General features: G+C 37.5%; 3 protein-coding genes across 4 annotated transcripts; 2 read left to right on the top strand and 1 right to left on the bottom strand.

The window, feature by feature from the left end:
- Positions 1 to 28,752: 28,752 nt before the first annotated feature.
- On the top strand, positions 28,753 to 32,960 carry hs3st1 (heparan sulfate (glucosamine) 3-O-sulfotransferase 1). The gene is made up of 2 exons (XM_060892658.1): positions 28,753 to 28,963; positions 30,763 to 32,960. The coding sequence occupies exon 2, from the start codon at positions 30,861 to 30,863 to the stop codon at positions 31,941 to 31,943; it is 1,083 nt and encodes a 360-aa protein (XP_060748641.1). The 5' UTR covers positions 28,753 to 28,963; positions 30,763 to 30,860; the 3' UTR covers positions 31,944 to 32,960.
- Positions 32,961 to 41,174: 8,214 nt separating this feature from the next.
- Positions 41,175 to 59,163, top strand: LOC132861274 (cytokine-dependent hematopoietic cell linker). Of its 2 annotated transcripts, none has more exons than XM_060892710.1 (18): positions 41,175 to 41,317; positions 48,765 to 48,827; positions 49,420 to 49,452; positions 49,605 to 49,740; positions 51,793 to 51,851; positions 51,964 to 52,006; positions 52,098 to 52,160; positions 52,293 to 52,327; positions 52,428 to 52,447; positions 53,619 to 53,735; positions 54,242 to 54,275; positions 54,404 to 54,425; positions 54,495 to 54,558; positions 54,768 to 54,796; positions 54,890 to 54,978; positions 55,349 to 55,426; positions 56,451 to 56,606; positions 56,869 to 59,163. In XM_060892710.1, the coding sequence occupies exons 3-18, from the start codon at positions 49,450 to 49,452 to the stop codon at positions 57,022 to 57,024; spliced, it is 1,104 nt and encodes a 367-aa protein (XP_060748693.1). In that variant the 5' UTR covers positions 41,175 to 41,317; positions 48,765 to 48,827; positions 49,420 to 49,449; the 3' UTR covers positions 57,025 to 59,163. The 2 variants fall into 2 exon arrangements, with proteins under 2 accessions (XP_060748693.1, XP_060748692.1); XM_060892709.1 differs by having other exon boundaries at positions 54,887 to 54,978.
- Positions 59,164 to 60,735: 1,572 nt separating this feature from the next.
- Positions 60,736 to 70,476, bottom strand: LOC132861190 (uncharacterized). The gene is made up of 2 exons (XM_060892595.1): positions 70,077 to 70,476; positions 60,736 to 64,961 (listed from the first exon to the last, which is right to left on the bottom strand). Exon 2 carries the CDS (start codon positions 64,858 to 64,860, stop codon positions 61,807 to 61,809), a length of 3,054 nt encoding a protein of 1,017 aa, XP_060748578.1. The 5' UTR covers positions 64,861 to 64,961; positions 70,077 to 70,476; the 3' UTR covers positions 60,736 to 61,806.
- Positions 70,477 to 72,089: the final 1,613 nt, after the last annotated feature.

Here is a 72,089-nt window from a genome sequence, read left to right as displayed (position 1 = left end):
ATCTGAAGACATGAAATTAATTACAAAACTGGCGACTGTAAACACATTCCTAGAAGTGTTGGTGTTGTTACTTAGTCTCTGACGGAGTCATGACATTAAGCTATCGATCGCTCATGCTAATCTCAATTATTAAATGCCTTTAAGTCAGGCTTATTTTTAGACTGTTTGTATATTAAACTCTAATTCACAGACATGAAACTGAGGTGATTATACACACTAAGCATAAAGACACACAAAAGATGAAGTATGGAAGATGTAGCTGTGATGGACAGCACTCTCCACCAGCCTACATACCCACAAAAGTATACACATATTCATTACAGAAAATAAGATTTGGGATGCAGCATATACTCTATTATGGTAGAGTTAGAAACATCGTCAATGGGACATTGAGGAAGAAGAGGAAGAGATGCCATTTTCACCGGAAGCACTTTTTTTACACAGCAGTTTCACACGAGATCAGAGTGAGCTAGCATCGCGAGTTGGTTAACGTTTTAATAAAAACAAATAAATAAATGATTTTAAAAAATGCTGCAATATATATATATATATATATACACACGTATATAACATTATTTAATTCTGATTACTATAAACTTTAAGTTCTGTATCTATTCAAATGTTAAAAACTATTGTTCTTATGATTACTATTATTTTTTCTTTTCTTGTTCTTTTTTTTAATTCTTAAACCAATTCTTTAGTTTCCTCCTTTAGAAACACTGTAAACTCCACAGTCATTCTAATAAAGCTGTATAGACTTGAATTGAATTGAGTTGAACTATACAGCGAGTGTAGCTTCAAAAACGAACCGATTTGTACATATTGTGTAAGAAATGTAACTTAACTGATAATAAACTGTTCGATAAAGCCAACATCCCACCGTAACAAACGATTTTAACAATGTGGCTGAACTGATATTTAGTTAGATACCTCGTGCGTGATTGCTTAACCTTACTTCAGTTCAATGTAAGTTCTTTCCGAGTGAAGCGTTGAAACTTGTTTTTATGTAATCACACCGAGCTTCGTTGTTGTGGGTCGTGAAAGTTCCTGTAACTGTAACTAAGAATGTCAGATTCAGACAAATGTGTAAATGTATTTATTGGCTCCATATGTGAAAGGAAAGTAGACTATGTCATACTTACTTTTACAGTGGAACACCCAGAAAAGGAATGTCTGTTTATGTGTGTGAGTGTGTGTGTGTTATTCAGTCGGCAGGGACACCACCTCTTCAGCCTTGGTAAAACATACATAGTGGATAACAGAGCCAGTCTAAATTATGGCTGTGTGTTTGTGTGTTAGTCAGCAGGGAAACCACCTCTTCAGGGATAGCGGATACCGGAGCCAGCGTCTGTGTGTGTGTGTGTGTGTACAGCATTCACACTTTTACAGACCTGAACAACTGTGACATGGCCACATTTACAACTGAGGGTTAAGGGCCTTGCTCAGGGGCCCAGCAGTGGCAGCTTAGTGGACCTTCCATTCTGTATTTCAACACCTTAGCCACTGAGCTACCACATTCCCCTCAGTGCGCTTCCATGTTTATGCTAATGCAGTTAGTTTGCAGTGGTTTAACCCTGGATCAGAAAGTGAACCAAATATCCTGCATTCTGGTTTAAAAGGCTTCTACTTCTAGATGCAAGTAGCTAAAGTGAGCCAAAGGACAGCACAAAAAAGGGCAAAAACATGATGTCATCAGAGAATACTCACTCTGTTTGTGAGCTAAGAGTTATTAAAGATCATTATTTTTGAAAAGTCAGTAAAAGGCCAGTAAGCGAAGAATTACATGTAGAAGATTGGAAAGAGACAGAAAACAAGCTCTAGAGAAGATGAAAGAGAGAGAAGTTAAATTTCATGCTAACTAGTTTTGTTTTAAGCAATGAATCACCCAAATTGTTTCCTTCCACAAGTGTTTGTGCACATCTACATCTGCATGTTTTTAGTGTCTTTTTTCCCTCAGCGAACATAAGCATGTGCTTCTGTTTTTCTTCTTCTTCTTCTTCTTCTTCTTCTTAGTATTCTTCTTCGTCATCTTCTTCTTCTTCTTCTTGTGAATTAATTCTTAATTCTTCTTAATTGTTCTTAATTATGACCAGAACAAAGTGGATGAATGAATGAAAAATATGATGGATGAATGAAAACTACATTGGAAACTGACATCCTTTACATATGATATTATCATGATATATGCGTGCCATGTACTGTAGCACTGAGGTGACCGAGGTGACGGTGGCAAGGAAAAACTCCCTTAGATGGAAGAGGAAGAAACCTTGAGATGAACCAGACTCAAAAGGGAACTTCATCCTCATTTATCTGACACTGGAGGGTGTGATTACTAACTGTTATAAACAGGGCAGGGTGTTATTATGAATAATGTCCTTTTCTACAGTCAGATACAGTCTGACAGTTGTGCATTCATGAGGAGGTTGTTGACCTCAAAGACCACATGGAGTTTGCATCTTCTCTTGAATGTTTGAAATCTTCATGAAGTGGAATCTAACTGAAGCTGGCACATCTATAGATGCCTCAGGATCCTCACAGTAGAGGTCTTCTCAGGTCTAAAAAAAATGACCCGACCCGAAGTGACCTGAATCACTTTTTACCCGAACCCGACGTGCATAATTTTTTTTTTTTAAGAAAGACCCGAGACAAACCCGAAAAAATTAGACCCGAGTCCGACCCGACCCGATGGCAATTTTTTTTAACCCGACTGGACCCGAATGTTGCATAACTCTACACTAAAGTAACTGCTACAGCGTGGATTCAAAATTGATTGACAGGTCTGTTTCAACGAAAATTAGCTACCGCCAGCCACGGAGGAGAGGTTGGAAAAGGACTCGAGTCGATGCACACACGCGAGATAAAGTAGTTCGGGTCTTCTCGGGTCCGTTCGGTAAAAACACATTCGTTTTAAATTACCCGAGACCCGATGCCGCTATTATTACACCCGACTCGTGTCCGAGGCGCACGTGAAACTTTTAGACCCGAACCCGCTTGGGTCTCGGGTCAGACCTCGGGTTTTCGGATCTAAGTGGACCCGTGAAGACCCGAGACCCGAGCGGGTTCAGGTCTAAAAGTTTCACGTGTGCCTCGGACCCGCCGGGTCAGACCTCGGGTATTCGGATCTAAGTGGACCCGTGAAGACCTCTACCTCACAGGGTTGGTCTCTTTTCACTGAAGGTCCGAAATCCTCATGAAGTGGAATCCAACTGAAGCTGATACATCTCGAGATGCCTCAGGATCCTCACAGGGTTGGTCTCTTCTTACTGAAGGTCCGAAATCCTCATGAAGTGGAATCCAACTGAAGCTGATACATCTCTAGATGCCTCAGGATCCTCACAGGGTTGGTCTCTTCTTACTGAAGGTCCGAAATCCTCATGAAGTGGAATCCAACTGAAGCTGGTACATCTCTAGATGCCTCAGGATCCCCACAAGGTTGGCCTCATCTCACTGAAGGTCCGAAATCTTTCTACAACTAGAGAGGGTACAATCTCTGGATGCATCGCAATGGGTAAAAAAAGAGAAGCATGTGGAGAGGAATTAGCATAGCTGCTGTTCATAATATTAACCAACACTACATGATAAAGTGCTTTTTAAGGTTATGGGATGTATTAGGTGTATGCCTGGCTAAACAGATACTGTATGTCTTACAAATCTACCAGAGAATTGTGGTACTCTATTATAATTTGTCATCATTGACTCTCTAACAACATTACACACAGTGTAAACACTGTAGAAGATGGTTGTTTTGCGGACGCCAAATGTTTTGCCCACATCTCAGGCGAAAGAGACAAGTTTGTACAGAGCAATACTGTAGTAATGATCTCTTGACTGGGAACTGGATTACAGATCCTACCTCGTGGTCAAAGAAATAGTCTTATGAATGTCTACAGTTGCATGACAACAATATCCCAAAATACTATGTACATATTATGTCCTGCATGTTAAACAGGCAGTTTCTTGTAAACCGTAGAAAGTCCTTTCAATAATTTAAAGTAACATTAGGTGCTTCACATCAAGATGATTGTTGTTTTTTTGCTGTCGGGTTGCCAGGTATTTCACATTGATCTCAATTTAAAAATACACGAGTTCAATCAATTGAAGTGAATTAAAAAAAAAAAAAAAAAAGTTTTTTTCTGCCTAAAAAACATTAACAAAAGTTATTGACAATATATCTGTAGCAATACTGAATATCAGTAAAAGAAGACGGAGATATTTATGAGAACATGTACATAGAAAATAAGTTACATACAACACTGAAAAATGTAATGTAATGTTATATTAAAAGTAAAAACATCACTGTAGTAGGTATCAGTGTCACGATGTCTCTGACAATGGAAAGCCTGTAAAAGTTATTATCAGTGCCAAGGACAGCTTGGCTATATATCAAGCGCTAGGACTTTTTTTTTCGAATACAAGTTCATCCTGCTTTTACATTATTGTGTCCTAAAGGTACAACATGAATGAATATAAAACTTCACTGATCATCTAAAGCCTAACAGGAAATACAGGGATGTTAAAGAATATCAACCTAGAAACCCTGAAGATGGCTTTTTTTCTACTGCAATTTTGTACTCCATCTGTGCACAGTTAAACAACTTCATGTTAAAACTTGTTCCACAACTGCATTTTTTTAACCTTGTATTACACAGTGATTTATAATCACACTGTAATCAAGTGTCACCCAGAAACACAGGGTTCTCTTTTGAGTCTGATTCCTCTCAAGGATTCAAGTTTTCAATTCAATTCAATTCAAGTTTATTTGTATAGCGTTTTTTACAATGGACATTGTCTCAAAGCAGCTTTACAGAACATAAACATACAACAGAAGATAAACATAAGGAGTAATATGAAGAATTAATATAATAAAAATTCAAGATATATATAGTTCACGGTGTGTATGTATGTATGTATGTATGTATGTATGTATGTATGTATGTATGTATGTATGTATGTATGTATGTATGTATGTATATGTATTTATCCCCAATGAGCAAGTCTGAGGTGACTCAGGCAGCAGTGGCAAGAAAAACTCCCTTAGACGGTAAAGGAAGAAACCTTGAGAGGAACCAGACTCAAAAAGGAACCCATCCTCATATGGGTGACACTAGATGGTGTGATTACAAATATACAGTCAGACAAATGTTGTGTTGGTGTAAGGATCACATGGAGTTCAGATCTCCTCTTAGTATCACAGTATTCTTCTTTATATTGTATCAAGGAAGTTTGGCCTCTGGCTTACTTATGAAGTATAGATTTAAAACGTACTGTATAATTAATATCCTGGATGTATATATTTCTGTAAAGCTGCTTTGGGTTATAAAGAGCACAGGTGAACTGACAATTGATTTTATTACACAATCATTTTGATGAATTTAATTCAAGCTGATGTAGACCACTGTGCATTTATGCATGAGTAATGTACATTTTACAGGTTTGTGATAACCAAAAGGGAATAGTGTGTGTGTGTGTGTGTGTGTGTGTGTGCGCTGGAACGTGACATAGATTCCTGTGGGACGTTTTATGATGGTATTTAAAGAATCTCGCTCTTAAACAAACCAGATTTTTCCTCTGGCTAATACTCAAATGAATGAATATTTGCGTGCAGTTTCCAAGAACAAAGATGACAACATTACAGCAGCAGTTTCTCTTTACCCCAATCAGTTAAGACGTTTGGAGTCTGAAGTCGGCATCTCTAGTTTCCTTGGAGCTACAAGGTTAGCGTTGATAACAAGTAATTAAAAATATATGCAGGAATATTTATATAACAACATTGGAAAATAGACAGGAGAGTTTCGGATAAAGCTCTTTTAAATCTTTGTTGTTTTGTCGTCCAAAATCGACATCATTCCTGTTGCTGGGCTGATCAGATCCAGATGAGTTGGGGGTTGTGTTGTTACATCAGTAATATAAAACAGCAGTTTTACATTTGTGTGCGTTTCTTTTCTTTTCTTTTTTTTTGTGGCTTGGAAAATGTAAACAGACCACATAACGTACATATTTTTACAGTGAGACAAACCCTGCATGCAAAAGTACATTAATGATTCAAATGAGTCATGAAGTTATTACAGGAAAACACGCAGAATTTGTAAAATGATCCCTAATTCATGGGGAAAATCAGACGTTGGTTACACAGATGGATTATTCTCAAGCACATTTTTTGTAGAACTACGATATTTCAGTTAGATTTATTTCTTTTGTGTACTCTTGAAGTGGTCTCTTGCAAAATACTTTCCTCTACGATCTTATCTTTACCACTTTGATAAACTTTGCCAATCTGACATGTTAAACATCCACCTCACTTCTGACCTACTCTGGAGACCATCATTGTGATCAGTGTGAGTCTTTGAGGCTCGATAACATCATCCACACATCTCCAGGCCTCATGCGGTTCTACTGCTTCCAACCAGTGAACCCATCTCATGAGAAACATCCTGATTTAGAGGAAGAAGGCTTTATTATTGCCACACATTTTGGCGGTTAGGGGTCATAGCACAGCCATGGTAAAGCAGCCCTACAGCAGAGAGGATTGAAGGTTTAACTAAAGCACCAAGCAGTGGCAGCTGGAACCCTGATCTCCCAATTACCAACCCAGAGCCTTCATCACTTGAGCCACCATAATGCACACAATAGCACATTAGAGAGTACTCTCAAAAGATAGTAAGCGAAAGCCAACCTCAACCACAGGGAGTTTCATCCAGGCTGTCTAACAAGGACCTGCAACTTTCTGTAATGAACTCCATCGTATTAACAATCTGACGTCTTCAGCAGCATGATCTCAGCGTTCTGACTCACAAGGTAACGGACACCTGCAGTTCATATCCAGCTCATTAAGGGTTCTTTAAATACAGTAGCAATGTACCTCTTGCTCTGCCATTTCCTAGATGCAAGTTCTTGGATATTTCTCTTACAAGTTTGTCTGTACTTTTAACCTGGTTGTGATCCTGTCAGCATAGATTTGAGTGTGTAGTTTACGTCTTAGATCTCTTGTACTGGCGTGTTCTCTGGTTTAAATAAATTCCTGCTAAAATTGTCTGTACCCGATTCTTCCAAGTTTACATTCCTGCCTTGATCTGTCTCATTTGATTTGTCCATTGTTTCTTTTATTACCCGGTTAAGTCTTTTCCTGATTACCACTGATACAGTACATCAAGATGTCCAATACATGTATTTCCCCTTACTACATCTACACACACTACTTACTACATATATAACGCACTACTTTGTGTTCTGCTCTTTCTCTCTCCTCCATATCAGCACAGGAAAGTCTGCTATTTGACTTTGAATGACCCTGTGTTATTCAGGATGGTACCTTCAACCTGAAACACACTTTTAAAACATGAGACCTCTCCTTTCATTTCCTCTTTCATTAATATTTGTTCTTTCCTGACCAAAAATAACAACATTAACCTGCTCTACCTCTCACACACATTTGAGATATTACTGGAGTGTGTGTGTGGGTTAAACGTTAAACAACACTAGACCAATACAAACAGAGAACCTTATTATTTCCCGCTCGTTCTCAGTAAGCAAACTCACTAAATTCTCTCTAGTGAACCAATGTTTTGGGAATTACACACATTTACAGTATTTGGCAGGCACCCTTATCCAGAGCGACTTAAATTATATCTCGTTTTTAATACAACTGTACAATTGATGGTTAAGGGCCTCACTCAGGCAGACCTTGAATTTGAACTCATAATCTTCCAATCAGTAGAACAACACCTTAACCAGTAGGCTAACACCTTCCCACTTGTGTTACATGTGACACATTCATACCAGACAATCCATATGTCCTGCTTATGCACCCATAAGGGTCTGGTAGATCTGAATCTGGTTTGTTCGGACCCCTGAGTAAAAACATGCAGTGTTTCTGGTCTGATGTGAACAATGCAAACGATACGAATTCTACAGGAATTAAGTTGATGTTCACGATTGTATAACATCTGCAGTGAGAGTTTAATCAGAGGGATGCCGAATACTGGCAAAAGTGGATATAACCCTGCAGTATGATAGGTAAGAGTTTAGGTAGAAATCTTAAGACGACATCAATATTAACATAGTGGGACATAGAGGAACAGTTGCAGAGCAAATCTCAGTAAATCAATCAATTCTCAGGATTGTAAACCTGGTGTGATGTGTTCGTTCTGCAGGATCACAAACAGGTCACAAGGTCTAAATAGGAGAGAACAAGAAGTTCACGTGTCTGATGACGCAATCCAGCTGTTAACTAATGAGTGTACAGAGCCAGGTACATGTTATCACACTGCTCGTCTCTGGAAACTGAATCCAGCCCTAAAAACATCAACAACCTTCACCCTGTTCTACTTCCTTACCCTTATTCCTTCTGCTAAATAAAGAAATACTTTCACTTGTCAGATCACATCACTGACACTTCCACAGCACTTTATCAACAGAGACTGAAAAAAACACTGGATTATTTATTTAATCCTTTTTTTTAGCTCAGCGTACAAATGATAGATGACGCATGTCTGTGTTTCAGCCTTGTAATACACAATATATTAATCAGAATAGTGATATTTGCTCCTCTAATCTGTCTCTTTCATTTTCCTTCTCTCTCTCTCTTTCTCTCTCTCTCTCTCTCTCTCTCAATTTCTCCTTCCCTTCATCTCCGCTGAGTGAAAACTAAGTGAAAACTAAGTGATACAAAATGAGAGAAGAGGAAAAAAAAACAAATAGCACAGGGGAAAAAAAGCATTAAAAACATTTTAAATAAAGAAGATCATTGCAGTGAATCCTGAGAGATTCAGAGATATAGATTCAGTAGATGATTTAAGCTCATTCTGGTAAGCTAACAGAAAGGAGAGAGAGTAATGAAGAAAAAATTCAAAGTGATTGATCAAAGATTAGCACAAGGTGCTGGAGCTAGCTAGGGAGTAAAAGCCATGTTACAAAGATAAGACTGAGTGATACGTCGAGGAGAAATAAACCATTGAAATGGTGCCTGATGGAGACAGAGGACTGAAAGAATGGAAGAAGATAAGTGAGAGTAAGAGAGATCAGTACTACTTTATCACTCATGCTAATAAATCACAGTGTTTTTTTGGAAATTTTCCAAGCAGTCCAACATTTTCACTCGAGCAAATAAACACCATCTTGAGTCCCAAACCACATGCGCTATTCATTTGGGAGTAAATAAACACCATCTGCAAACCTGCATCAGCATCATTCCACTTCAGTATCACAGATGATCACAATCTCAATCTATATAATGCATATTACAGCCTTATACTGGAATATCTCTTATAATATCCCTGATAATAACAAGACCTTATCAACTATTTCCTTAGCATGATGTTAGCATCATGTTTACATAAAACCAGATTGAACTGCCTACCAGAAAGGTCCACCGGATTCCACGGACATGGCTGGGTGAACCTGACACCTATAAAACTCCATTCAATGACTTTTTTTTCCTCAAAATTAAGCGAGGGCTAAATCTATCATTGGCTGAGGCATTTGTTTCTGAATAATAGCTTAATTCATGGGTTAGTTTTGCCTCATTTTATTTCTTTCTTTCTTTTAAAATTAATTCTTTATCCCTGATCTAATGAACTAGCAAAAGGAAATGTTTTTGCCTCCGAAGCTCTTCTATATATCGCTTTGTATAAGCAGTTGTATGCCATAAATATAATTATAAAAAGCTATTTAAACTATTCTCGACAGAATATTCCATATGGAAAAGTGGCATATTCTGTGGGCATTAAATTGAGAAGTCGATCCGGTCGAGGTTTACATTAGTTAGTCTAGATATGTGTAAATTTACAGACACTCAGAAGCTACAGATGTTTTTTTCTAAACTTTCATTTCTTGTGTAAACTATCATACACATAATAATGATGATAAACCTGAAGAAATCTGAGATTAGGATCTAATATCTAATTCAACATTAGACACGCTAATGCTACATGCAACACACAACGTAAATAATGAAAACTAGTATCCTAAATTCACGTGACTCCACTGAGATTAGCAGTTATGACACTGAGAATACGAGACTATTCGTGGAGATTAGCCATGCTAAGCATTAGTCAGCAAATTTTCTAATGCAAATCGTTGCACTTCCAACATTGAGGATTTCTGGCATAGTTTAGGATTACAGCAGCAAACAAAACATTAGATATCATTGCAGTGTGAATGGAAACTTCTAGCAAGGTTTCACAAGAAATACCTGAGAGTAGCATTGAAGATTGATGAAGATTAGGAGATTTTTGTGTTCGGTGTTCCAGGAAAGGTGTGAGGAAAGAGGAATTCTGTGTAACGTGACAAACTGCATTTTTATTTTATCTTTAAGATAGAAAAGGCTGGTGAAGGAATGACTGTTTAATATTGAAGGCTTACCAGGAATTCACTTGTTCCTCAGATGTTCCACAACATTAAAGGTGGGGTCTCCGATTTTTGAAAGCCAATGTTAACATTTGAAATTACCAAAACAAACACGCCCCTAACCCAAATGGGTCCCACCCCTGTATTGATAGCTCCACCCACACATACATACACAACCCAGGCAACTAATATCATAGCTGAAGGGAAGAACAATACGATTGCAGATAAACAAACAAGCAAAAATGACACACAAGCATAATCATTCAAAGGACGGCATATATTAGTTCTGTGAAACAAAACAAAACCAACGTTACTCACCTATCGAGAAGGAAAAAAGCGCCTCGGGGTCTTAAGTAAAGTTGAATTTCCTGAGTCAATAACTACTGAGCTAAACGCGGTTACTACACAAAACATGGTTGTGCGTCTCTACATTACTAGCTGCGTAGCTGCGTCTCTACATTACTACGATAGAAAAGAGGTGTTATTTGTGTAGTAACAGTGTTTAGCTCAGGAGTTATTGACTCGGGAAACTCCAATCTGTGAATATGCGCCAACTTCCCGCTCCTTCAGTTCTCTCCAGCGCTGGAAAGCTGATCCTATATTAACACTGGTACTACTTCTTGCCTTATCGTAAGTCTTTCTTCGCTTTCTTTCTTTGTTTTTATTCTCCATGTCAATGCTAAAACCACTTTCTGCTAATGTCACACATGCGCCCCTTTCTGCTCATTGGCTACACGTTTGTTTTTAATTTTGTTTTTGATTTTTTTGTTTTTTATTATTCGGCCCGACTCAGTTTTCTGAAGCATTTCTCAAAAATCGGATACCCTGCCTTTAAAAGTCACAAAAATATAAATTAAATAAAGTGATTAGTCGATCTTTAATACGTTTTAAAAAATTTGATCATTGGCACATATACTGGTGCAGTATACAAAAAATAAAACCATGAAAATAATACATTTACTTTATTAATTCTAATTAAAGGTTGAAGGCATTTTCCTTCCTCTTATTTAAAGAGAGAGAGAGAGAGAGAGAAAGATGCTGAAGAGGATAAAGTCAGAGCATGCAATTGTGTCAAATCTACTAATTGCACTCAGCATCTGTTCCCGAAAGACATCATGCTCGTTTTTGAGATCGTTAGCTTTTATCATGCTGAGTGAGAATGAACGAAACTTTATTATCCGTTCTCGCTTCCTTCTTTCTCACGCTGAAACTTGAGATGCCATAATTAAAGGTTGGATAAGAGCTATAGCACAAACCTAGTCCAACGTCTTAACCACTGAGCTACGAATTCCCTAACAAGCTATGACTGTGGTCCTGCTCCTAAAGGAACTAATCTACCAGATTGCAGCTTAGGGTTTCATTACTGACAGACAACAGGCATGAGATTTGGACCTCAGATATCAAGCAACTGATCAGTGGTGTAAATGACCCTGAAATAACCTGACAAGATTAAAGGAATACACTCGTTGAGGAACTAACAAGCAAGCAAATTTTACTTCGGTGTGCAGCCAGTATAGGGAAGTGGTTTTGGACATGATGAGAGACATACAGTCTGAGAGCTGTTAAAAGAAACTATGCTAATGAGACAACAAAATGCTAAAGCATGTTAGCAAAACGGTGCAGTTTACACCATACGAGGTACCTTTTTAAAACGCCAATATTGGCTGATTATTATGGTAACAAGGAAAATATTATGGCTGAAAAGTGCTTTTCTAGCTAGCTGAAACCACATGCTAACTAGTAATTACTATACAGTACATACTGTTTTGACAAGCTATTTATGACAAAGCTTTTTTTTTCCTTATGGCAGCCAGGCCAACATCGTGCCAGCAAGATTGTTTGCTAGCTAACTAACACAAGTTTGAAAGTTTTTCAGATTGTATACATGCCATTTTTGATATACTTAATGTGGTTTGGGACACAAAGCAAAAAATACAATGCATTTAGAGTTAAATCTGACCTAGTTAAATTTTCTGGCTCTTTGGTGTCTCTTTTTCCCCACACAGCGCTGCTGGAGCACAGCTTAATTTCATCACACACAATAAAACAAAGCACACACTTTCACTCACACACACAGACACACTCACACACACACACACACATCACTGGGGACATTTATGCGTCTGGGGCAGATTAAATCAGATTATTTGCATGGATGCTTTCACACACCTGATCCAACTCAGAGGAGCTAACATTTACACACAGCTGAAAGAAATGCCCACACCGGAGCGTGTATTAAAATGTCCTAGTAATAAAATGTGCTAATGTGCAGGAGGTGATCTGTGTATGCTAATGGAGGAAAGGGAGAGAGAGTTAGAGTGTGTGTGTGTGTGTTTCACTTTCACTAGTATATGTGAGTGCTACTTAATTTCCAGCAAAAGCCTCAAAGCAGATATTAGGATTCTTCAGATTTGTGTGTCAACTCCCTAAAAGTATCTACGCAAAGAGTTGACTCATTTCTAAATGACACATTACTTGTAAGCTTACATGTTTTTATGGTTGTGTGCTAGCACATGTGTGTGTGTGTTTTCTCAAGCTGTGTGTTGTGACACCACTGTCTAAGTGTTTTAATTGGATTTGTGAGCTTATTAAATTTTGTTTTATTTACAACAAATGGGGAAAATGAGTGCATGGAAACTGTGGTGAATGTTTTCAAAGGAACAACTGCTAAGTGACTTAAGTTTTTAAGTTTCATCGGTTGTCATTAATTGTGTGAGTTAAGAACAAAGAACAAAAGAACGATTCTCTGATTTTCTTTCTTGAACCTGTGTATAGATTGTGCCTTCAAGGTTACAAGACTTTTCTTGAGTTTTACTTTAAACACAAGCACTTACCTATAAACATGAATAAATAAATAAATAAATAAATAAATAATAAAAATCAGGGATAGAAAATAAAATGGAACATAGAATTAGGACTAACAAAATGTGACAAAATTGGAAGAAATTCAAATTTAAAAAATGTATAAAAATTATTTCTCACTCTCACTCACTCATTTTCTACCGCTTATCCGAACTACCTCGGGTCACGGGGAGCCTGTGCCTATCTCAGGCGTCATCGGGCATCAAGGCAGGATACACCCTGGACGGAGTGCCAACCCATCGCAGGGCACACACACTCTCATTCACTCACACAATCACACACTAGGAACAATTCTCCAGAGATGCCAATCAACCTACCATGCATGTCTTTGGACCGGGGAGGAAACCAGAGTACCCGGAGGAAACCCCCGAGGCACGGGGAGAACATGCAAACTCCACACACACAAGGCGGAGGCAGGAATCGAACCCCGACCCTGGAGGTGTGAGGCGAACGTGATAACCACTAAGCCACCGTGCCCCCTAAAAATTATTTCGTTTTACTAAATTAAAATTAAATTTAAAAAAATATTAAAATAATTAATGAAATTTAAAAAAGGGTGGCTTGCCCCCTTCAGGTTGGTGGAGAGCTCCTGCCTCAAGTGGAGGAGTTTAAGTATCTTGGGGTCTTGTTCACGAGTGAGGGAAAGATGGAGCGGGAGATCGACAGGCGGATCGGTGTATCTTCTGCAGTGATGCGGTCGATGTACCGGTCTGTCGTGGTGAAGAAAGAGCTGAGCCGCAAGGCGAAGCTCTCTATTTACCAGTCGATCTACGTTCCTACCCTCACCTATGGTCATGAGCTTTGGGTCATGACCGAAAGGACAAGATCCCGGATACAGGCGGCCGAAATGAGTTTCCTCCGCAGGGTGGCTGGGCGCTCCCTTAGAGACAGGGTGAGGAGCTCGGTCACTCGAGAGGAGCTCAGAGTAGAGCCGCTGCTCCTCCACATCGAGAGGAGTCAGCTAAGGTGGCTCGGGCATCTGTTCCGGATGCCTCCTGGACGCCTCCCTGGGGAGGTGTTCTGGGCATGTCCAACCGGGAGGAGGCCCCGGGGAAGACCTAGGACACGCTGGAGGGACTATGTCTCTCGGCTGGCCTGGGAACGCCTCGGTATTCCCCCTGAAGAGCTGGAGGAAGTGTCTGGGGAGAGGGAAGTCTGGGCATCCTTGCTTAGACTGCTGCCCCCGCGACCCAGCCCCGGATAAGCGGTAGAAAATGGATGGATGGATGGATAATTAAATTTAAAAATGTAGAAAAAACTTCAAATATTTAGCTGGTTGAATCGTTCTCATTTTGTTAGCATCACAAGCAGCCTGCCAACTGGATTGAATTTAATGTGACAGAATATACACACATACTGTATATCAACAGCTTAAAGAAATAGCACTTGATCCAGCACAACCTGTTACTTTGCACTGGGTTTTATTTTGCACCGAAGTGATGAATCCACCAAACATCATCTTGGTAATCAGGCTTTAAATTACTAACCATTATGGCCAGTGCTTTGGTTCCATGTTGTCGTTTGTTGTGTTAGTGTGTACGTCTGAGAGAGGGAGAGAGAAAGAGAGAGAGAGAGAGAGAGAGAGAGATGGTGGTAATGAAATCTCAGCAGGTACTGATCAATATGCAAAATGCTCTCAGTTCCAAACGCTGATTGTAACTGGATGTGATCCTGAATAAATTTACATTCCATAACAAACTATGATGAACATGCTTACATGCTCTCGCTGCTACATTCAGCTTAAACTTTATTAGTTTTAAATTTTCATCAGGTAGATGTCTGTAGTTCTAGTGTCCCAAATGATGATCACATCACATCACATCACATCAAGACAAACACCTCATGATTCATACATAATACAATGCTGGAATCTTGTATTGTATTCACTCTAAAATTGTGTGTGTGTGTGTGTGTGTGTGTGTGTGTGTGTGTGTGTGTGTGTGTGTGTGTGGTTTCTATGACACTCCTAAACTCTAATTGTATTTTTTACTCACTAGCAATTTCCTCAGGAGAAACACCTGCTTCTGCACACACACACACACACACACACACACACACACACACACACACACACACACACACACAATCAGTGCTTAAAATTGTGAAGACTAATCTGTGGATTAACCACAAACCAAACAGTTCCACTATTGGAATTATTATACGATATAATTTTTTTTTTTTAAATCCAGGTAGTTTTTTTTTTTTTTTGCAATTTGCATCCAGTGGTTACCATGGCAACTGGCATGGCCTGGGAGCTAGAGTATTTTTAAAAACGCTATACTGCTGTATCAAATAATACAACACAGCTGGTTACCTTTATAAGAAAAGCTTTTTTGTGAACGTTGTATGAAGGTTAAAATATTAAAATATTAAAAAAAAATGGTGATGTGGAATCATGTTGCAGTTGAAGCCGCAGGCATTCGTAATGTTTGAAACAACAAAAACTTTCACGCTGACGATTAGATTTATGCCATGTGAGAGGTCACAGAGTGTGTGTGTGTGTGTGTGTTGGGGGATTACTCTACACAATATGAGGATGTTATCATAAAACACCAGTTCCCAACTACGTAGTATTACTGCACTCTATGGGCCAATAACTCTCTCTCTCTCTCTCTCTCTCTCTCTCTCTCTCTCTCTCTCTCTCGCTTGCTCTCTTGCTCTCTTACTTCTTTCACACTTTGATGAAAAGTAGATTATTTATTAACACAAAAAAACATTATGCAAAAACATTCCTGAGCACTTCATAACATTAATGAATTATTTATGTCTCTATTTTAATTAATTAGGTCATTACCAGTTAGTTCTAGTCCAGCTCAATAATACATCACCATTTTAATTAATCAGCATTGTTTTGTTCATTTTCATTGCTCACGTTCTGTCTAGAAACCGCTGTTATTCTTTAGAGGTGTGATTTTCTCCTGGTCTCATTCCTCCAAAAAATAAAAAAAATAAAAAAATCTTTATTTTTGTTTCCTGATGTTTAGTTTTTAATGTTGAATAATATTCTGAACAGTTCTAGGCATTAATGATACAATTATAATAAAAATATATTATCATGTCTTAATCGAACATGATCAGTTTAGTACCCTAGATCTTTCCTGGATCTGGATCTCTCTCTCTCTCTCTCTCTCTCTCTCTCTCTCTCTCTCTTGTGTGTGAGAAAGTTGCTGCTGATTCTGTGTAAATATTATTCACCTCGCATGCTGCGGTTCCGACTTTTACTTTTCATAAATAAACGGAGTGTTAAAATGGGTGGAAAGTTCAACATTGTTTTATGGTAACGCCATTGTGCTCAGGAAATAGGCCACTTCCCCACACACACGCGCACACACACGCACACACATGCTTTAAGTTAAATAGTATGTTCATGCCATTGCACCAAACTATATGAAAAATAGCAAAGACTTGTTATTCAATGTTACACGTTTTTTTAACCATATTCCTAAAAATATTCTTCTGGAAAAAAGTAAATAAATAAAAATAGATAGATAGATAGATAGATAGATAGATAGATAGATAGATAGATAGATAGATAGATAGATAGATAGATAGATAAACAAACAAACAGAGGACCAGTCGTTTGACGCATATACATATCCTTCGCGTCCTCTTTAATCTTAAGCCCTGCCCCCTTTATTATGCTCCTCCTCCCTTCACTTTTCCACATCAAAACATCGACTTGCATTCAGACGATAATTTATAATAAAGTATTTATAATCTGAGGACCGAGGAAAGGTAAGGTTAGTTTGTTAAAGTTAAAAAAAAAAAGTAGAACAAGCAAAGGTCATGTACCAGTTTTTAAAGCATAGAGCAATCCAAAGAGCTGGGAATAATTAAGTCAGAGCTCAGACTGGGTTAGAAATGGCAGCGACCCAGAGTAGATGTCTTCTGAGGAACAGTGCTGAGAGGATTAGTGAAATGTTGTTCATGTCTTCAGTGTAAATAGAGGGAGAGCTGATAATAGAATAGATAGGAATAGATAGAACATTGCATGAGGTGACCCGTCATATTTATCGCACTAGTCTGGGGTCTAAGTTTAATAAAATGAGTCAACTTTAAATTTAAATACCTTAAAAAAATTCAACTTTAATAAGTCAATATGTCATAAAATGCCTCAACTGTAAATAAAAGAAGTCAAAAAACTTAAATTAAAGAAATATTAATACTACTAATAATACAAATTTAACTTTAAATTTATTTGGTTATATTTAAGGTCGACTTTCTTTTTAAAGTTACATACAAAGTGTCAATTAAAGAAGTTTCATAGGTCTTTAAATAGAAAGTCCAATAAATAAAAATAAAAAAGTCATACAATTTTTGAGAAAAGTGAGTTTTCCCAAGTCCTTTGTTTAAGGCTTTGTAATTTGCTAGTTTGATGTCCAAACTGGGATAATTTAAATATACATGTATTTTTAGCAGATGGCATTGAACAAACGTGCACGGGTCATGAATGTGTACAAGATAATGACCCTGGATTTATGGCCCATTGTCTTAAAGAGTTTTTTTATAGGAACAACATTCATCAGCACACATCCTGCTGGGTACAAGTCAGAATATATAGGATCAGGGGGCTCTCTCTCTCTCTCTCTCTCTCTCTCTCTCTCACACACACACACACACACACACACACACACAGACAAGCTTTGCGTTATCAGAAATGGGTAAGAGAACAAATGACAGGAAGGGTGGAGGAAAGGTGGAAGCACAAGTGTGTGTGTGTGTGTGTGTGTGTGTGTGTGTGTGTGTGTGTGTGTGTGTGTGTGTGTGTGTGTGTGTGTGTGTGGTGGAAAAATCAGCCATTTTCCAGCAAACACAGTATTTAGCTCTTTTTATTCGTGACATTTAGTGTACGATATTTTCCGCGGGGGAAAAAAAATAGATAAAAATTGTGTCCATTTAACTTTAAAAATTTGATACGACATTAATCAGAAAATAAATGTAAGAATGTACTGAACGTTGTTCAGAGCGAACAGATCTGATGTGGCCAGATAATATTTCAAATATTTCTATATAAATTTGAACTAGTACATTCTTTGTAGACATTGAACATTAGTTATTATTAGTACTTTTTACCCAGAATATTATTGATCAAATCAGATACAATCATTTCCCTTTCAGTAACTGTACTATATGATCAAAATGTGCAATTATGTAACCAGGGAATTAATGTACCTTTAACACGAAGTCTATTTTCTTGTTGTTTTGAAAGAGTTGGAAATAGGAAGGTAGAATGTTTTCCAGAATGTTCCACAGATTCTCCAACTGAGACCATATTAGGAAACAAAACCATCCAGTTTAGGCCACACCCACTTCCAGGTTAAATCCAAACAGAGATATAGATGATATTTTTGTTGACTAAAGACCAAGATACAGGAAGTGGCACTTTGTTTAGATATCAAACACAGAGGTATGCTCCTAAAACCTTTTCCCAATGTTCTAGCACTTTAATAACCCCTTGTTTCTGTAAACCAGGTGTGCAAATACATGGGTGAATTGATTGGTGGTTGCAAATGCCAGGATTCCTTGAAAAAGAAAAAAAACAATAACGGCGGACAGATTGTTCGGAGTCGTGAATGTTGACCCAGCACACAGGATATTCACGATACGAACTAGAAGAAACCAGAATAGGTGGAGTCCAAAATACGATTATTGCCGAAACTCTGTCTATTTGATAAACAAAAGCTGAAGGTCATTTCCTGAAGTGACAGAAAGAAATACAGATAAATGCCAGCTGTATCAGTGTAGTGTAGCAAAGTGGACAACGACCGTATACGATAATAATACTACGTTATACATTATAGAAATATAGGAACTGTGAATATCAAGAATTAAAAAAAGTGTCAGGTCTTGTTTATGTGAGTGAATGGACAGACTGATTAATGACAGAAAGTCTACAGGAACTCAAATAATCATGCTTTACAACCAGGGCAAACAGAACAGCATCTCCGACCACATCCACTCCTGTAAGCCAAGAACCGTAGGGACCGTATTCAGTAGTAGTTCAGTAATTCAGCCAAACGTTTTTTTTCCCCAGACTGATGTTAAATGAGGTTTTTTGACCTGTCGCTGTATGATATTGTGCATCGTGCTGCTCCTGCTACATGATTGTATTTGCTCATTGAGTATTTGCATAAATGTACAAGGTTGTTAGTCGAAAAATTCGAAAAAATTTTTAGCGACAAAAAACATTGTTACTTCTATGGCCTAATTAAATCAGATCCAACAGATGGAACGTGTTTTGGAAATGATTCTTTTTAATGAAGTAGTGCTATTTTATTCATTCGTACAAAAAGATTTCATGAAAAACCATCTGTCACAGTTTAAAATGGTCATAATAAAACAAACGATGTTCGGTTTATGAAAAGAAACCCTTGCTGCTAAAGATCCGAAAGAGTCGACTCTTATCGATGATTCGTTTCAAAGAAAGAACCGACTCACTGAAAACAGCTGCTGTTCTCATCATTTCTCGTATGAAACAAAGCGCTGTTGGCTCCATCGCTTCCTTTATTACTAGAATTGAGTTAAGTATCCATTCTTATTTTCTAATTTGGTAAGTATGACGAGATTGAACAAAGGAAAGGTGATTCTATGGGAATCTAAAATTAGAAAAGAACCAAATAAGTGGAGGAAATGATATTCATTGTTCAGTTATGTTACTCGGAAGGTTGTAGGATGCAACATCTTTAACGATGCTGACATTCTACACTGTGAAGTGTTTTTCCCTCCGAAAAAAGTGTATATAAAATTAAGTTCTGAGCAACGTTCGGTCTCAAGCTTTGATTTACAAGCTACAACTTAAAGTTCTGACACTAGAGACTCCTTCAATAAATGCTCAATCACTTAACCACATTATATATGATTTGGTACGTGACCATACAAGACCCTGGATGAGTTGTTACTACAGAAACATCAGTCTATTATAAACCTGTGATTTGATGTACAAGAATTTCTGACCAATCAGAATCAAGAATTCAACTGCAATGTGGTATAAAACTAAATGAAAGTCAGCTACAGATCACTTGGTTTAATGCCTCAGCTTCTCTGGGACTTGTGTGGTAGATGATCTACATAATCTATGGTTAATATTTATTAGATTGATTAAGTGTTTTAAGATTTTTAGTTTTTTGTTATTTATTTTGTTTTTGCTATAATGTGTGATAATGAGTGATGATAGGAACGGACCTGAATACAGATACCCAGTATTAAATGAAAAAAAAAAAGAGTAATGAGTCTCATTTTTCAAGTGTATATGAACAGATTTACTCATAAATATACATAACTATTTACATACCTATGGAAATACATTCATAAGTGACTGATCTGCTATGTGCTATTAGGGCAGTGGTAGCTAAGCAGAAGACTTTATTTTTGTCATGTATACGTTACAGCACAGTGAAATTCTTCCTTTGCATATGCCAACTTTGGAGTTTTGGGGTCAAGAGCACAGGGTCAGCTGTAATACAGCACCCCTGGAGCAGAGAGGGTTAAGGGCCTTGCTCAAGGGCCCAACAGTGGCATCTTGGCAGTGCTGTGGCTTGCCCAATCCTCTAATCAACCCCAATCCTCTAATCAACAACCCAGAAACTTAACCACTTGAGCCAATACTGCCCCAAACAAGTGGTTAAGGCTCTGGGTTGTTGATCGGGGTACAAGGCTCTTAACCTGCTCTATCAGTGTGGTGCTGTATCATGGCTCTGACCCTGCACTCTGACCCCAACTTCCAAAGTATGTGATAAAGCTTAAACTAAAGACTAAAAGTCTCCAACTACAACAAACAGTATACTCCCTAGCCTACTACAAGCTGTCCTCCTGCACATTCCTCCTCCAGCCCTACAGAAAAACCCGGTCAACACACGTCAGTGCTTCCTCGATGCTCCTTTAAAGCAAAGGTTTCTGACGTATACGTGAAAAATTTAGCCATCTATTGTTCACTTTTCATATTAAAATCGTGTCCTGATCATGTCCACCTCTGATAGCACCGATAGATTTTGCATCTGTTTGCACGAGTTCTCTTCATATTTCCGGTGCTCTGAATCTGCTGGTTAATTTGCGTAAATGAAGCCAAAAGTATTTCTGCCGCTGGGAATTTTCTTTAACGTTTAGTAGCCATTTTGTGCTTTCTCCTTAAGCATTGCCTTTTATGGAGTTTTGTAGGCATCTTTATAGAAAAAGTGTGTGAATTGGAAGTTCAAAGTTAACAAAGTTTCTTTGGAATATACTGAATTATGACTTGCTCTTACTTCTAGTTTTTTATGTTGATTTTATACCGGACATTTTCCTTGTATGATTTTACATCGGAGAAGCGAGTTCTAAACATTTTTTGAACGAGTGTCTGTTCTGAGAAGCAAAAACCGTACATCATGTGCTCGCTGTTCAAGTGGATGGTTCAAGATGTCAGAACACTGTTGCTCGGCAACTGGCAAACGTGGATACCAAGAATGTAGCAGTTGAAGTGATTACGTCTGAAGATGTTGATAGCTACCACGTAGCTGTTACGTCTTTAACGCAGAATAACGGCAGAACAAAATTAGGTAGTCATTATACTGTATGTGTGTAATTTGACAAAGTGGATATTTCTTGATCATTACATGGACTTTTTCATTTGAAAATAATGAAACCCTTCATCCTCCTCCCTCCACAGCTTTATCTCCCTTTGCTTAGAACTGACAGAGTTTATAGCGGAAATCACTAACACTCTTCCAGCACAATGACGCACAAGAGCACAGCACTTACCAACTGTCTCTTCATACTGTAGTTCATGCATACAGATGTGGATGTGTGTGTGTGAGAGAGACAGACAGAGAGAGACAGAAAGAGAGAGAGAGAGAGAGAGAGAGAGAGAGAGAGAGAGAGTTGGATTATATCATCCTCTCACAAGGATGAAGTTGCAGACAATCACACTGAAGTGAAACACAAAAAATAGAACTAGCACTAATATGTAAATCAGAAACACAGGATGAAAAGAGACTTTTACAAAACAGTTTTAAAATCCCCAGCCACTTTAAGTGACGTGATTTAAAATGTGTGCAGAGGCTAATATCTTTACATTATTAGGAACACGTGTTTGCACAGACACCCAAAGGCACGCACACGCACACACACACACATCTGCATTAATGTCCTTCCAATGACACGATTATTAATTACTAATTCATTCCATGCTGCACCTTCAACTAAATCAAATCTTAACCTCAGCCACTAAAAGCTTGTGTAAGTATCTCATACCTGTCATTCTCCATTAGCAATGTGTCTGTGTGCTTGTTTCCCTGTCTTTGACTCACTGTGTGTGCATGAGTGTGAGGGTGTGAAAGCACATTGTAATCGGAAACACCATATAATCCATTCCCTGCTACTCTAACGTCATATTACAATGGTAATAAAATGAACCAACAATACAAGAGAACTGATGACACAGAAATGACTTCTTGTCTGTAAACACATGTCTCAACTCGCTACACAATCCTTGAGAAATTAAACACAATGATAATCATTTCCTGGCCATCATCCAGCATTTCTTTGTCTTGCACTTAATCCTTCTTTTGGCTTTGTCCCAAAACACATCGGCTAAGTGCGTACAGTAGTAACCTCATGCATTTTTCTTTTCTTTTTTTCCCTGTGCACATTTTTAAGATGTTTACACAAAGTGGACTGAGATAACTCAATCCACTCAACACGCTATCAGCGATACTCTTAGCATAATAAAATGGTTTTGTGTGTGTTTCTAGTGCATGATGTAGTAGTGAATATCTAATGAGATGATTGAATGATTTGGAAACATGGAAGTCAACGAACACACACATTTTCCCAACCCTCACTTGAAGCTCTAGGCAGTTCTGTAGTCATGTCTTTGTCTGCTTTATACTGTCCAAGCAAACCCTAAGCAGCGAATTCTTTGCATTTGTTATTTTACTGGTATGCTGCTCAGTTTGATGTCTATCTATGGCAAGCTCATTGTATTGAAAGCACCAACAAATGAGTGTCAGATCTAAAAAGAATTCATGGAGGGCAACAATTTTCCCCTTCAAAATAAACATTACTTTCTGTGTAATTGTTGACCGCTGTGTACGAGCTGTTTGTTTTTTATTGGTACCTTCCATGATTCAATTCAATACAAATTTATTTGTATAGCACTTTAAACAATTGACATTGTCTCAAAGCAGCTTTACAAAACATAAACATAAAACAAAAGGTTAATATAAAGATTAATAGAATTCAAAAAAATGAAGATTAATATTAGATATATTTAAATGTATTTGTATTTATCCCCAATGAGCAAGTCTGAGGTGACTCAGGTGACTGTGACAAGGAAAAACTTACTTGGATGGTAAAGGAAGAAACCTTGAAAGTAACCAGACTCAAAGGGGTGACATCCTCATTTGGGTGACACTGGAGGTGTGAAAATATACAGTCTGACAGTCTGTCCCCAAAGACCACATGGAGTTGGCGTCTCCTCTTAGTATGTCTGAATACTTCATGTGCAGAGTCCAACTGGAGCTGGTAAATCTCTAGATGCCTCAGGATCCTCACATGGTTGGCCTCATCTCAGTGAAGGTCCAAAAATAGTAGTAGTAGTAGTAGACTTTATTGTCACTGGTCACAGGTACCAGCGAAATTAGCCATCAACCTGCCCATACATACAATACATACAATATGACAAGGGGGGGACAGGACAGGAAGACAGGGGATTGAAAAGAAATACAGCATAACATGAGGGAAGGGAGGAGAAAAAAAACAACCCCCAGACTATGCTCCAGTGGGGAGTACAGTGTGGGAACATGAAAAAAACACCTCAGCAACATAAGCACATAAACAGTACACCATAAACACACGACTTGCAACAGGGGAGGGGAGTGTGGGGGGGGGGGGGGGTGGAGGTAATCCAGCACAGGCAAGCAGCCATCAGGTCCTGCGGCCTTTATCTTCGGCGCTGGTCACAGACCCGCTTGTCAGACTGGCGGTACAAAGCGGCGAAGGTGTGGGATGGGGGGTGGGGGGTGAGTGCATATCTTTATATGTGTGTGTGTGTGTATAGAAGTGGGGAAAGGAACGCAAGAGCCTCTCGCTGCAGTGCTCTTCCAGGGGAATTGTTGTTCCAACAGCGACCTTGGCCGAGGCCAGTGCTGGTTGAGGGGAGCCGAAAGCAGATAAGATTGGGATTGTTTGGTCTTGGGGCAAGTAGACGCATTCCAATTTACACGACTACTCTCTTAGTCCATTCTGGTCTCCATATCGATCCATTTTTCTTTCCAAAGCTTCTCCGTGATGTTAACTAAAACAGTATCCAAGCAGTGAGCTTCATCGTGATGTTATCCATATTGCGGTTATTAGTCCCAGCCTCAGTGCTGACCGCTCTGCCCACTGCATCGATCATGACGGGCAGCTTTGGGAGATTTTGAAAAGCTGTTACCGTTTTCTGATTCTCTCGATAACCCAGGGCAATGCCTAATCCAATCAGCAGAACTCCTGTTATCATGGTTCCGAATAGGTAGATATCTTCAATGTCCTTCACGGAAAGAGGCGCCAGACACACGACCCGCCACTTCTCCCACGCGTCCATCGTTTAGCCAGCTGCGAACGTTCCGGCAGGGCAGTCAGGTTCCCCCGAACCCAAGCTTCTCGTCGAGAAGATGGTGTCAATTGCATTGAGAAACCAGTTTATCAAATCCATGATATTTTAGTTTGGAGAGCAGTGCGGAGAGAGTCTCTCAAAGTATAAGACAGTAGACGAAAGAAGCAAAGCAGGGAAAGTAGTGGGGAGGAGAGGGAGAGAAAATGCGACCGCCTTCGTTGAGAGCCAGAGAAGAAAAATCTTCATGACACGGAAGACAATCGGACCTGGTACAATTTCTGGATGCCTTGCAATGGGTAGATGGAGAGAAGCAATGGAGAGGAATTAGCGTAGCTGCTGTTCATAATATTAGCAATCACTAGATGATAATATGCATGCATTAGAGCACAAGATTATGTGTACACCTGACTAAAAAGATATGTTCTTAATCTACATTTAAACTGGGAAAGTGTGTCTGAGCCCCGAACACTATCAGGAAGACTATTCTAAAGTTTAGGAGCTGAATACAAAAACGCTCTACCGCCTTTAGTAGATTTTGATATTCTGGGAAAGTCCTGAGTTTTGTGATCTCAGAGAGCATGAAGGAATGTAAAGTGTTAGAAGTCTAGTTAGATACATGGGAGCTAAACCATTAAGAGCCTTGTATGTAATGTATGTAAGTAGCAGCAGTTTGTAATCAATTCTAAACTTAACATTTAGCCAGTGTAAAGATGATAAAATTGGGGTTATATGATCATATTTTCTTGTCCTGGTAAGAACTCTTTTTGGTCTAACTGTAGCCTATTTATTAAAGATGCAGGACAACCACCTAGTAAGGCATTACAATAGTCCACTCTGGAGGTCATGAATACATGAACTAGCTTCTCAGCATCAGATACAGATAAATGTTTCTTAGCATGGCAATATTTTTAAGGTGGAAGAAGGCTGTCTTGTAATATGGGCGATATGATTTTCAAGAGAGAAGTTGCTATCTAATATAACACCCAGTTTTTTCACTGTTGAGCTAGTAGTTACAGTACATCCCTCTAAATGGCTCTGTGTACTGGTTGGACCGATTAGTATTTCTGTCTTATCAGTGTTTAACAACAGAAAATTACAGGTCATCCAATCTTTTATCTCTTTAACAGACTCAGTTAATTTAGTCAATTTAGATATTTCATCTGGTTTTGATGAGCTATATAACTGGGTCAAGTCAAGTCAAGTCTGGGTATAGTCAGCATAACAATGGAAACTAATCCCTATGCCTTCTAATGATGTTCACTAAGGTAAAGATGTACATTGAGAAAAGCAGAGGTCCTAGAACTGATCCTTGAGGGACCCCATAATTAACTTGCAATAACCTGAAGGATTCACCATTTAAATCCGCAAAATGGTATCGATCAGACAGGTAGGATTTAAACCAACTTAAAGCCTGTCCCTGAATACCTGTGTCATTTTGTAAGTGATATAGGAGAATGTTCTACTTAGATTTAAACTATGGATGATGTCCATAATATCCAGCTAGTTAGCCAATAGTAGGTCAGTCAGTTGTGACTCAAAGCTCTAAAATCATTTCCTGACAATTTTCCAAGTGAGGACCAAACAATTATGATTCTTAATATTATTATTCATAATGAATTATTACTAATGAAATGGAAGGAGGGTGTACTTTCTTCTTTCCCATGACTGTAAATGTCAGCACATGCTTTTATATGCATAAGGCTGGTTTAATCTTATGATCATCAGGGATAATGATCATCATCATCTGCAAATCAACCACAAACAGACAACGGGTTCAGCGGAAACAACGGATGGGAAGATAAAGTGTTCTCTTGCATGGCATCATTCATCAGCCTATTAGGAAACTCTAGACCGAAATACGAAACAGAGCAGTCAACTAACCAGGACGTCCCTTTTGCAAGACGCAGGCAAAGAACTGGCTTGTTGTTCTCAATAAACAAATACACATTCTAAATGAAATGCGCTAATTAATCAATTATAGTGTTTCTAAATAATGTCGTTGTTCAGCAGGTAACAGCTCTTAAAATGTTTTAAGAAAAGAAAAAAAGATTTTTGTACACATTTACATAATGAAATAAAACAAACAGTTTAACATACCGGGGGGCACGGTGGCTTAGTGGTTAGCACGTTCGCCTCACACCTCCAGGGTTGGGGGTTCGATTCCCGCCTCCGCCTTGTGTGTGGAGTCTGCATGTTCTCCCCGTGCCTCAGGGGTTTCCTCCGGGTACTTCAGTTTCCTCCCCCGGTCCAAAGACATGCATGGTAGGTTGATTGGCATCTCTGGAAAAATTGTCCGTAGTGTGTGTGATTGCATGAGTGAATGAGAGTGTGTGTGCCCTGCGATGGGTTGGCACTCCGTGGAGGGTGTATCCTGCCTTGATGCCCGATGACGCCTGAGATGGCACAGGCCTGGCACAGGCTCCCCGTGACCTGAGGTAATTCGGACAAGCGGTAGAAAATGAGAAAATGAGTGAGTGAGAGTTTAACATACCAGTTTCAGGAGGTGTTCTCAGTAACGGTTTGTAAGAGTCAATACATTTTCAGACAGTGACTTCACAGAACTTTACAGTTTCTCAGTAACACGACAAACTTCTTTTGTTTGCCTTATTTGTCTTATTATGTTAAAAAGAAATAAAGTGTGATTCTGATAAAGTGACATTGTGAAGGGGGGCACGGTGGCTTAGTGGTTAGCACGTTCGCCTCACACCTCCAGGGTCAGGGTTCGATTCCCGCCTCCACCTTGTGTGTGTGGAGTTTGCATGTTCTCCCCGTGCATCGGGGTTTCCTCCGGGTACTCCGGTTTCCTCCCCCGGTCCAAAGACATGCATGGTAGGTTGATTGGCATCTCTGGAAAATTGTCCCTAGTGTGTGTGTGTGTGTGTGTGTGTGTGTGTGTGTGTGTGTGTGTGTGTGCCCTGTGATGGGTTGGCACTCCGTCCAGGGTGAATCCTGCCTTGATGCCCGATGACACCTGAGATAGGCACAGGCTCCCCGTGACCCGAGGTAGTTCGGATAAGCGGTAGAAGATGAATGAATGAATGAATGATATTGTGAAGTGAATTATTTTGTCTCATGGAACAACGTAGCTAAAAAAAATGCCTGTATATATATGTAGTATGCTGAGCAGAATTATAAAGCACATCCCATATATTCTAATATGGAATATAGGAAATGTGTTATACGTGTTTGCATTTTCCTTTAAAATAATAAAAATTTGTTTAAATGAATCCTTTTCCCACCAGTATTGGGTCTCTGGTGGTTAGGTGGACTAATGATTTGATTCCCACTCATGTCTAGGAAGCTCCGCCCACAGAACCTTTCCTGGCCCATGGTGTGATTAAATACTGATGAACCGGAAGCGCGTCACGGAAGTCATTTTTTTTTAACAAGTTTTCTAAGCAAATTAATACAAATATGTTTTTTGTTTGTTTGTTTGTTTTATCATTATCAAATATTTCAATATGTTAAATATTAAAAAAATATTTAATATACACCAGATTATTTTACACAATTAAGAAATACAATATTGCGCCTTAGGGCACAGAAACACAAGGTACAAAAATATTAATGGACGCTTACTGTTTGTCAGTGCGAATTAATATGCATGGTGTTGTTTGTACAATTATCTAACTGGATATTGTAACAAACAAATCACAGTTATCTTTTTATTTCTTTAATCTTAAGGTTAATGAACAACTTTGATACAACTAAAAAAAAAAAGCAGGTAATGACGTCCTTCGGGAGTCGAAATCACGGACTGACTCACTCACTGACTCACTGACTCACTAAAAAGAGCCGGATTCTCATTCATTTGTTTATTTAAATGAGATCTATAAGGATAACCGAGTCCTTTACCTGTGTACCGGAAGTAGCCAGGATGGAGCTTTCCTTGGAGGGGCGTGGCCTTTTGATTACGCAACAGAAGGGGCGTGTCGGATTGATATAAATAAAAGTCCAAGTGGAAAAGAAGGTGACGGTCGAAACTTTCAGCCTGCACGAACGGGCACGATTTATTCGGATTTGGCATAAGACTGGGTATCGAACACACGTCTGTGTGTGTGTGTGTGTGTGCGCGCGTGTGCGCGCGCGTGTGTGTTTTTACGGAAGAGATCTATCAGCGTGAAGCGATGGCGTGTATGTGTGTGTGTTGTAATCGCGTGAGCATTTCTTCACATCTGAAGTCTACAGGTAAGTTACTGCCACATACTGATAAGAAGAAGAAGAATATTAATAATAATTATTGAAAAAGAATCTTTTTATTGAACTTAATTATCTTAAAGTGTGTAAATGACACACAAGCTGTTTTTAAAGCTTCTACATTTTGTAGCGTGTGTGTGTGTGTGTGTGTGTGTGTGTGTGTGTGTGTGTGTGTGTGTGTGTGTGAGAGTGAGAGTGTGTGTGTGTGTGAGAGTGAGAGTGTGTGTGTGTGTGTGTGTGTGTGAGAGTGAGAGTGTGAGAGCTCATTTTCCTGGACTCTCACTTGACTGGAAAGGGGAAAAAAAAAACCATATTGTTTTTGAGAGATGTATTTAATTGCACACTTGTGACAGTTACAATATTTTTATAAGAATTAGACATTATGTATAAGTAAGTTAGATGAGAAAATGGAATAAAAATCCCCTGGTGCACTTCTCTTTATCTCAGTAGAAGTGAAAAGAGGAAAAACAGCATCGCATAACATTTTTACATCAAACCTAAAACCTAAAAACGGAGGCTTCTTTAATAAATGTTGAATAAACGGAGCTCTAAAGACCAACCATCTCAACATGTAGATCATATAAAGCATCTATGAAGCAGGAGCATAAGCCGTTACTTCGGAGCCTCTTTGGATTGAGAGCAGCTGTCAGAGTTGCTATTCGGAAAAAAATCATTAACCCGGTTTAAAAGGTGACCTGTGACTGATCCCAGACCCGTTTGATTTAATTGGGTCTAAGAGGAGTCTGCTGGTCTATGGTGGATTCGTGTTAGCAGACTGCGGTTTAATGGTGATTCACTCGTCCTGATGGACTTCGGTGGCATTTGTATATTTTATGATCTCACGCTTCAGACTGTCTGACACATTCCCACACGGTCCCCAATACCTGGAGCTTAAAGAAAATGTTAGCAAGGTTGTGGTTTTTTTAAAATTGATAAGAAAAATGAGCACCAATATTTCATTTTTGAGGAAATTTAATTACATGTATACTTGTACAATACATAGTTCTTATTTGGCATGAAGACCAATGAATTGGGTCTGTGAAAGAAAATTGAGATGTTTATTAAAACATTAGGAAAGTTTGGAATATTAAAGAGCACTGGGAAAATCCAGTATAATAAAGTTTGGGGGGAAACTATGGCACAACCAAGTCACTACCAAGATCAGGACAAACAGTTCTTAGACAAGTAGGATCTTGTGGACCGATGAGACAAAATGTTGAGTCATTTGGTCTAAAGGCAAAGCTTAAAAGCAGCCAAATTACAGCCAAGGTTCCTGTGATGAAGCACGGTGATGGTAGCATCATGCTCTGGGGTTTTTTTCTGGGGTTGCAGAGGAACTGGAAAGCTCCTTTGTAGACTTCATGGTTCGAGCCAATTGAGGATGTCCTGTTGCAAAACAGCAGATATCTGCATTGAGGTTAACAATATGTCCCTACACACTACAGAAGACAAGAACCCAGGCTTTAATCTGAAAGAAAGTCTTAGTGAATGTTATGACATTTCCATTAGGAGAAAATCCCACATGTCAATATCCCCAACAAAATAAATCTGCTGATAAGTTCTAAATACTTTGTAAACCAGGAACAAAAAAGGCAGGAAAAAATAGAGCAAAGAGAAAAATGATCATTTAACCAGACAATAATAGTGGCATTATATCATTATCCTTTACTTAGTTGCATAATATTGTGTGTGTTTTTTCTGGATTAAGCAGCTTGATTGTATTTGTGTTAATTGCTCTGGATTGTATTTTATCTTTATAATCATGCTGCTGATTTCTGTCTTATTTGCAGATATATACAAAGCACCGCTTGTATGCAGTGTGTGTGAATGTGTGTGTGTGCGCTTTACTGGATGAAGGGATTCAAGGCATCAGTCCTGCGCAAACCTCATGGCGGCCGTATTCGTCACATTGCTCCTCTTTCTACCCCTTCCTCTGTCCGTTTCTTCACGTCCGTTTCCAGGGACACGTGCGACCATCAGAGCGGACGAGAATGCCATCCAACAAAATGGAGGCAGAATTAGAATCGACCAGTTCAGCAACAATGTCGTCCAAAGAGATGTGAACCAGAACACAGTTAACATTAGTCAAAACAAAAAAAATAAACATGACCGTGATATCTGTTCAAGCGAAAATTGCCAAAAAAAGAGTAGAACAGAGCAAAACACAAGCGAAACCAGTCAAAACGTCGGAAACTTTACACGTCATCTACCAGATATCGTTATCATTGGTGTGAGGAAGGGTGGAACGAGAGCATTGCTGGAGATGCTGAGCCTTCACGACTCTGTCGCTGCAGCTCAAAGCGAGGTGCACTTCTTCGACTCGGATGCTCGTTACCAGCGAGGATTCGAGTGGTACACGTCGCAGATGCCACTGGCTCGACCCGATCAGCTGACTGTCGAAAAGACTCCGGCGTATTTCACCTCCGTTGATGCTCCGGACCGAATCTTTCTCATGAACCCTTCAGTCCGGCTCTTGCTGATCGTTCGAGATCCTGTGGATCGAGTTCTGTCAGATTACACGCAAGTCTTTCACAACCAGCTTCAAAAACACAAAATTCCTCAACCTATCGAGGACCTCCTGCTCAGAGACGGCGAGCTTAACCTCGGCTATAAAGCCGTGAACAGAAGCGTGTATCACCCGCACATGCAGCGATGGCTACGGGTTTTCCCACGTGACCACTTGCACATAGTAGACGGTGACACGTTAATCAGAGACCCATTAACTGAAATGAAAAAAGTCGAACATTTCTTGCACCTCGAGCCACAAATCTCAGAGGAAAACTTTTACTTCAATCGGACAAAAGGCTTTTACTGTTTAAAGGAACAAGGCCACGAACGCTGCCTACACGAATCGAAGGGACGGACACATCCAAACGTGGCCCCCGAAATCCTGCAGAAATTATGCAAATACTTTCAGGAACCAAACAGGAAGTTCTTTGAGCTGGTAGGAAGAACATTTGATTGGAAGTGAGAACATGCGTATAATCGTGTGTTTTAGGATTGTGTAAAGCTCATGCGAACAGATGAGGTTGGGAAAAAGTTAATTTTTCTGCAAATGTAAACAGTTCTTTAAACTTATCGGAAGAATGTTTGTGAAATACTGTGAACACTTGCCATGTTTATTACAAAGCAGGCTGTGAGAATAGTGTTTGGGGAGAAAGTCTGACTGAGTGAGAAAGCAGCTGAAATCCTGTCAAATCCATGCTAGTATTTGATGACTTATCAAACAAAAATGGTTTGATGTCACAACAACAGATGACTGACTCGTTGTGTTCTTCTACCGGTTACTGAAGGATGTAGGATGTAGACGTAGAAGAAGCGACTCATAAGCAAATAAAAATTGCACAAATATTATGATGTATTGTGTAAATCTGTTGAAACAAAAGGGAAGTTTTGCCAGAGATGAAGAACATTTATTTATTTAACCTGGGCTTGATAGTTGTAGTACAACAGTATTCATTACAGAAGAAAATGGCATTCACACACACACACATACACACACATCTCGCTAAATGATCAACAGGTGGTTATTTAAATCTGAAAGGAAATAAATTCAACTGAAAGTAGGCCATGAACACAGAATGAAAAAAAAACTGTGCGCACCACCACCCCAACCACACACACATACATGCACACACAAAGAGCGCTAAATAGGGCTGAAATTAACACCTTGTATTTTAGTGTTTTTTTTTAAAACCATGCTGGAAAATAACACCTTGTTTTCTTTTCTATTTTTTCTTTTGTTTTGTTTTACGATTAAATGTGCCGTTCCATTTAGCGGTATAACTGTGCATTTGCACTAGATCAAAATTACAGCAGTTATGAAAACGATGCCACACAAAAATGTGTATGTTTAACAATGTCGTTGTTGCTTTTGGTTCATTTTATTTACATCTCACAACACTGTATTTTAGTGTATTGTTTAAAAAAACATGGGAAGCCAACTACAGTACAATAATAATTAATAATAAAACTAATAATTGCTAAACTGTTGTTTATTGTCTACAGCCAAAATAATGTTTTACTGATGTGTATTAACCACAGATGTATTATTTTCAGTCATGTTTGCCTATGTACAAAAGTCCTAAGAATGCATTATTTTCAAGCTACCTTTATAGAAAAAAGGCTAACAAGCTAGTTTTATAGAAAACAGCTAATATGCAAGCTACCTTTATAGAAAAAGGCTAACAAGCTAGTTTTATAGAAAACAGCTAATATGCAAGCTAGCTTTATAGAAAACTGGCTAATATGCAAGCTACCTTTATAGAAAAAGGCTAACAAGTTAGTTTTAGAGAAAACAGCTAATATGCAAGCTAGCTTTATAGAAAACTGGCTAATATGCAAGCTACCTTTATAGAAAAAGGCTAACAAGTTAGTTTTAGAGAAAACAGGCTAATATGCAAGTTAGCTTTATAGAAAACAGGCTAATATGAGAGCTACCTTTATAGAAAAAAGTCTAACAAGCTAGTTTTATAGAAAACATGCTAATATTGAAGCTAGCATTGTAGAAAACAATAATATGTAATCTAGCTTTATAGAAAACCGGGTTAAACAAGAAACAATCATTACTTAAACAGGGTAAAACATGAATTAGCAATATAGTAAACAGGATAAAATGTTAGCATCATAGTAAACAGGCTAACACAAACTAGCACTAAATTAAACATGCTAAACCATAAACTAGCAATATAGTCAACTGGCTAATGCAAAAACTAGCATAAACGAAAACATGATAAAACATTAGCATTATAGTAAACAGGGTGAAACAACACAATCTAGCATTATAAAACGGCTAGAATATTAATCTGTATTATAGTAAACAGTCTAAAATTTAACTAGCATTAAAGTAAATTGTCTAATCCTTGAGCTAGAACAATTAACCCCAACCACACAAGCTCTGTATATCTATTAGCCTTTTCAAAGCTGTTTTTAATTTCATTAACTGACTAAACAGTCAGTATTAGCTGATAGCTAGCTGGCTACGGGTCAGTGACTGTGCTACACTGTATACGCTGAATTTATATTTGTATTTTTATACAGTAGCATATTATTCATTGTTTTTGGATAATACAATGTGCATAAAAACACTTTTTTTCTTCAGTCGTCATGATCTATGCAAACGGATTATGCAAAATGTTTCATTTGTGCAGCTTTTTATGCTTTAATGTATTATAATAACAAAAAAGAATAACAATATGTTAATATACATATAATAAATATTACATATGATATCCAGTTTACTAAATGTGGATTTTTGTTCATAGAAAATGCTGTTTATTTGACCTCATAAACAATTAACATGGATAGTTCATATTTATTGTAGTATAATAATACTTTTGTCAGCTTGTGTTATATTTTTTATTATTACTGCATTATATGAATAAGAAAAGGCATATTTGGTTTTTATTAGTTTTTACATTTTGTTATAAATATTTGGCAGAATAGTAAGTAAGTGGTTATATTATCTATATGATTTTATATATAATATATATATATATATATATATATATATATATATATATATATATATATATATATATATATTTGTATAAAATAATTAAAAAATACTGTAAATTATGTAAAATAAATATACTGTTTCATGCTTATTCACGTTTTAAGTCTCTTCATTATACTGTGAGTCTCTTTACTATAGAGTCTGAGTATAGAGGCTCTCTCTCTCTCTTTGTGAATGTCATGTGTAATAGAATAACCTGTGTAATTTTTCCCTGATGATATGAGATGTTATCACTTCTTCCCTATCTCTCGCCCTAATCTCTCTCTCTCTCCCTCCTTCGCTCTCTTTTGTTCCTCTCTCTGACTCCTAGTGCCAATTCGTACACACTGTGCCAAGTATACAAATCTTAAATTGCTATATATGATTTAGATGATCGCTGACAATAATATAATTCAGAAGAATCTTTGGGGCAAATCTGGACATTTTTCCCTGGTCACCATAGAAACATGTTTAAGACACACACTCACACACACAGTATGGGGTAAGATGACAGCAGGAGTTTTCTCAGCCCAGAAGGGGAACAAGAGAGTTGAAGTGTGATTGTGTGTGTGAGTGTGTGTTAGAGCTGGCTCTTACAGTGTCTCACACACACAGACACACACACAGGCTCACTTGTGAATAGAGATCAGTTTACTGCACAGATAATGTCAATCAAAACTGATAGTTATCAGACACTTTGCTTGCTGAGAGTAAGGGTGAAGGGTGGGTGACTTCAAGGACCGTAGAAAAGTAGACCCTACAGTACAAAAAGCGTCCAAACCTCTTTCAGGCTTCCATCCTAAAGCGGGTCTGATTAAATAATTACGTAATGACTGAATGTAAGCTCATGTTCTACATACGTTATTGTACCTTTACATAGTCATTTCATCACCACCTTCTGGTTTTTAAACATAATCTTGAGGTGGAAGTCAGTGTGGTTTCTGAGTAACGTCTGAGTAACAAGCTGCATGACGTGTCTAATTAATTTATTAAAAAAGAGAGGACAGGCTGGGAACGGAATGACTGTTGACTGTAGAGGCGCTAATCGCTAACAGGAACTAACTTGATTTTTCGCTCCGTCAGGAACGTAAAAACCTAACTGTAAATGAGAATGAAAAATTGAAATCATTCGTGGGTTTTTTGTGATACAAGAGGAACAGTCCGTCCACTTAACGTCACCATGTTGTCGATTCATTTCCTATAGCAGCGCACGAGTGTTCGATTTAAGATGTAAAAAATGCTAGCAGTTCACTACGTCACTAATCGCTACCTCACTAATTCATCACTTTATTCAATTCGATTCAATTTATTCCTGAATAATAATTGACATGGTTTATAAAACCATAAAATCAGAATAAAAATTGGAACGTTTAAAATTAAGTTCATATTATTTTCCCTAATGAGCAAGCTTGAGGCGACATTGATGAGGAAAAACTCACTGAGATGATATGAGGAAGAAACCTTGACAGGAACCAGACTAGCAACTAATATAAATGTAAATAATGTCCTTTCTACAACCGTTTATAGTCGAGTGAATGTGAATTGTGCGACAAAGAGCTTATGGGTCAGCGTTTTAAATTTCTGACTTCGTTGAAGACTTAACACTAATTCCTTCCTACTGAAGTCTTCAGATATTCACTCCATCACACACTTTCACACTCCATCACACTCCTGCCACAGGAGTCCTCCGTTCCTTTCATTAATCGAGACGAGACAGAGTCTCCCATGATTAACATAGCTCACGCTTTTCAGGGTGTCATTTTGCACAGTAACACACGACCAACTATACAAACAGCAAATGAGCAAATATTCTTAGTCATCCCGACTAGAAAAATAAAGCATTCAGTGATAATGATTTAAAAACCCAGAGGCTATATTATAATTAATCGTATTTTCTAACAGCACCATTGGTGAATGCCATTTTTTGTTTCTCAGGGGATTTGCAGTGTTTCTTAGGGCACATATAATTTTTATTTAGGGACAAAATTTAGGCCACATTGTCATGTAATAAGGCTTCTACAGATACTAGTGTTTTAGAATAGCAGGCAGACAGGTTCAAGGTTACAAACAGGACAAAATAGGCAAAGACTAATCACAAAAAAAAAAAAAAGAAATCAGGCAGGATAAAATCCAGAGCAACGAACACACAGTAATGCACAGACAGGATAAACAGTGTGTATACTGCACTTAAGAAATTAAAGAGCATACATATATAAACTCATCAAGAAAACAGGTAAGAGTATTTACATATAAATGTGGACATGATACAGCACCCTAGAGCAAAGACGGTTATTACCAGTGTTGTAATGTAACGGAGTACAAATACTTCGTTACTGTACTTAAGTAGAAATGTCACGTATCTGTACTTTACTTCGCTATTTAAATTTATTTCAACTTTCACTTTTACTCCACTACATTTCCTAGATAAAATGTATACTTTTACTCCGCTATATTTTCAATAAGCATCTTCGTTACTCGTTACTACAAAATAAAATCAGAAGAAATGTGTGCGACTGTAATAAGGGAGGTTTGGCGAATCACTGCTCCTAGATTGCATTACGCACGTCCGCACGCTCTACGGAGAAGCACAGGGACGCGCAGCGTGCACGCGCAGTCAGAGCTGGAGGCGCAGCGTGCACGCGCAGTCAGAGCTGGAGGCGCAGCGTGCACGCGCAGTCCTGGAGGCATTTATCTATAACGTTAATCGGCTGAAAGCCGCAAATACGGCAACCAAAAGCAGTGAAATTTCACTATTCTTATTACCAGAGTTGTAGCACAAACAAAATATTAATGCAAACAATCCGTTCAATACTAAATAAAAATAACATTTATTGATTTGATCTTTGAATATTTTTTATTAATGACTGCATTCATTAGACACACTGTTTGTAGAGAATGCACACATACATGAACTGATCTGATTCAAGACTGGCATCATTACATCATGCATAAAATTTTGGTGTCCACTTTTGCCATTTTAAATAATACCATAACTTTTGGCTTACTATGTAGTCATATAATATATAATATAAAACTCTTCTTGTTTTAAATCCTCACTGAGGGCTAAAACCCCCTAAAGATGAAACCCTAGAACCGCCCTTGGTCTTATGCCTACAGAAAATCACTGAAATTTTACTTTTTACTTTTACTTCAAATACTTAAGTACATTAAATATCAGAAAATGACTTTTGATACTTAAGTACAGTAAATATCAGATACTTTAAGACTTTTACTTGAGTAATATTCTAAAAAGGTAACTTTCACTTCTACCAAAGTCTTTTTCTAGTACGATAAGTATTAAGTATTACTTTCTAATACTAACACTGGTTATTACAGTAGTGATCATAATAGTGCCAGTAGTGCTGGGTCTTAACAATTGTGGAGGATGTTACATTAATCACTCAGCAAACATTATACTTTCACCACAGTGCTAGACCACGAAGACTGTTATACTGTGATGACGCGGAAATCAGAACAGAGAGAGAGACAGGATGGAAGACAGGAAGACAGGATGGACGTTTGTTATTTTTGGTAGTTTAATAAATCTAATGCTTGAGTTATGTTTGTCAGAGCCTTAACCACTTGAGCCGATGCTTCTGAATGTGTTCTGAATGTGAATCTGATGACTTTAATAGAAATGCCAGTGTTTTTGCTTCACCACTTCCTCACACCTCTCAGTAGGTGGATTAGTTCTGATAAATTCTCCCTAGGTATGAATGTACTGTATGTTTGGATGTTGCTCTGTGAGTGCTTATGGGTTAAGATAAAACATCATAAAACACTTACTGAATGTGACAACAATGATTGGTGTCTTATGCAAAGGGTCGGGACCTTGTACAGGGTGTCCCTGTGTTCCTATGGTATAGGTGCCAGAATTCCCTTGACCCTGTGTAGGAGAAGCAGAAAATACAGAAAATGGATGGATGGATGGATGGATGGATGGATGGATGGATGGATGGATGGAGTTTTGTCTCCCCCTGGAGGAGGCTGTCTGCTGAATCACACACACTCATAAACACTAAAGTTGGACATGCTTCTACTGTATCTGCACTTTCTCTCTGCCTTTACTGTCTTTACTCGGCATGTACCAGGCACACGCACACACGCACGCACACACACACAAACACACACACACACACACACAAACACACACACACACACACACACACACACACACACACACACACACACACACACACACACACACACACACACACACACACACACAGAGTTCTTTGTGTTCTTGTGTGCCAGCCTGCAACCTTCCCTGAGAATAATGTATAAGTTCAGAATGTTTGAGGTTATAGATTTATTTTATTCAATTTTAACCATTAATCATATATCAGTTGTGGAGGACATTACATTAGTCACTGCCACACTCAGGAAATACTATACTTTTTATACTTTGGTAGTTTAATAAATCTGATGCTTGAGTTATATTTTATCCAGAGTCCAGAGTTTCTGAGGATGGAAATCATAATTTGTGGCCTTTACAGTCACTAGATATTGAAAATGTCTTTATTCCCAACATCGTACCAGGAGAATTTCCTTTAATTTGTCATATCTGTATTTAGAATGGGAACAATGGGATGGGATATAAAACGTAAAGATTTTTTATTTTTAAATTATATTTGAATATTCTAAAAACATTTTTATTTATTATAAAAAAGGTAAATATATAAATATATTTTATTTCTAATATATATTATACTTATTCTATTCTTTTATATATATTTTTTATTTTTGTTATGTATATATTATATAGCATTATTTATATTTATTTACTGTTTATTTATTTTACTGACATATGCAAACATATGTGAAATAATTCCTAAAATTTAAAAAATATATATTTGTTTATTTGCAAACAGAAAACAAAGTTATTTACTTTCAGAAATGGATGTTGTTTATTTATTGTATGTATGTATTTTATTTTATTTATTTTTTTTTTTTTTACAAATTGCCATATTGCCAAATTTGCCATATACATCATGTTTATCTTTTATTCTATTTATTACTTAAAGGTGTGTATTTGTTTATTTATTTATTTGCTGCAATGAAATAATAAATGATGCTTCGATGAAATAATAAATACTGCTTCCATTATCATTAATTTTAGTAATGAAGTGGTTCATAAACATCAACTACATGAGTTAAAGGGCTATAAATAGTGTAAGTGTTTTTAGGTCTCAGGAAGGAACCTGACAGGAAACACATATGACTTCCTCTATGGTTTGAACAAGTCAATGAGATGAGTGTGTTTCGCTATCCTGCAAGTGTGCAAGACTGTGTGTGTCAGAGAGGGAGAGACAGACAGACAGACAGACAGACAGACAGACAGACAGACAGAGAGAGAGAGAGAGAGAGAGCGAGAGAGTGAAAGAGAGAGAGAGTGAAAGAGAGAGAGAGAGAGAGAGAGAGAGAGAAAGTGAGAGAAAGAGAGAGAGAGAGTTGGATTATATCATCCTCTCACAAGGATGAAGTTGCAGACAATCACGCTGAAGTGAATCACAAAAAATAGAACTAGCACTAATATGTAAATCAGAAACACAGGATGAAAAGCAGACAGGAAAAGCTTTCATTTCATCTGTGTATAAGAGTATGACAAAAACTAAAACAGCTTCAGTGGAACTTATTATTGATTGTACAATGTGCTGGAACTCTACTGGAAGGATGAACACTGTTCTTCTGAAATGATGATGATGATGATGAGGTTGATGATGAGGATGATGATGGCAGTGATGTTATACTCACTGATAATTACTCATTTAATAAAAATGTATTACACGTTTTGTAAAAAAGTTTCACACATTTATCAAAGTGTGTCTCTGTGTGTTGGATGAGGGATAAGAGAGAGAGAGAGAGAGAGAGAGAGAGAGAGAGAGAGAGAGAGAGAGAGAGAGAGAGAGAGATATGAATAATTAAAGGCTTCAACTGATAGAAATCTGAAGAGTGAAGAGGGCACACACACATATACACACATACACACACACACACACTCACTCACACACACACACACACACACATTTAATTAAAAAAACTTTTAATTACTAAACTAGTAAATAACTAGTAAAGAAGAAGAAGCAGTTTAAAAAAGTTTTAAAAAATGCTAAGGTGGGACCCAATCATCTCAACACCAAATGCAAATATCTTCATCCTAAAACTCCATCTTTTCTACTTCACCCATTACACTTTTATGACTCATGATATCAGTTACTTCACATCCACATAAACACCAGACAGAACGTCAGCGTCTGTATTAATGTGTCTGTCCATCTGTTCGTGCGTATGTACTGTACACCTCTGCGTATACACACATTTGTAGTAAATGTAGACATGCTATAAATATTATAACATCAACTCTAAACCACCACACACTCCCTTCTCTCTCTCTCTCTCTCTCTCTCTCTCTCTCTCTCTCTCTCTCTCTCTTTCTCTCTCTCTTTCTTTCCCAGACTTCATAATCAGCACTTAATTGAATTGATAAAAGATTACGTCCATTCATAGTTACAATAAATTAAATTTGACAATTTGGGAATTTCTCGGTTTCTTGTTCGAAAACTGCATGGCAGACTGTGTATCTCTTAAACATGTGTGTGTGTGTGTGTGTGTGTGTGTGTGTGTGTGTGTGTGTGTGTGTGTGTGTGAAAATAAGTAGAGAAGCGTTCAGATGTTAATCTAACACAGGAAGCGAGCTGAGAAACCACAGAAGCAAAATAAGTGACCTTGCTACTGCTGCTGCACACACGCACACACACACGCACATATACACACACACACATTCAGGCCTACACATCCTCTACACGCTCTCGCTCTCGGTCGACTCAGAGTCATCGTCTCCATCCCATCAGGTAAGAATCCTCTCGCTGTAAAAGTGTGTAAGAAAACGTGTAAAATAAAGTGCTGTCACTGTGTCTATTGGAATCATTTTGTTGTGCCTCATGATTTGGACTTTTGGCTTAAAAAGCTGCGACTTTGTATTAACAGCTGTTCCCTTGTTCTCTAGCATCGGTGTCTTTTTTCGGCTTCTCTCTCTCTTTCTCTTTCTCTTTTACTGCCACTGCTTTTAGTCTTTTTAGTGCAACTAATGTGCTGTATGTGTAGTCTGTAGCTAAAATCTATAGCTATTAACTTTTTAGTGCTGGTTTATTGTTATTGGTATTTTTTTTGTTGCATTAGTGTGCATTTTAAATGGAAACCATTTGGTGCGTAAGCACAAAGTTTGGTATAAGTAGTAGACAGTATAATTCCTAGTGTTGAATAAATCCCCATTGAAGACTTCTGGTTCTATATAAATATTGCATGTTGACTGTTGACTTTTGTGTCATAACGATATGTGCTGTTTTGTACTTTTTTGTCCTTAGACCTGCCATTGGTAAGACCAAGTAGATCAGGTCAAGCGGAAACAGAGTCAAGACCAGGTCTTAAAGGACTTGAGGTCAAGTAGTCTAGTCAAAACTGAGTTGAGATCGAGACTGAAATCCTTTTTAAACCTTCCCTAGAGTTAAGTTAACTTAAGCTAACGGATTGTTTGTATTTGATCGAGTCACATTTGCAATGAGGAATAAAACCACATAGTAAAATCGCGTGTATCGTAACTGCACGTTCAATAAACCAAATATTAATTACGACCATATTTAGAATATAAGGTACAAATAATATTACAGAATATGGCTTGCGTGTTGCTTGTCCCAGTTTAACACAAGGTCTATCAACTGGTTTGCTTCATTTGTTCTTTGTGCCAGTGATAATAATGTTGTCTAGAAGAAGGAATTATTTCAAATTCCGAAAAAACTCCAAGTACAAACAAAATAAATCAAAATCAATGGAGAACATAACTTCGAGATCGGACTCATGTCCGTGTGTCTTCTTAAAAGTAAAGCCACTGTTGAGTGATATTTATTATTTAGTATTATATTAGTGTCGCTTTGTTTAAACTTAGTGTCACTGGTGCATCCTTTAAGAAATATTAACAATCCTGTACTGGTATGTACTTTAAAAAATGATTCTTAATAAAATCGTTTAATGTTTTAATGAAAACCATTTTCATTTCAGTTCTCTTTCCTCATGGATTTATTAAACACTTTATTAGACATGTTCAAAATTGAGGAAGTAAACACACATAGTGGAAACAGTTACTGGGTTGTTGTTGTTTTTTATCCAAATTGAATTTGTCTTGTGGAACTGCAGCTATTTCAGAACACTCTGGGCTGTGTGAATAAAACATATGATTTTTCGTTGCATTTATTTCTTACATTATATAAATGAGTTATTTTGTGGGAATTTCCCACAGCTTTATGTAAAGGAGCCGTGGGAGGTGTTAGACATTCAGCACCCGCTTATTTCCTACTGTAGTTTATGTTAACTGTAGGTGTCATCTCAAAGCTGGCTGGTAAAAAGTGAGAGCAAGAAAAATCTATTTAGCTTTAAATGATCTAAATTAAATTATCTTTAGAGAGTTATCTTTATCATTGACATAGTTTTTAACATTCGATTTGTGGCTTTGTTTGTAGGTTGTAAATCTTGTTGTAAATAGGTTGCATCATCTCCTGATTTTTTTGTGGCAGCCCTGAAAAATCCAGAGTGCTGATGTTAACTATTATCTGAGTGAATTTATTTCACTTTAATGAACGCGGACATTGTCTATTTACCTTGAGAGCAAGTCCATTTAAGAGCACGCGCAACTAGCCGCTAAGAGACATAGACGATTACTAGACCCAAAAACACCTACAAAACTGTCAATCGTTTCAGATTCACATATCAGTTGGCTCATTGCCGATTTTATTACGGATATAAAGGTATATTTTGTGTGATAGATCGTTTTAGCTCACTTCAGGCAGCATTTGTACACAAAACACAGGTCTGGTAAAATATATATATATATATATATATATATATATATATATATATATATATATATATATATATATATATATATATATATAATCATAGTAAACTTTACCTGACATTGTGGGAGTGGAGATTGTGTAGAAAGGAGTACATGTGTAGGTACATCAGCAAAAACAACACAAGTATTGATTTTTATTTAGTTTTAATGTATGTATTTCTTGTATCTTTCGGGATGGTGGGTTGAGTTTAGTTGCTAGAGGTTGAAAAAGAACATTGTGCAGAAAAAAGTGCTTTCGAGCTCTTAGGGATTAGTTTTGGAGCAATGCAGTTATGTGGGAAAAGACATCACCTAATGCACATACTGAATAACTGGCACAATCTGGGTCAGGTGGTAAACTGAGAACCGGTTGATGTCCATCGAGACACTTCACACAAATAAGAAGAGAAGCTTGTGTTGCTGCTTAACAACTTCATGGGTCTTTGTTCAATCCTGAGCTTAGGTTATTGTCTGTGTGGAGTTTTGCAGGTTCACAGCAATTTATCTATGGATTCTTGGTTTCACCTACTAAAAACATTCCACTGGCTTGAACCATTTAAAGGTGCCATAGGGCCTGGAATCACCATGACCCTGACAAGAATAAAGCATTTATTGAAGATATTTAGGTATTGGAGCCTTTGCATTTTGCGGTGTAACACATACACACACAAATAATCAAGCACCAAAGGGGGTGGAACCCAGTTGTTTTGCATGTTCTTCTTAGCCTAATTCTTTTTCTTTTAAAACGTATTGTGCAGACCAACATGGTCAAAGATGCGACATGTTATGCTGATACTCAACCAATCGAAATGAGCACCGTTGCTCAAATTATGGAGCTATATCACAGGGTTTATCCTTTTATCGTATTTCCCTTTAGCCATATGTGAAAGATGATCCTAATTGTCCAAATTATGAGGTTATAGTCCATGGAATATCGTCTTGGCCCATGATTTTTTGAGCCAAACATGTTTTCCTCACATTCCTAAGGATCTCCAAAAAAATATATTCATAAGCCATATAGCTTTGTGACTTAATTCTGAACAGACAATAACTATCAAAAACATGTTGACATATCAATCAATTCTAGCAGGGTGGAGCGTTATTTACTCATACTGTTAAAACACATGATGGTTAGTATCATAGTAAAGGTGAAGGTGAAAGATCATCAGTTAATCGTGAACTATACAGTAAGTCCATTAAATTTGACATTTGATATTCCGTGTCATTGTTTTCATCTATAAGTGGATTTTTGGTGATGACATGATTATTTAAAAAACATGGCTGCCGTTGTCAGATTTTAGCAGGAATTTGACAGGGTTACTATGGAGATATTGTCATGACAACTTGAAAAGTAGGTCCAGTTTGTAACTTACTGGTAAATCGTAAATTTCTGAAACTAAGAAATTTTATTTTGGGAAAACTAGTCCCAAAAGATTTTCACCTTATGTTTATAAACTCAGTGTCGCATCACAAACTCAGGAATTATCTGTCGACAACATGGCTGCACTACGTCAATCAATCGATTAGGACATGCTTATTAATTGAGGTGAAGTTTATGAAGTTTGTGATAAAGGTGAAGTTTCTCTGGAACTGTAAGTACGATTCATCTTAAATTTGGTGGACCTCCTTGTGATAAAATGTATATAGATTTTTAATGATACGGCTGATATTTACCTGCAACAGCTTTCAGCAGGCATTTCACATGGTTAACTGTGAGCTACAATCAAAATACTTCATAAGTAGTTTCATCAGCTGTGTTTTCTATATGTGTCTAGGACAATGGGGGCAATATTTGTGAAGACTTGCTTTGACTTCACAGCTAGTTGTAGCTATATTTTCTTTTCCTTTTTTAATATTTGTTGCAGCATCACTACAAATTCCATCTTTGGTAATGCTTGAAATAGAAGTGAAAATATCTTAAAAATACAAAATTCAGGATCCCAGAAGTGACCATACCTCAAAATATTTTAAATAAATGATCATTTGTGACTAAATGACAATTTTTGAATAAATGACAATTTGTGACTAAATGACAATTTTTGAATAAATGACAATTTGTGACTAAATGATAATCTCTGACTAAATGACAATTTGTGACTAGATGATAATCTCTGACTAAATGACAGTTTGTGACTAAATGACAATTTGTGACTAAACGATAATTTGTGACTAAATGACAATTTGTGACTAAATGATAATCTCTGACTAAATGACAATTTGTGACTAAATGACAATTTGTGACTAGATGATAATCTCTGACTAAATGACAGTTTGTGACTAAATGACCATTTGTGACTAAACGATAATTTGTGACTAAATGGCAATTTGTGACTAAATGATAATCTCTGACTAAATGACAATTTGTGACTAAATGACAATTTGTGACTAAATGATAATCTCTGACTAAATGACAATTTGTGACTAAATGACAATTTGTGACTAAATGATAATCTTTGACTAAATGACAATTTGTGACTAAATGACAATTTGTGACTAAACGATAATTTGTGACTAAATGACAATTTGTGACTAAATGATAATCTCTGACTAAATGACAGTTTGTGACTAAATGACAGTTTGTGACTAAATGACAATTTGTGACTAAATGATAATCTTTGACTAAATGACAATTTGTGACTAAATGACAATTTGTGACTAGATGATCATTTCTGACTAAGTGACAATTTGTGACTAAGTGACAATTTGTGACTAAACGATAATTTGTGACTAAGTGACAATTTGTGACTAAACGATAATTTGTGACTAAGTGACAATTTGTGACTAAATGATAATCTCTGACTAAATGACAATTTGTGACTAAATGACAATTTGTGAGTAGATGATAATCTCTGACTAAATGACAGTTTGTGACTAAATGGGAATTTGTGACTAAATGATAATCTTTGACTAAATGACAATTTGTGACTAAATGACAATTTGTGACTAAATGATAATCTTTGACTAAATGACAATTTGTGACTAAATGACAATTTGTGACTAGATGATCATTTCTGACAAAGTGACAATTTGTGACTAAGTGACAATTTGTGACTAAACGATAATTTGTGACTAAATGACAATTTGTGACTAAACGATAATTTGTGACTAAATGACAATTTGTGACTAAATGATAATCTCTGACTAAATGACAGTTTGTGACTAAATGGGAATTTGTGACTAAATGATAATCTTTGACTAAATGACAATTTGTGACTAAATGATCATTTCTGACTAAATGATAATCTCTGATTAGACCTGTTTTGGTCTGAAGAGATTTACAGTAGGTTGATGCTAAGTTTCTTTAGCCTAGTCAACCAGTGTTAATGTGTTAATCGATAGAGACTTAAAAACACTTTTGTATGCCACTCTGGAAAAGAGAGTCTGCCAAAAAATGTTAATGTAAATATGATTAAATGACAATTTGTGACTAAATAAAAATTTGTGTCTGACATTTCTGACTAAATGATGTAAGCAGTGCTAAAAATCTGAAATGAAACCTACCAAAATATTTTTATACACAGTACACGTGTTGTCTTTGGTATATGTCTGGTATATCTTTGAACTAAAAGACTTTGTCATTTGTCATAACAAGCTGTAAAAATCTTAGATGATACGTTTCCTACAGAGGAAACGTACAGTGCTCTCTCCTATACGTCTAATACGAGTTAAAAGGACATGTATTTTGTCCAGAGTGTATTTCTAGCACCGTTCTGCTTCATATCAATAAGGCAACTTGTGGTAAGCGGTCTGCTATACAGAGATCTGTTCTTACCACACCCAGAGTTTCAGATCAAGATCTGTCTTCCAAACCAAATGGCATGGCAAGAACTGAAACCAAATTGTTAAATACTGTTTCTGCATTTAAATTTTCACTCTTGGCTAGACATCGTTTTGCATTCTTATTCTCATAATCCTTTTGGCATTCTCGTACATTTATTAATGATCATATTAATTTAAACTAGATTTGTTCCTATATTGTAGTTAACAGCAAGTGACTAAAGACTAGAATAAATAGACTCCATGTTACACCTGGTGACTTTTTATTTGACTGTTAACAGCAACAGTTACAGAAAGGAAATGATTTATAATTATATTCTCTGGTATCACCCAAATGAGGATGAGTTCCCTTTTGATTCTGCTTCCTCTCAAGGTTTTATCCTCATATCAACTCACCACTTTCACCTCTGGCTTACTCATTAAGGATAAACTGATAAATCTTTAATGCATATCCTGATTTAAGAGATTTCTAGAAAGCTAACATTATGACAATAGCCATTGTTAAATGTCCTATTCAAATAAAACCAGTTGAATTGAGTTTAAAACCGATAGAAAAACAAGACAAATGGTTGGGAGCTGTAGCATGATATAGGGACATCTGGCTTTTGAGTGGGAACCGAAAAAGAGTAAACTGTTGGGAAAATAACGGGAAAGTCTTTTAATCTTGAATCTTTGAATCGTCACCAAATCTGAATATATGTCAATAGTTTGTGCACCTGGATAACTGTAACAGGATAAAACCACATGGTATGTATGTTTTCTAGTCTAGACTAGACCTTATATACTGACACTTCAGGTTGAGCCTTAGCCTTAGCCTTAGCCTTATACTGACACTTCATAACCCGACACTTCAGGTTGAGCCTTAGCTACTTAGCCTGAACATCACCCACAAATGCCCACAATGAGACATTGCTATTGGTAGATATAAGATGAGATAAGAGAAGTTTTTTTTTTTACGTCCCACAGTGGGAAAATTTGTTTTCAAGTCACCTTGCCTTGATATTGTAGGATATATTATAGAGAGACTCAAAAAGACTTAACATAAAAGATAACCGAGAATATAAAAAATACACAAACTATAGAATGTATATAAATATGCAATGATAAAAGTAATAATAACAATTTTCAATCTGTTATAAAAAATAAAAGATTATCAATGCACAATTTCCAAAAGCTATAGGATTTTATTTATATAGGAGAACGTAAGTATATCCAGAGAGAGAGAGAGAGAGTTGGATTATATCATCCTCTCACAAGGATGAAGCTGCAGACAATCACACTGAAGTGAAACACAAAAAATAGAACTAGCACTAATATGTAAATCAGAAACACAGGATGAAAACCAGACAGGAAAAGCTTTCATTTCATCTGTGTATAAGAGTATGACAAAAACTAAAACAGCTTCAATGGAACTTATTATTGATTGTACAGTTTGCTGGAATGCTACTGGAAGGATGAACACTGTTCTTCTGAAATGATGATGATGATGATGATGATGATGATGAGGATGATGATGGCAGTGATGTTATACTCATTTATGAGTGATAATTACTCATTTAATAAAAATGTATTACAGGTTTCGTAAAAACGTTTTACATGTTTATTAAAGTGTGTCTGTGTGTTTTGTTTTTCAGTACAACGTTGCATTTTCTTGAAGCAGAAAAGTGTCCCTCAATGGACGACATTAAACAATAAAGGTATCACATACGCATTGAACAGCTCACATACACAAGCAAAAGCTATTATGCCTATAAACTGATATCTGTTTGGTAATGTCCTGTCCAGAAAAGTCACACAAAGACCAGATAGAATGTTTGCATTTCCCTGTAAGAACTATTAGGAACTAAATATTAGAGGTATTTAATACATACCAGTTAAAATATCACTCATTTAACGTTTAATTTTTTTTTTATTCATCGTTTATTTTTATATCACTTTATATCATATGACTAATCATCATTGTTTTACACTTTTATATAGTAGATGTGAGGCACGTAGTAAGTTTCTCATTAAAATACAGAGAAAAATTCTAATTTAAATTCCAACTGCCAGTTAATGATGTCATAATGGTTTCTGCAGCACCTGACCAATCAGCAGCTTCGCTGAACAGCTGACTTCTTGTCAGAAGCATGAAACCTTAAGCATACACTTACTGTACTTTGTCTTTTATTTGATTCGTTTTTGCGTCAATCGAAAATGGGTTACTGAAACCTAATCCATGTCACTGTGTGTGTGTGTGTGTGTGTGTGTGTGTGTGTGTGTGTGTGTGTGTGTGTGCTTGACATGCAGAGTGCACATTGCAATGAGTCTCCCTTGAACATGGTGAGTTGAATTGTCTCTCTCCTTGCCGTTGTCCAATTCTCTCTCTCTCTCTCTCTCCCTCTCTCTCTCTCTCTCTCTCTAGTTAAACATTCTGTTTCCCACATACAGTATAAATGAAAATGTATACAACAATTTAAATGTTCACCAATCAGGATCGTTGGAACAGAGGAGGCGGGATAAAACAAAGATCTGTTCACAATGACAACTCAGATGAAGCAGACTACCATGTGCCAGAGGAACCTGTTATACATTTTCCCAGACCGAGACAATTGCCTTCAGAGAATGCAGGTAATGTTCCTCTGTGGATGTGTCCCGTAACGCACACTATCCACTGCATAGGGTGTATAAACACCATCACAAATGCCAAACCCACACTTTCAGATATGTCTGGATCCTGTATAGTGATCATAACTACTGAATAATTTACAAGAATTGTTTTTTTCTAAAGAGATAGTTGTGAATTTATGAGCATGTGTTAGAATGACGCCATCTAGTGTCTGAGATATGTATTTTTTATTGCCGTGTTATTGCCATGTAAAATAAAACTTTTTGTGCTGTCTTTAAATCATTTCTTCTTCCTTTCATCACTACGACGATGAGTCATTAATCATACACAATTGGAAAGCAAATTTGTTTAAAGTGTCTGATTTGGGACAGACGAAGGCGAGGCTATTAGAAAAGACAAATAAAATGCTGTTTGAGTTCTTATATAAAAAGTTGTGTATATAGAAAATATATCAACAAACAATAGAAACCCTAGAGACGGTTGTGTAAAAATTCAAGGAGGTCAACAATTTCTGGGGGAATAAACAAGTCAGTCCAATAAACAAGTCAGACTCGACAGTGACAAACTAAATGATAATAATAATTTAAAAATGAAAACTCCCTGAAACTAAAGTAGGAAGAATGAATTATTACCAGGATCCAGGTTCTGGGTAACATATCTCTTTTACGGATGTATGTTGGCATCATTTTAAAGGAAGTGGTTGACTTGATGACATATATTGCAAATATATAAAAGTAAAAGACAATAAATAGACATTACGGTTGTAGTCAGTGGTAGACTTTATAAAGTGAGGACACAAGTATAAATATAACACAACACAACTGCTAAAACAGGGTGTAGAGGGTATAGCATTCAGTAAACAGCAGTCAGCATGGGTAAAGCTATATTGTATTCAAGCAGCATAGATATCAATAAAGTGTGTATTATTTTTTATTAATAATAAAATTAGTTTGTAGTTTGTATGTGACAGTTAATACTGATACAGTTGGATAGTGCAAAATGACATTACTGTGTACATATGCATCCAACCCCAGCAAAGTTAGCAAAAGACAGCACGTGCACACTCCAACAGAAACGGGTCGCTAGCTAGCCGAGTGAGCTAATCTAGCTAGCTACATGTTTTAAAGTTTCTTTTTTGTCGATGTTATATAGTAATATGTATAAGTACACATGTACAAAACACTCAGGATAATGTGCAAGAGACGTTGTGTTGCTAGACGTGTGAATTGACACAAGTTAGCTAGCCAGCTAACGAACCTAGCAAGCTTCTGAAATCACAGCTTAGTTAGCTAGCTAAATCATGTTAGCATAGATTACTTGGTTGGTAAACATATTTATTTATTTATTTATTTATTTTCAAATGTATCTTTCAAAGATATGCCACACTTGTGGTCCTGTAAACAAATGTTGACACGTCATGGTATGGTCGTCTGTGTAGAATGTGGTGTGAACAGTGTGAGAACTCCTGGTTCACAAACTAGTGTTAATTGTGTTCTACATAACTGTGTTCTAAATAACTTGTGATCTCTAGATAAGAGAGATTATGACTGGTGTTGTTTATCGTAAGTGTTTGTTGCCCGTCCAGGGACAAGCTATTTCGTGTTGAGGTTTTGTTCAAACCGACCAACGAAAATACCCTCTCTAATGAATGTTTTTTTTTCACTGGTTTATTTTCTGATTGGCTATTGTGTAGCCTCTTTTTTTGATTGGCTGATAAGTGCTCAGGCTTGACTAAGAACTCCAGGGGAGACGTGCTTGATTCCTGCCCGGTTCCATAGAGACAGCGGTGCGGACAGATACATTTTGGGCGCTGCGTCATAGTCAGTTTTTCTGCGTGAGAAATACAATGTGTGGTGGGAGAGCGTGACAAAAGACCAAAATGCGTGACTGTCACTCTCAATGCGTGACACTTGACAGCTCTGTAAAGTGCACAGTAAAAGTCATTGTAAGCGCTCTAGATCCCTCACATAAATGTGTGAAATATAGCACACCATGGAGTGAATACAGTGTGTTTTTTTATTTTCATAAGAAATGATTCAGTGTTTCTGATTCAGGTATCTGCTGTCCTGTGAGGGAACAGCAGCCTTTTCTCAGCAAAGCCAAAGATTTTAAGGTGAGTACACCGTGTGTGTGTGTGTGTGTGTATGCGAATAGAGATAGAGCTAAGTTAGTATAATAATGTGCACCCCTAAAAGCTAAATTGTGTGTGTTTGTGTTGTGTGTAGAACATTTTAGACACTCCTCCACGACTGCCAAAGCGGCCCCCAGGTAATCAGCGCAGCTGTGGTCATTACTGTGGATGTTACTGTGGAGATGCATGAAAATAACATGTTCATAGAACTGACCTCCTTTCACACAGGAAGTGCAGCACCAATTGTCAACCGTGACCTAAAACCAGGGAGACAGGGGAAGGTCACTTCAGGTCTGTCTCTCTCTCTCTCTTTCTCTCCCCACATACACACAGAATATAAAAAGCACAATATATATAAAAACATATTTAAAATGAATCAATTAATAAGTATGACTAATTATTACTTTTTAATAACCTTTGCAGAGCGAAGATCGAAGACTTTAGGCTCAAATGAAACGGTAAACCAAATTTCTTTTTAAAAACATTTATTATGCATATGACTTAACACATGACCATATGTGATTCTTACTTATTTAAAACTTAATTTATTTTTTCCAGACTACAAAAATCCCACAGAGGTAAGGACTGCGATGTTGCATATTACATTCAAGCTGCCAACACTAAAACTATATATTGAATTCACAAAGGGTTCATCTAAGGGCACACACACACAAACACACATTTTACTATTTTACCACCCTGCTGCTGCGATCCCTCCTGGCTTCCGGTAGCTGCACGCATCAGATTCAAAACACTGATGCTGGCCTACAAAGCCAAAAATGGACCAGCTCCCTCTTACCTCAAAGCCCTCATCACTCCTCGCACTGCACCCCGCACCCTCTGATCTACCAGCACTGCTCGACTGGTTCCACCATCTCTCAGGGTAAGAGGCAAGTATAGTACAAGACTCTTCTCTGTACTGGCACCAAGGTGGTGGAACGAACTTCCCCTAGAGGTCCGGACAGCTGAGTCACTGGATATTTTCAAGTGGCGGTTGAAGTCCTACTTATTCAGGAAACACTTCAACTAGCACTTCTTTCCTTATCTTTTGCATTTAAAAAATAAAAAAACACACCTTTGACACTTTCATTGTAACTTTGAACAAATGTTTTAAACTCATGGTATCTTAAGTATGTAACTTAGTGAGCCAGCATTAATGTATTCAATGTTAGAGATTTACAGTAAGCATGTACGTCGCTCTGTATAAGCATGTACGTCGCTCTGTTATGTACGTCGCTCTGGATAAGGGCGTCTGCCAAATGCTGTAAATGTAAATGTACTATCCTTGTGAGGACCTCCCATTAACATAATTAACACACCTAAACAAAAACAATCATTTTTAGCTTCTCTTTTCTTTCTTTTTTTCTTTTTTTAAATAAAAGTGGCCATTTGTCGTGACCAGTCAAATGTCCCCACAAAACTGTCAGATACTGGGGACATTTGGTGGCTCTTCACCGAGAGATGTCCACTACTACTACAGTACATACATACTTGGCGGACTTAAGTGAATACACACAGACACATAAGACAGCATCACAATTAGTAAATACATTTAAGATTTAGGACAGAATACCACAATTACCACAACTACCCTGTAGTGTAATTCTGGAAAAAAGTAAGTATATATATATATATATATATATATATATATATATATATATATATATATATATATATATATATTTCAGCTGTACTGTCCACAATAACACGTGAGCTGTGAGCTATATACAGTGTGTGTTTCCATTCTAGGCCAGTTAGATCACTTCCACGTGACTGTTTTGATCACATTGACCATGCTCCTCCGTCCAGATCTCCACCCTGTGCTCCAGTGCGCACACCACACATAAACACACGCACTGCCGCAGAGTGAGTACACACACACAAACTCATTTACAGACTCAGACACACTTTACTTAGTCTTAATGCATATACACACACAAACTCATTTACAGACTCAGACACACTTTACTTAGCCTTCATGCATACATAACACGTGCATACACACACACTGTAAATTAGGCTAAGTCACACAGTTAAACATGTACGACACAAATAAATACACACACACACAAACTCATTAACAGATACACTTTATGTACACTGTAAGCAAACACACATATTACAGTGCAAGTCCACACTAGCACACAAGCAAACCTACACAAACTCACATAAAACCTCAGTGAAATATCTACAGTACATCTTCAATGTTCATTTAGCCTGACAAACAAAACACACACAATCTAGTACACGCATGTATAAACACACACACAAACACACACACACATACCAGAAACACAAACAATAAATAATTCACTGAAACCCACACATTCTAAACTCACAGTAACTGTCCTGTTGTGTTTATTGGTAAGCAGTGGTGCGAGCCTTTCAGAGAGCGAGAGCGTAAGCGTGAGTCACCTTTCTCACTTTCACTTAAAATTATAATTAGGAACTAACTAGATTTTCCTTTAAATTGTCACTTATCTTTAAATATTCAGTTCTGTGCAGTGTATAATAAAGTGTTTTACGTCTCACAGCCTAGTAGCAGCAGATTAACAGGTGAGTCCTGCTTCATTTTTCACTCTTCTTTATTTGTCAGTTTTTTTATTAACTCTGCCCCCTTCACAGGTCTCCGAAGTGGCTCCAGTCACCGACACTCACTGGATCTGGAGACACATGAACAGGAGAGAAGGTACTAATAAGGGTGATCCTAATTCACCTGGACTTGAATGTTGTATGAAATGATATGCATAATTAGTGTAATTACAGTTGCACTATGGTACACTAACACAAGCGGTTTAAATACTGCTCTTATGCAATCTAACACACACTCTCACCTAATCTATAGTGCAGCGTAATTGTATTTAATGATGTATTTAACACTCTGTCTCTCCCCCAAAGATACTTGACAAAAGGGAACCCTGGACTAGGTGCGTGTGTTTGGACTACACTCTGGAGGAGTATCTGTGCCATGTTGTTTTGTTTTGTCTGTTCATCGTGCCGTGTTCTCGTTTATACAGTAGGTTCAAGCAGACAGATGCACCATGAGTGGCCGCAAGTTAAGGCAGACACGGAGCAGGCCAGCTACACAGGACACAGCAAACCAGTAGAGGTAACACAAACACATAGCGTACAGTTTCATGCAGCTCTGCAATGATGATTGATCTCACTAATAAAGTCAGGGCTCTCAAGTTTTGAAGACAGGCAAGCGTGGCATCTCCAACTACCCTCCATTTATTAATTTGTGTGTGTGTGTGTGAGAGAGAGAGAGAGAGAGAGAGAGAGAGAGATTATGACAAAAGACCAAAATGCGTGACTGTCACTCTCAATGCGTGACACTTCACAGCCCTATAAAGTGCACAGTAAAAGTCATTGTAAGCGCTCTAGATCCCTCACAGAAATGTGTGAAATATAGCACACCATGGAGTGAATACAGTGTGTTTTTTATTTTCATAAGAAATGATTCAGTGTTTCTGATTCAGGTATCTGCTGAGCAGGAATGGTATGTAGGAAGCTTTAGTAGAGTGGAAGCAGAACATGCACTTCATCTGGTCAACCAGGTAAACCCTCAACCCACACACACCCACACACACTTATAGTACTGCATTACTACTGCTGTGGGATGTTTAAAAAAAAAGATCTCTATATCAGATAGCAGATGATTGATGATTGCTCTTCCATTTGACCAGTAGAGTGATAAGAGGCTTATTGACATCATTTATTAACCTGCAACCCAGACACATAGAAGGAATCAACCATGAAGCGCACTTATCCAAGCGGTGCTCAAGAACAAAAGAAAACAAAAGAAAAGAAATGAAATCCTGAAAGTTTGCCAAAGCTTATAACATCCCTGAACATCCCTGAGGATATTATTTTAAGGATTTTGCTGAAGCCAAAACCAGAAAGGTTCAATTCAGCTAAAAAAAATAGCTTTTTGAATATGCAAGACAACAAAAAAAAACAGTCTTGCTTAGTGTAAAACCAAGAAAAGAAGTTTACTTTCTTACACCTAAAAGGATTATGTACCATTTTTAATAAGACAGTGCACATTTTTTCAATTTTCTTAAAACAAGACAATTTTTGTCTTATACCTAACTAACAATTTTGTGTGCTGTTATGCAGTTCAAAGTAAAATATATTTGGTTTATATTTATATTACTTATTTCCATATAACAAATATAACCCTTGTGCAAACCAAAGGTAAAATCAATGTTGGGGTGTGTGGGCCCCAGGTCCTGACTTTGCTCGGGGCCCCCAAAATGATAAACACGCCCTGCATTTGACCACCATAATGGAGCTTTCCTTATATTTCTGTATGGAAGTCACTCAAATCTTTGTTCAAAAAGGTGACACTAAAAAAAAAAAAAAAAAAAACATTAGCTAGTCAAACTTGCTAGCAAAATTTGCTACGTATCAGAGCACATCATCACTAGAGTATACATCACAGCTACAGTTTTATTAGCATTGAAACTATAACGGTGCAAAAATCGTCTAACTTAATTTTTAATTCTTTTAATAAAAATTTTCTTTTTAAGAACTTACATTTATTCATATTCCATTGCATCCTGTGCTCTTTTTTGACAGGAGGGAGCTTTTCTAGTGCGCGACTGCTCCAAGAACACTAAACAGTTGCCCTACGTCCTGGCCATATTTTATGACAACCGAGTCTTTAATGTGCAGATTCGTTTTTGTATGGAGACCAACAAGTACACACTTGGAACCAGAATCAAGACTGATGATGTGAGTAACACTATGGTGGAAGGTTTCCTAATCATGCACACCACGGCATTATGTGTAGAGCAAGATTGTTTTCTTAGCTGCATCCTAAACAAACTAGCTAGCACCAAAAATGCTAGCACCAAGGGATTTTATTCACTGATCATGTTGAATGTACTAATTATGATAACGTTACTCAGTTTGACCACATGTACACATTTGGATTCTATTTGAGGTTGATCCTGTCATGTTATATTGCAATGTAAGTGCTTGTTTTGTCTTCCAGGCTTTTGACTCAGTGGCGGATATCATCAAATTCCACTCCATATTTCCCATCTTGCTCATCGATGGACGAAACCCGTCAGCTGTGCCCGCTCACAACAGACAGTGTGTCCTCATGTATCCCGTCACATTAGAGGACATGAGGCGACTGCTGAATTAAACAATAAATATGCTCCCTCTGTATAAAATACAATAAAAAACCAAACACACTCACCTGCACACAAGATATAAATATTATAAAAATATATAATACAGTATAATGTAGTGAAAGTTAAGCAAAGAGTGAAAGGTGTCTAGAGAAACAAGCAGTACTTCTAGTATGAAATATTTTTGTTTTACATGCATTTTCTTTATTATATAAAAGTTTTAAAACGTTATAATCATGACTTGTATGTAAGCAATATTGATTAGAAAGGATGATTAAGCGACACTTCTGATTAGTTTGCTGCTCTAACTCCCATTATTATAAGAAAACGTTCCTGTCAGAGTTTCAAGGGCAAGGACTCATTTCATGAGTCTATAGAAGAAAACTTTCCAAAGTAAAAATGATCTGCAAGACATGTTTTGTATATTAAGGCTGTGCTCGGGTTAGAAAATGAAACGGATGTTCAAAGGACAAAAGCAGAAGGAGAACTTTGAGGGGGAAAAGAGAACTGTGTAATCAGGCAAAAAATAGACAACTTTTCAAAAGGAAGTGGATCCATCGATGCACACTTAAGACACTCACTGAGGAGGAGGATGATGACTCAAAGATCATAAGTTCTGCAGTTTAGTTGATACTTGTGGTTGTTGAGTATCAAAATCAACACCCCTTTCATAACTCCTGAACTTCACCGAGTTTCATGATGCGTTTTTAGTCAAATGAACATGTCTGGTAAGAAAGTAGACTATTTATAAGGATATATATACCAGACATATACATATACACACACACATATACACACATACTTGATGCCTGCCATAAAATATGGGAGATAATCTGTAAAGATTTGTGGCTGGACGGTTGTTCAAGAGTTCTTCATGGGTTCTGCCAAGTAGCAGAATATTTATGGTTAAATCCTGCTAGCCTCAGCTTCAGATTTAGCCACAGATAGAACTGTCAATACAATGATAAGCCAAATAAAAAAACAAAAACTACTGAAGCCCTTCTAAATGACATTCAAATGTTCTACCTGGTGGAGTAGACCAAGATACTTCTACATTAATAACACCGAGAGAAGAATAAAATTAATACAGTAATTTCCTGAAGTAGGAAAATTGGGCAAGTGTAGGAAACTGAGTCACTTTGAAAATGACCAAACTGTAATGGATAGACAAATGGGTCAGAGCATCTTTAAAACAGCAGCTCTTCTGGGGTGTTTCCTGCATGCAGTGGTTAGTACCTACCCAAACTTGTCCAAGGTAGGGCAACCAGTGTACAAGTAACTGGGTCATGGGCTAGCACATCTGGCCTGATCAGAAGAAGAGCTAATGTTTGTGCTGGCTATGACAGAAAGATATCAGTACACACTGTCCACTACACAGAACTTAAAGGATCTGCTGCTACTGCCTTGGTAACAGATACCACACCATACCCACCCTTCGAAGTCCACGCTTTGATGGGTCAGAGTGATTTTGGTGTCACAAGGGGAACTAAAAAAAATTAGGCAGGTCTTTTAATGTTAGGGCTAATCAGTGTAAAACCTTGTATGACTGTTTTGCTGTTTTCTATCCAGACCAAGACATCAAAGTACCCGAGTGCTGAAATTTTGGCAACAGGTTTTGTGTTGAAAAAAGAAAAAAAAAAGGCACTTTTAAAAAGTAAAATTATACCATATTCTTCTACACATGTGATCGTTTTGTATAATTTTATACATTCACACACCAAACAATAGAACATTTTTACATTTTTCAGCTCTTGGTTGTTTCAGCGTTTGTCCTGTCCACAAAAAGCAGCTATTTTTCAATGTGGTTAGTAAAGAACATGCTCGGTTTTCACAATTTGAAGTCAGAATCTTTACGGAGTTTGTGTACAATTTGTGGAATATAAAAGCATACACCGTATATACATTTTCACAGAAATCAGTAAATGTGGCAAATGTACAGATTAGTGTATTATCTCTTTTGTCTATACACAATGGATTTTACCTTGAAACACTGGGTCATGCTGCATGTGGTAACACTTGTGTACTTGTAATTAAGTTTTCTTGGTAATTTCCATAATTTAATCATGTTTTTATATTATTCTACAAAACATTTATAAAACTGCTACATGGTTTCTGGTGTATTTTTTCAATAAAACAATGTTTTACAGTGTTAAGTTTTATCTTAGCTAAATCTCGTTTGGGATTTAACTTCATATTTATATGATAAATAACATAATGGGAATAGGAAAGGAACAAAATGAGAGACTATATATTTCATCTGTTTTCAAATCTTTTACATTTTCTTTAATTTATTTAGTAGTATTTTATATACAATGAATTAGGATAAAAACGTGCTGTTTTTCACAAAAAAAAATCAAGTAATTGTTTTAACATGGCAGTCAATTGTTTTACTGCCCTCCTGCATTTGGGCTTTGGTTACACCGATCTTTTCTATTCTTGCCATTTATAACATCTATGTCATCAGCATCGACAGTGACGGACCCTTTTGCACAACAAAGGTCTGCGATGAACAATTATATTGTATTTTGTCAGGTTCATCTGTATTAATGCATCATCTACACCAAACAATTCTGCTTCTTTACTGTCCATTGCTTGTTCATCCAAAGCTACTGAAAAATTTGGACCTGCATACAAAAATATCTACAGAAATGCAACAACAAAAGATTATGTTAAGTTATGTTAAGAATTTAGCTGCCTCACCTGATGGATTATCAGATAACCACTTACTTTGTGTAGCTGTTGCCCCAAACACTATGTAACCCAGGCAAATAATGGAAAGAAATGTGTCTTTATCAGAGCTGAAGGGAAGAAGAATACGATTGCAGATAAACAAACAAGCAAAAATGACACACAAGCATAATCATGAAAAGGACGGCATATATTAGTTCTGTGAAACAAAGCAAAACCAACGTTACTCACCTATCGAGAAGGAAAAAAGCGCCTCGGCGTCTTAAGTAAAGTTGAATTTCCCGAGTCAATAACTCCTGAGCTAAACACTGTTACTACACAAAACACGGTTGTAGCTGCGTCTCTACATTACTACGATAGAAAAGAGGTGTTATTTGTGTAGTAACAGCGTTTAGCTCAGGAGTTATTGACTCGGGAAACTCCAATCTGTGAATATGTGACCAACTTCCTGCTCCTTCAGTTCTCTCCAGCGCTGGAAAGCGGATCCTATATTAACACGTCCTACATCTTGCCTTATCGTAAGCCTTTCTTCGCTTTCTTTCTTTTTTTTATCCTCCATGTCAATGTTAAAACCGCTTTCTGCTAGTGTCACAAATGCGCACTGAACACTCTCTCACAAGCCCCGCCCCTTTCTGCTCATTGGCTACACGTTTGTTTTGATTTTTGTTTATTATTCGGCCCGACTCAGTTTTCTGAAGCATTTCTCAAAAATCGGAGACCCTGCCTTTAATATGAGGGCTCTCTATAGTATGATTGAATTCTAATACCTGATTCTTCAGAGAAAATAGCTAAAATAGAAAAAAATTAACTGCAATGGAAGTGCTAACAGGAACTTACTGTTTTCTTACAACAAACAATAAATGTGTACAAATTCGTTAGCATTGGGACATTGGCTTTAGTAAGAGAAATAAAAAAAAAGAAAAATATGTGACAGGAAAACAGACAGCATTTTTCAAAGTCTTCTGTAAATTTAATAGCAAGTAATAACATTTATTGATAATTTAAAAAAAAAAACAAAAAAAACAAAAAAAAACAAAAAAAGTCAATGAAAATACACTTGAGTACTTGAAAATAATTGAAATTCACCACAGTCAAATAAACAATATAAAATTAAAAAAAAAACTACATACATTTGTGGTCTACATATTGACCAGGACGTTGTGGAAATGTTCTGAGATGCAGTTTATAGTCGTATAGTGTAATAAATGAATTTCAGTGGATAAACTTTCACTGCATCTCAAACAGGTTTAAACAATCAATCAGTGGTTTCAGTGCTGTAGTGTGTTCTAATCTGTGGAACAGATTAGAAGAACATTATACATTGACTGATGAATCTAAAATGGATATAATGTATTTGTCAGAATTTATAGTGAATTTAATAACATCCAAACATGTTAAGAAGTTCCTATAAGCTTTGACATCATGTCGGCCATCAGTTCAACTAGTGACCTGTGTAACACTTCGATATTAATGTTGGCACATTACACGAGTTCAGACTTCTCACATACATAAAGCATTTAGAGAGCCTTCGAACTCTATGATAGAATAAATAAAAATTTAAAAAGATTTTTTTTTAAAAATTAAATAATGCTTCTGTGGTTAATATTCAAATATATGACAGAAAAATATCTGACAATGTGACGTTGGACATGTTGATTTCTTGGGTCAAATGTACAAAAAAAAGGTTTCTTTATACAAAAATGAACTTCTTTATATACAATCATTAAAGCTTTTGCTGTACATGTATTAACAATTTACTCAAGATTTACTCCTGATTAGGAATTTGGATCCCTCAAAGAGAAGTACTACTACTACGTACATAACGTTTAATTGACATAGAGTTCCAAAACACGGGTACTTGAAACACTGTAAAAATACTGTTTTAAAAAAAGAAAGTCTTTCGTTCCATTCCAATACTGTTTTTAGCAAACCACCTTAGAGCCTGATGTCCAAAACAGCTACATCCTACTGTACCAAATGCAGCATCTATCTAGCTCATAAAGAAGCTAGCTTAAGAACTACCAAAGGTGTACAGATGGAGGAGACACTTTCGATGAACATGGTTAACCAGGATTTGTTAAAACAGTGTTTCTTAGAAACAGATTTTGTCAGAGCACAGTGTTTTCACAGACACCTTTCAAAAGAAGCTCAGTGACCTGATACTCCTGTCCCTGGACTTTCTTCAGTGTCATTTTAAACGCTGGACATGTCCTCACAGGGGTGGACAGGATGGCTCCATCCTGATTAGAGAGGACAGGAGTTGGGTTTCTACAGTGCTGATTAGTTGAGGTCTGACCTTCTATATTGGCCATCTGGACTAGCAGATTTGGATGGTTCAGAACCACCACAGGTTGATTTGGTCCTGGATATTTGACTAGTTGATCGTCTTTTAGCGGCACCAAGCACATGCTTTCCATCGTATCTTTCCCCAACAACTGTTGGTCTTTAGAGGACTTGTGTTTCTTAGCTCTATTCTTTTCTTTTTTAGCCTTCTTGGTTTTGGGGGGTAGATTAATGCATACTAGTTCTATTTTTTCATCTTGGGCAGTACAAGTTTCAGAGGTTTTCCTCTTTAAAACCAGCTTAATTGTCTTTTCTTGTAGGTTTTGCTGGTCTGACATGCAGCAGACGACAGGACGCGCCGTTATACTTTCTTCGCTGTCTCGTTTCTCTTTATTTGCAGATTCTGAAAGGGAAAAAATTTCCAAGCTTGGCATTCTGATCAATGTTACTATAGGATTCATGTTCGAAGCGAAAGGATCATCACTCTGTGCAAGCAAGCTCTTCTCTGATTCCAACTTTGTTGTCTCCATTTTTTCACGCTGCATGCATTGATCACTCTGGCTTCCTGATGAACTTTTCATATTGGACGGTGGATCTGTCTGTAGAGCATTGGTGGAAGATCTACAGAGTTCTGATGAAATCTTGTCCTCATCATTTTCATATGTTTTCTCTGCCATGGTGTCTAGCTTTTCTTTCATTATATCCTCAGATGCCTTGGGTTCTTCTAAAATTTCAACCTTTTTCTCAGTAAGCTGACGGTCAATCAACAGTCTGGCTTCATCTTCTGTTTTCAGGTTAGGTCTACAGGCCTTTGGGTTGTCAGCGTTGTTTTGGCTTTCTTTTGATTCTGAAACTATGGATATCTGAGCCTCTCCTTCTATTGTGTGAATCTGGCTTGGAGAATCTTGAGAAATTGGGCACAGTGAAAAAACAGAGGAAATCACAGGGAGTCCTTGATAACATAATTCTGCATCTTCCTGTTTGTTTGTTGGTGGCTGGGCAGCTCTGAGCTCATATTGAAGACCTTTAGTTGTACTGTTCTTGTTAATTCCATTTGTAGAAAGGTTTTTGTTTGAGCAGTGCGTATGAGACGATGGCTTAGCCGATTCTGTCACAACATTTTTTTGTCTGGCACATGGTTGTTGCATAAACTTGTTTGATTCTGGAGAGTTAGACACTACTGACTTAGAGACAGTGTGGAACCATTTATTTGAAGTTCCTGGTGCCTGTGTCCCATTTTTCCTTGAACAAAGCAGTTTCTCATTCACCTTGGTTTCGTTTTTGATATTTACTTTGTCATCTGATAAAAGTTTCTTTAGATGTGATCGCTGAACTAAATGCTGAGGAATGGCATTTGCCTTTGGGGTATTGATTTCCTGGTCCATGTTCACTGGTTGATTATCATCTGTAGCGACTCTACATTTAAATGACAATCTGCTTGTTGTTGAAGTTACAGTAGTACTTTTTAAGTCCTTCGGTTGAGGTCCAGGAAGCTGCTGTGGCACTAACCGAAGCTCCAGTTCGTGCGTACCATTAATGTTTTTCACCTCCACCAATTCAACAAGGCATCCAGCAGGGATGGTAATCTCTTCGGGACATGATACTGTTAAGGGTTTGTTGTGTTGTATGGGCTGGTTTAAAGGTGCTAGCAATTCTACTTGAACATTGGACCGGGGAGGATTTCTGTCTTCAGGACCTGATACAATCAAGGGTCTGCTGTGTTGGCTTAAGGGTGATAAATATCCCACTTGTCCACTTGACTTTGTACTTGACTCAACAGTCATAGGTGGTGTCCTCACAAAGATATTAGGTCTTGCCTTTCGTGGACTATTTTTTCCTGGTGTCTGAACAATATGTTTTATGGATGGCATTCCTTGTCTGAATCGCTCAACAGTGGGATTAGTTGAAGATGGAACAGACCGTTGTGCCACTTGAATATTTTGTACAGCTCCAGAAATAACTGCCTTTTGTGCTACAGGAGCTTCGCATTGGTTGCTGACAAGTGTCTTCAGATGGTTATTATTACTGACTGGAATTCCAACTTGCAATTTTGGCATTGTTTTGAAAACAGTTGTTGTCTTCTCTGTGGTACCTACTACTTGGCTCTGAAGTGGTGGCTTTTGCTGAATTGGACGATCTCCAGACATGCCAATATGAACTCTGGGAAGTGTACTTGTTACAGCAGTCTTTTCCAAGGATGTTTTTTCGCTCCTTTTTTTAACATATTCTATTGCTTCTTTAGCAGTGATGTTTGTTGGATTAATGATTCCTTGTGTAACTTTACCCACAGTTTGGGTACTACTGGGCACAACAAAGGGTTGAGGCTTAATAATGGGTGGATTGGAACTTGTACTTGTAACACGATATGGTGCACTAGGTCTTGTTTGATTAGCACTAGGAAGTAGACCGGACACATTTCCGGCTGAATGGCTCACAACCTTTATATCATGTGAAGGTCCACCCAGAGTTCTTGGTGCAAGTTGGCCAAGCCCTTTAGGCCCTTCAACTTTTTTAGTACATTCAGTTGTAAAGATTCCATCTGCAGGCTTCCCATGTATCCTCTGAATGTGTTTTACCATGTAGTCCCTCCTGACTGCTCCGTAAGAGCAAAAATTGCATTTGTAGGGAAACGAGCCTTTGTGTTTAACAAGATGTCGTTGAGATTCAACTCTTGAGTAGGAGATGTGGTTGCAGATAGTACAGGAAAAGGTCACTTCCTCATGTTGAGCAACGTGCCTCTCAAATAAAGCAGTGTCTTTGGTTGAAAAGCGGCATTTTTCACAACACAGACGCCCATTGAGGATTTTGGGTACCTCTTGAGCCTCTTTTGTCTTTTCAAGAAACAAGATAAAATTTTGCTGCAAGCTGTTTGAATTCATGGTTGCAGCTGTGTGTTATTTAGCAAAAGCCAAAATACTCTTATCAGTACCCTTAAGAATGATGAATAATCCATTTGTGAGAGTAAAAGGTAGTAATGGACCTAAACAAGGAGAGAAAAGTGAAAATACATCATTATTAGATAATTGTGTAACACTATTAAAATAAATACGTATTTAATAACCGTCACACACATATGTGGGTTTACATATGTTGGACACAATTATATCCACCTTATATTTAGCATTGCAAATGGCCTGCTTAAGGGTTTTTATGTGAGACTATAATTTCCGTCCATTTCAGCAAACTACCTTGTATTCATTACAGCATTGACTGACACTGTCATTTAGACTCTCATATTTAATGCTAATAGTGATGGACACATGGAAAACTAGATATTATAATGCCTTACAAGTTGGCAGAAACAAATGGTATCTCAGTGCAGTGTTTTACCATGAACTGCGTATCGGAGCGGAACGTGTATGCGGCTGTAACATACCCTGTGGTTCTAAGCCTTGTACCTAAAGAATACCTAAAGCAACTGTACATTTGCTCTTTTTACCTGTACAGAAGACCAGTGTAGGAGGTGTTATCCAGACAAGTGTTTGACGCACAAGTGAAAACTCCAAAATGGGGTTTTCACGAGGATGTAAAATGTTGTGCGAAAACCGTAGTGTTATTGAGATAGGCTAGTTATTTTGCTAGCTCAGTGGTTTTGAGTGTAGAACTAAATATCAGCTGATGCTGACAAGGCATGAAAATGACACATTCACAAAGCCAGGTATAAGAATTCATGAAGGTACTGGAGGAACATGAGTAGCCTGACCTTATCCCCAACGAACACCTTTGAGATGCAGTTAGATCTTGACTTGGCAATATTTTCTAGTTCTTTCTTGCAAAAAACTTTTCAGATTCATCAAATTTTAAAGACATCTCCTGTGCACAGCTTGCTTCTGGTCACCCCACAGATTGTTTTTGTTGAAATCAGCTATGGGTTCTGGCTAGGACATGTAAAATCATTGATCTTATTTCAGTTAAGCTGTTCCTTTGCATTGTATGCATTGGGTCATCGTCATGCTGAAAGGTAAAAAAGCGATGCCCTAAAACAGATGTTCGCTAACTGGGGTCGCAACCCCATGTGTGGCCGCAAAATGAGTTCAAGGGGCTGTGAGATTATTTCAGAGGAAAAAAAAAAAAAGGAAAAAGGTGCTTTTTATTGAACCAGACCCACCTAACTGGTCACATTTTGCCACATGGCTTAGTTGAACTCGGATATTTTTTTGTTTATTGATTTCCGTCTAGCTGCCCTACCCCATAGCCCAGACATGCGAACACGAGAACATCAGTACTTGTCAAATATTCCTGCAGCGCCTTTAATGTTGCTGCATGTGGGGGTCTTTTGACAGCCTCCTTGGTAAGGATTTGTCTTACACTTTTATACATTTTAAGCGATGTCTTATTCTTGGTGATGTCACTATGGTGCTCCATGATGGCTTTACGGTGTTTTCAGTCACATCTTCAATTAGCTTAACACACCTAAGCAACCAGGTTAATGTAACTTTTCCTACTTTAACCTAAAATGTTTGTTTTCCACTTAATTTTTAGATGATGTAATTTCACAATGAGTGTGGAATAACACTTTTTTTTTTTTTAACATCTCCAAAACCTGCCATATTAACAATGTTTTGTAGACATTTTAAAGCTATTATATATTAAACAGAACCAAAAGTCTCAGTTTCTTCATTCATTAAATTGTACATGTTTATTTATGTCGCTTCCTTGGATGGATATCATAGGGAAATTTCCAAAATGTTGAAAACATTTAATCTGAACCCAAGTTATATTTCAAAAGTCATAATTTATTTCCCAATATCCAAATTGTCAATTTCATTTACACACACTTCTTGTGAATGAGTTCAATGCAAAGTTTAAATGTATGTACGCATGTGTGTCCCTCTCTCTCTATATTAGTGCTGGGCAACGATTAAATATTTTAACCGCGATTAATCGCAAGATTTTTCTGTGATTAATCGCGATTAATCGCAGCATGCGCAAAATTCAATAATGAAATCAAAAGTAGTGTATTGCGTAATTTTATTCTTTCAAAGTACTGCTGTATGAACAAAAGTGCAATAACATTTGGTTTGTCAAAACTTTAAACAAATAAAGTGCTGTTTTTAAGTTAGCAGCGGTTAACACTTCATGTAAATCTTAACTTAAACATTAATGTAATCAAATTAAATATAACATTAACGTATAAATAAAACATTAAAGTTTTATTAAATAAAACATTAACGTTTTGTTTAGTTTGTAAAAAAAAAAAAATAAATAAATTATGTCCAGAACCTCGATCATAACATTATAACTGGTCCCTTCCGAGCAACATCATCAATCTCCTTTAAGAGACTGAGAATCTCAGTCCAAAAAAAAAAAAAAAAAAAAAAAAAAACTTTAAGTGATGCAGGTTGAGTGGACAAAATTAACTGCATGTATCCATTCTTCCAACTTTACATTTAAGTGATACTTCAGACTCGAAGTACTCCGAGGATAAGACAATTCAGCATTGCAGTGGTTACAAAAAGCTTTAGTTCTATCAACTCCACCGTGTGGAAGAGGTTTAAAATAAAAATGTCCATTTAAGATTTCTGTACCTTTTTCCATTTTTCTGTCCGCACCAGCTATTTTGTTTCGCGCTGTAGCTCTCTTAGGCACACAACAAATGCTTTCATTGGTTGAGACGCGTGATGACGCTCATCCCAAGCAGCCAGTAGCCTACTGATAAACATCCCACCCCTCCTGTGACCCATGGTTTGTGTTGTATTCGGTTGTATTATTACAGTCTATCTATGTGTATTCAAACGCAGTGAGCAACGGACTTTCAAAATAAAAAGTACGTTAACGCGCAATAAACCAATTGTCGGCGTTAATTAAATAATGCGTTAACGCGATAAAAACGCGTTAACTTGCCCAGCCCTAATATTATATATATATATATATATATATATATATATATATATATATATATACACACACACACACATATATATATAAATTGTGTCTGCTGTTCAGAGACTTATCAAGAATAAACTGAGACCACTAAAGCCTAAGCACACTTTCAGGCAAAATTTTAATGAAGTGCACATAAAATTAAGCTAAAGCTAAAAGTAGTACTTGTAGTGCCTTCTTCAAGCACACCTGTTTACTGTTCATGCACTCCATGTGTTATCATGCTGTCTGCTCACTATATGGGATACTTTATTGGTGGTTTAATGTATACTGCCATTTTCTCAACATGCTAAGTATGCCTTCGTGTGTATAAACTATATTCTGTTGGCCAAGTTTCCGTTTTAGAGGTGATTGTGTCAACAGAGTGAGGTCAGATGTGCTAAATAGGCCAACGGAGATGCATCATCTTTCCTGCAGGTCTCGTTCAATGTCAGCATAAACAACCTATTTTACTTACAGCCCTGTTACTAAAAACAATCACACCCACTGATGTTGGAAGTCAAAGTGCCACATTAGACACTGTTGCTTAACACTCATGCATTCGTGCAAATCCAATCGGAAAAATATAGCTATAAGCAGCGATGGTGGGCCCTCGCACGTTTTTTTTAATCGCTATATGATGCCTCCCAGAAAACAATGCACGGTGGGCAAGTGCATCAAGTGGGTAAATATCAGTGGACTATTTTATGTTGTTACTGACCCTTTTGGAGACTGTAGGTAAATGAAACCCCACATTTTAGACAAACGGGGGCGCTAGTGAGCCACTTAAGTGACACACCTTTGTCTGACCTTTTTGTCCACACTTAACAGCCGACAAATGTGATGTATGTGTCAAATTTCAAGTTAATCTAAGCACGCCAAAAGCCTTAAATATGCCTGAAATAAAAGTAAAATTTCACACGATGCCATGGCAACAGTGTTTGAGATATCAAAAATCTGTTCGCAATTTCGCATCTCCAATATCTCTGCGTCATGTTGGCTAAGTCTGGTCTCAATTGCATGAATCCCCTAGGAGGAGTATTTAAAAGTTTACCGCATGCAGCTGTCAAAAAATCCACCTTTGTGACTGACACACTTCCTGGGGCCTGTTTGTGGCGCTATACCCGGGACTCACAATAAGCACATCGATGCGATCGGAATCCTTGGGCGAAAATACACACCGCGTGTCATCACAATAAGACATTTGCCTTAGATAGAAGACACTTCATGTTTCTCTGAATTCGCCATAACTTAGTCGCCTCGCCATGACAGCACCGTTCGAAATATCAAAAATCCCTTCGCAATTTTGCAAGTGCAATGTCTCGGCATCATGTTCACCACGTTTGATGTCAATCGCATGAATTCCCTAGGAGGAGTATTTAAGAGTTTTAGAGCATGTTAAGGGACCCCAATTGGCCAATGTGTGCAAAAAAAAGGGCCCTAATAAATTATAAACTAGGTTAATTATTATCCGTTGCAAAAAAAGCAAAAGTAGACAAGAAACTCACTTCAAAAAAAAAAATAATAATCTAGCCATAAATTCATTTGAACACGTTGGCATTGACTTGAGAGGAATTAATAATAAGGTTTTCAACTCAGTTTTGATGAAGAGCAAGTGCGTGAATAAGCACCAGACTTGATACGACTAAGACCATTTGAAGTGGTTATGGTTTGTTTTGATGCCTCTTCTTCGAGGTACCTCGAATGCTGTCATTATTAAACCATCCATTCAAATAGATATTATTACACCGTTAAATTAAAATCCAAGAATAAATAAACATAATAAAAATACATTAATAGATGTACTAATTAATTAATTATTTAATTAATTAATTAAAAAGGTAGATGCATATATTGTAGTACTGACAGTATTAATAATATTACCAACATGATTAGTAATATAATGAATAAGCTTCTCAGTAAACTTGGATTTAGACTCAAACACGCTTTAAAATCAATATTAAAACGTCACAACACAGGAAACAAAACTCGCAGCGGCACGAGCGGTTGCGCGCGTGCCAAGATTTCTGTTTGGGTCGCAACACATTTCTGCAGCTCCACGTCTGTGTCACAAATGTGGGGGCGCGCGCGCGCAGCAAACACACGCAAGCAAACACACACACACACACATACACTCACACACACACTCTCTCTTTGTTTGCGCCAAATGCCGCCATGTCGAATTCCCTTCCTTCCCTCCCCTCTCTGCACACACTCGATGTAAAACACAAACCTTTTCCGCGTCTCCGCGCCGCCGTTTAACGCCGCAGGTTTAACCCGATACTCCATGGCGTCTCATAGCGCATATGAATCCTTTCGTAACGTGTTTATTCCCGTGTGAAAGCGCATAAAAGCAGTGCTCGAGTCATGCAGCGCGCGCATCCCATTGGCTGCACTATAGTGTGTGGTGCACTACAGTAGAGCTCTACACGTTCACCACAGCGTCCTGTTTAACCCTCTACATCCCGGACCTTCCGGTCTCTCCGCCTGTCTCTTTTACACAAATCCCGTTACTTTCAGCACGTTTTCAGTCTCAGTGTGTGCGAGAATTGTTGTTAAATCAGACGGGCACATAAATAAACCGTGTTTGTGTCCATTTCGGTACATTCATGTCCATTTCGGTTTTACATTCATGTCGTTCATGTCGAAGAGTTATGACGACTTCCGTCATTTCCGCCACCGGGAATATTTCCGTCCTGTGGGGCTTCTAGAAACATTTCTACTGCCAGCTCTGGGTGTTGCACCGTAAAGCATATTATTAACGCAAGATTTGTGTTAACGAATGCCATTTTTTACAGATCTGTGGCAGAATAAAATAAAATGAAGTATCTTTTTAATTGGTATTGTTAGAAATTCCACATGAAGTTTGATCACCTCTGCTAGTTTAACATTTACATTTCCAGTGTTTAGCAGACGCCCTTATATCCAGAGTGACTTACGTTATTTCGTTTTTTCATACAACTGAGTAATTGAGCTTTAAGGGCCTTGCTCAAGGGGCCAACAGTGCCAGCATGGTGAACCTGGGATCAAGCTCACAACCTTCTGATTGGTAGCTCAACACCTTAACCACTAGTTTACCAATCAGAAACTTGTGAGTTCAATCCCAGGTCCACAAAGCTTATCCAGAGCGACTTACATTATCTCATTTTATACAACTAAGCAATTGAGCTTTAAGGGCCTTGCTCAGGGGCCAAACAGAGTCAGCTTGGTGAACCTGGGATCTAACTCACATCCTCCCGAATTGGTAGCCCGACAACTTCACCGCTAGGCTACCACACGCCCACAACACAACGTTGTTGTCAAATAACGGCATGTCGACACATTTTATTCTTCATATTCCACATGAATGAGCTCACGGACTGATGCTGTTGAAAAGGCCTGGGGTTCAGTCAGCATTCCAATTCATCAGCCAATCCACTCGAGATCTTCCACTCCAAGCGTTGCAAAAGACCATGTCTTCATGGAGCGTGCTTTGTTCATAGGGGCCTTGTCATGCTGAAACCTGATTGGGTGACTCAGATCCAGGAAATAAATATTCTATAGTAAACAAAGACATTCTAAACAACAGTTTGCGTAAGACCAATGGTATTCTAATCAGATGTCTACAAACTTTTGGCCATATATCGTAACTCTAACATACATATTTGTGATGCTATATATGTTTATGTAATCAACATTTTTACTAAATGAATGTTAACTGAAGTATGGTTAGCATTAAATCACTTCCATTACACAATTCCTTTTAATCGTTTTGAATCCCTAAGTAAATTGTTACTATACAAATACATTAGTTATAATGTATTTCGAGTATATAGAATGTAATTAATGTTAGAGCTTCTGATTTATAAAAAATAAACATATTTTGCTGAAAAAGCAATAGCAAGAGTCAGTAGCTGTAGTTTTTCTTGACCAGTATTTGAACACAGAGGTAACAAAACTCAAATGCTCTCACACAAGCTGTATTTTACTTCACAACGAGTCATAGTGAATATAACAGCCTATAAAACCATTGTTCATGTTCATATTGGTAGCTGTGACTGCCTCCATTGGTGCAGCACCACAATCTGCATCACTGAACATCATGCATCCCATCGGGTTCCTGTCTGAAAGACCAAACAACAAAAACTCAGCAACAACAAAAAAAAACACGTGATGATCATGTGCCTGTTTCACGTAGCTTTTCCTCCCAATATAAATCTATTCATATCTATTTATAAAGTTAAAGTCTTATTGAGTTCATATATGT

Source organism: Tachysurus vachellii, chromosome 18, assembly GCF_030014155.1.
Source record: "Tachysurus vachellii isolate PV-2020 chromosome 18, HZAU_Pvac_v1, whole genome shotgun sequence".
Classification (NCBI taxonomy): domain Eukaryota; kingdom Metazoa; phylum Chordata; class Actinopteri; order Siluriformes; family Bagridae; genus Tachysurus; species Tachysurus vachellii.
Note: the sequence above shows the minus strand (reverse complement) of the source record. Positions and strands in the feature narration are given on the sequence as shown.

What these genes read in the sequence shown, in the direction of transcription:
- hs3st1 (XM_060892658.1), top strand. Translation starts at nt 30,861, where the DNA reads ATGGCGGCCGTATTCGTCACATTGCTCCTCTTTCTACCCCTTCCTCTG.
- LOC132861274 (XM_060892709.1), top strand. An exon ending in CAGAGAGCGAGAGCGTAAGC is followed by an intron (nt 54,276 to 54,403) that starts GTGAGTCACCTT and finishes TACGTCTCACAG; the next exon opens with CCTAGTAGCAGCAGATTAAC. An exon ending in GACACAGCAAACCAGTAGAG is followed by an intron (nt 54,979 to 55,348) that starts GTAACACAAACA and finishes TTTCTGATTCAG; the next exon opens with GTATCTGCTGAGCAGGAATG.
- LOC132861190 (XM_060892595.1), bottom strand. Translation starts at nt 64,860, where the DNA reads ATGAATTCAAACAGCTTGCAGCAAAATTTTATCTTGTTTCTTGAAAAG.